The sequence below is a fragment of the Triturus cristatus genome, chromosome 8 (assembly GCF_964204655.1).
Source record: "Triturus cristatus chromosome 8, aTriCri1.1, whole genome shotgun sequence".
Lineage (NCBI taxonomy): Eukaryota > Metazoa > Chordata > Amphibia > Caudata > Salamandridae > Triturus > Triturus cristatus.
Genome location: NC_140591.1, coordinates 1346261627 through 1346333715, shown reverse-complemented (window position 1 = coordinate 1346333715; position 72089 = coordinate 1346261627).

The following is a 72089-nucleotide window of genomic DNA, read 5'->3' as shown; positions in this document are numbered from 1 at the left end:
CCACTCTAATAGTGGCATGCTTCATCATCTGGTTCAACCTGACTCCTAGAGGTCAGCGTGGGCTCAAGCATGTTTCAGGGAGCTCTTATGAAGAATGTTAAATAGGTGGAATAACTTTAAAGATAAAAAATAATCATCCACTCCCAAGGTATCCCTTTTTTTTAGTGGGGGGATGGGAAAGATTAAAAGTCTATAATATGATTGGCATTTTAGGATGCAATGGTTCTGTGACCTTAAGCACACCAATTACATCAACAGGTTTCAGCCCTACCACAATGGCCTGAAAAGGTCCTGGCCTTTTGTCAGGGTGTGTTCATATATTTAGCACTCCCCAGCAAGGTATTTTATGTGATCTTGTACGGCATGCAGTTCACTCAGAGCATACACAGGCAGTGTAATACCCGCCATTCTGGGTAGTACCTGTAAATACAAATTACATGGCAAGAGGAAAAACTGTCACAGTGTGCCTTCTCATACTCGAGACAAACATTTCCCCATCATGTGTGCCTAATCACATGCTGCATATTGTGAGTATTTCTTCTCACACATTGGTGTCAACTCTACTCATGATCATGCATCTCAAACTGCTGTCTCATGCCAGGTCATGCAAATCATGCCTCTCCAGTGAACCAGTGTTCCACCTCATGCTAGTGTCAGAAGTGAAAACCAATCACACATCAAAAGATTTCTGTGACTCGGACTGAGGTGCTCACAATCTGCATAGACCATCAATCATAGATTCCAGTTAGGATTTTTTGGGGGATTCATGCATACACCGAATCAAAACGACCATCTGAGAAAATAAAAAACATATAGTATATTCACTCACCCAATGTGTGGGAGAAAATTAAACCCACAGGGGGCAAGAGTGGATGGCCCTGTAGTCAAACCCTGAAAAAAGGGCAAGTGAACATACTGTCAAGTTTAAAGCCAACAAAAGTAACAAGGAAAATCCACAATTTGTATTTGTTATAAGGTTTGTTACTGCTGTTAAGAACATAATGTAATAATCAGAATGCAGAGGCATTTACTTTATCAATAGTCCCTACCCACTTTGACACCTACTTGGCTCTGCTCTATCCAGTATGTGGCAGCCTAATGCCACATGCATGATTTTTTATCTCCCCCAGGGCCTTATCGGTTTTGACTGGACTCACAAGTGAGTGGCCAATTAAGGGGTGGTGCTTGCCCCATTTAGCAATAAATGTGCTGCAGCCGTGTTTTTTCCAGGGTGGGATGCAAATGCCCATGGTGGTGCCTGTGCCGGAGAGGATGCTGTAAACTCCAAGTGTGGCACTTCTGCATGTAACCATAAAGGGCCGGCATGTAGATGCTGTGTGTCCAGCCCTGAAATCGTGGGAGATGTATTCTCCCTATACCTGTGTGTTGTCAGCTGGCCCCAGAGTAATGAGAGGGGAGTACACCCTGAAAGTAGTGGCCTCCAAAGGTACAAAGTACCTATTGTGCAGTTTCCCTTTACCTTTGCGCTCTCAGTGGCCCCTGGAGTGGTCTAGCCCTAATAGATAGAGGAAAGGCTAGTAGAACAACTCCAGTTTATGTCATGCAAAGGGTGATAATTTTGTTGTTTCTCTGATAGTATGGGACTTTGTGGGTCATCACTTTAGAGTAACAGAGTTTCTGATGTGGGACCAGACAATGTGGCAGTACACTTCTTTGGAAATACTGAATGTAATCCTAAAGTTTCAAAGGTTTACCAGAGAGTGACTAATGAAAGTTTCAGTTGGCTCCATGGTATTTCATCGTAAAGAGCCCATTTGTGTGGTTTTAATTTGTAGACCCATCTTTTCTCGGAGTCTGTTGTTGTTCCCAGTCTGAGGGGTGAGTTTTTCAATAATTAACCATCTTATAGACCCTCACTGCGACCCCAGCCTCCAACGCTGCAGACACCAGCACCGGCATCCCCCTCAACGTACGCTCCGTACACAAACACGCCATAGAAATCTGGAACCTACTCGGCTCTCTCTTGCCCGACCTCGCTTCTTCACAGAGACCCGGACCAACCCATCCTCCGCCCCCGACATCAGCACCACCATCCCAGACGGATACAAGATCCAGAGGAAAGACTGCCCCAACCACCCAGGAGGGGGCCTCGCCATCACCCACAAGAGCACCCTCCGCCTCACCACCTTCAGCGAAACCTTCCCCTCTGCCGAACACCTGCACTTCCAGATCCAGACCATCCCCAAAGCCACACTCTGAGGAACCCTCGTCTACAGACCCCGAACACCCTTCGCCCACCACCATCACTGACTTAATCGCACCCCACGCCATCGCCTCAACAAACTACATACTCATTGGAGACCTGAACTTCCACCTCGACAATCCCAGGGACCCCAACTCCACTTTTTGACAACCTCGCCGGCATCGGACTTAAACAACTCATCAACACACTGACCCACAGAGCAGGACACACCCTCTACCCCATCTTCACGGCAGGAAATAGCATCCAATTCAGCCACACAACGCAGCCACCATGGACTGACCACCACTGCGTACACTTCGCCATCAACAAACCCAAGGCACCCAAATCAGCCCCACGTCCACCACTAAGTAACTGGATCAAAGTTACCGACAAGCAACTTAACTCTACCCTCACCCGGGACAACCACACCTGGGCACCCAATGCAAACGACGCAGCTAGAGAACTTCACACCTGGATCTCCAACTGCACAGACGAGCTCGCCCCGCTAAGCAACCCTGACAGACAACGCCCTAGGAAAGCCGCCTGGTTCACCACCGCTCTCCAAGAAGCCAGACGCACCTGCAGAAGCCTGGAGAAGAACTGGAGAAACACCAAGACAACTGAAAACCACACCACCTACATGGACACCATAATGGACTGCCGCAACCAGATCAGAGGCACCAAGAGGAACTTCATACACAACAAAATCCTGGCCAACTCCACCAACTCCAAGGAACATTTCAGTGTCATTCAAGAATTCACCAACCCACGCAGCAAAGCCACAGACATCACTCCATCCCAAGACCTCTGCGACAAGCTTGGAACCTATTTCTACCTCAAGATCAAAAACCTCTATGGCAACTTCATTGACCTTCCACCAGGTTCCACAGACGAGCACCCGCCCCCCAGAAACACCAGCCAGCCTACCATCTCCAACTGGACACCGATCACAGCCAAAGACACCACCTCGACCATGAAAAGCATCCACTCGGGGGCCCCCACTGACCCCACCCCACTCACATTCACCACAGAGCCGTGGCCGCCATCCACCCGAACTACAATGCACCATCAACACCACCTTCAATCAGGCACCTTCCCAGATGACAGGAAGCACGTAGAAGTCAGACCCCTACTCAAGAAGCCCACAGCTGACCCCACCGACCTCAAGAACTATCAGCCCATCTCACCCTCCCCTTTGCAGCCAAAGTTGCAGAGAAAACAGTCAACAGGAAACTGACACAATTCATTAAAGAGAACCCCGTCCTCCACCCATCCCAATCCGGATTCTAAAGAAACCACAGCACAGAGACTGCCCTACTTGCCGCCACAGACAACATCTGCACCCTCCTGGACCATGGTCACTCCGCAGCCCTCATCCTACTCGATCTATCAGCGGCCTTCGACACCGTCTCCCACCACACACTAGTGGCCAGACTATACAAAGCAGGCATACAAGGAACTGTCCTGGACTGGATCCAATCATTCCTCACCGGCATGAGCCAAAGGATCAGACTCCCACCCTTCCTCTCTGACCCCAAGAAAATCACCTGCGGACTCCCACAGGGTTCATCCTTGAGCCCCACCCTCTTAAACATCTACATGGCCCCCCTCGCAGCCATCGTCCGACAACATATCCTCAACATCGTATCCTATGCCGATGACACCCAGCTCATCCTTTCCCTCACCAAAGACCCCACCACTGCCAAACTCAACTTCCAGAAAGGAATGCAAGATGTCACAGTCTGTATGACCAACAGCTGCCTGAAGCTCAACGCCGAAAAGGCAGAAGTCCTCCTCCTCGGTACCACCCCTTCTGCATGGGGCAGCACCTGGTGACCGACCGCCCTCGGAAGCCCACCTACCCCCTCACCCCATGCCAAATACTTTGGCATCGTACTTGACTCATCGATCACCATGAACCAACAGGTCAATGCCATCACCTCCAGCTGCTTCAACACCCTCTGCATCCTCCGCAAGACCTTCAAGTGGATCCCCCCTGAGTCAAGGAAGATAGCCACCCACACACTCATAACCAGTGGACTGGACTAGGAAAACACACTCTATGCTGGCATCAACAAGTCCCTACTCCACAAACTCCAGACAATACAGAACACCGCCGCCAGACTCATCCTCAGCATGCCCCGACATGAACACACCAGCCAACACCTACAAAGTCCCCACTGGCTCCCCGTGGAGAAAAGAGTCACTTTCAAAATCCTCACACATGCCTACAAATGCCTACACAACAACTGACACAAATACCTCAATGACAGAATCAACTTCCACGTGCCCAAAAGAAACCTCTGATCTTCCAACCTCGCACTGGCTGAAACCTCACGTATCCACAGAGCCAGAGCAGGCGGAAGATTCTTCTCTCACATTGCAGCCAAGACCTGGAACGAGCTACCAGCAGATATTAGACGTGCCCCCTCCCTGAACACTTTCAGGAAGACCCTCAAGATCTGGCTCATCGGCTAAACAGATCTGCGGACACCCCTCAGCACCTTGAGACCCTCACGGGTGAGTAGTGTGCTTACAATTCCCTGATTGATTGATTGATTGATATATCTTTATTGCTGTGGTTTTTCTCAAGAAAGTGTGTAGCCAGTCTAGTTAATGCCTTCCTGCATATGACTGTACTTCTATGCTCACGTATGCGTATTGTTGTAGATTGTGTAGTTACAGGGCATACTGCACAATTCCCGCTGGGAAAGTGTACTGTAACTGGAGGAAGATCCCACAGTGTTGTTTTGGTGCTCAGAAGTTTTCTGCCATATGTTACTGCACACCAATCTGTCTCTGATACTTCTATTTCTTTTAAATGAAAAAGGTGTTTTGTTGAAAGTCAACGGCTTGAAGTGAGGATGTGCCAATGTTTATTCACAATGCTTTTGATGATATTCGATGAAGAATTGTAGGAGTCACAAAAATGGGGGAATTACGGTCCTGCTTGGTATTGGTCTCAGGAGAGACTCTCTAGGGACATTTGTGTCCTCTTCTATGCCTTAGCAATGATCCTTTCTGAATATTCCTTCCCCGTTAGCTCCTTAGTTCGTTTCAAGGTTTTCCTCTTGAAGTCTTCGATACAATAACAGTTTAATCTGATCTGTAAAAATTGACACACCAGCAAATTCTCTCTGGGAGGACGGAGTGAGCACCATTGAAGTGCAACAAACTGTTCCAGTCTGTTGTCTTACTGTACAAAGAGCTGATCAGCTTTCCATCTTTTGCCATGAGGTTGACTTTGAGGAAGGAAACACAGGTTCTATTAGTTGCAATCGTGAAGCTCAGAAATGGATTTCTTTCATTCAGCCACAAATTAAAAGATTGAATAGTGGTATCATTTCCATGCCAGATGACTAGGATGTCATCCATGCATCACCGCCAAAGCCATATTCGGCCACCAAATTGTTGTTGATCCATATGTTATCTTCTTCAGACCAGTTGTAGAGGTAGGCAATGCTCGGTGCAAAGGTTCTCTGAATGGAAGTCCCATGGCATTGTAAAAATATTTGGTCTTCAAGGGAGAAGAAATTCTCGGCCAAGTCTTGGAAGCTTCATTATCCATTGGATTGGGACAGCCCATGTCCATTCTTGAGATAGCAGCAAGTCAGTAATCACTCACAGGTTCTCACCCTGCAGGATACTCATACAGAGTGCCTCAGCATCAAGGCACAGTAGAGTTTCTGGTGTAGGGTCATATTCTTCTTCTTTTAGTAGGTTTAGCAGGCTATTAGTGTCAGAAGGGGTTGCAAGAACCAATCTGTATATTGTGACAATGGCTCAAGCACATAACCCATGCCTGACACTATAGGTCTCCCTGGTGGGGGCATTCTACCTTTGTGAGTCTTTGGAATAGTAAAGAATTTAGGCACCCTGGGCTCAGTAGTTCTAAGAAAGTTTTGTTCATTTTTAGTGATCCACCCATTGTCTATAGCTTCAGCCACTAATTTCCTAATTTGGTCCTGTAGATGACTGGTTAGATCAGTCTGTAGGATCACATAGTTCCTTTCGTCATTCAAAAGGTTGAGGCATGACTCTGTGTATTCTTCTTTTCCGTGTTTGACAATGGCACCCCCTTTGTCTACATTTTCTATGATCAGGTGGTTCTTTTTTCTTCAGGGTGTCCAAAGCCATATTATTATTCTTGTCTAAGTTATGAAATGTGTCTCTTCTAGGGTTTAGTTCTTCAACCTTTTTTACAACTGTCTCTTCAACAGCCCACAGTTTGGGGGGTATAGTAGAGGATTACATTTAAATTAGTCTGTCAGATAAGAGTGTCCATCATCTGTTTCTATGAATGAACTGTTCTGAATGAAAACCTTTCTAAAGAACTCATCCAGTTCACATAGTATCTTGAACTTATCAAAGTGCGTCATAGGAACAAAGCTGAGTCCTTTGTTGAGTACAGATAGCTCATCTGTCAAGAGGTTCTCCTTAGGGAGATTGACTAGCATGTTTACAGGCTGCTTTGGCCCGGTTGCTGGTCCTGTGTCATAGTGCTTTTTTTCGTTTACTTTAAGTCACGTTGCACAGCAGCCTGCAGTGCCATGCAACATCTTTAAAAAACATTAACAAAGCCAATAGCTCTGCACAAGTTATTTGGGTTTGTCACACATGCTTGTTTTTACCCAATCACGGCAAAATGCAGTGCATCATCAATTTTGGTTAATGTTTTCTTTAAATAGAACACCAATATGGCACATTTCAGGTTGAGAAAGGCGGCTTGAGTGCCGAAACATGTCCCTGTTATGTCCATGGTCCTGATGAAACCTGCACAATAAACGAGAGAACCCCCACAATGATGAGTGCTGGCTCCTCAATCATATATGGTTGGGGATTTCTTAATATATATATGTTACCTACTGGCGGTCGCCAGTCGGTAGTTATAGTTAGGACTAAGTTTCCATAGGAAGAGCATTTTTTGTTTTCTTTATAACTTTGGTGTCGTTTGATGAATATTCATGAAATGTTCCAAACTAATTCTTTGTTCATATCAGCTCCTATGTGGAAAGTTTGAGGGTGATTCATCAAGGGGGGGCCGAGAAAACAAGGGGGTCCCAAAATGTGTTTTCTCCATGTTAATTTCCATAGGAAACTTTAGACAAGGCTACAGGTCGAACGGGTGAACGGAATTACCTCACATTTGGCAGGGAGAAGGGTCTTGGTCTAGAAAGCACAATTTTGTTTATTTGGTGTAAATTTGTTCAGTAGTTTTTGAGAAATATAAAAATTTATATTTATCGATATTTGGGAATTCTGCCATCTGATTGGCTGAGGTGGTTACGAGCACGAGCTTGCTGCTTATTGGCTGCAAGCAGTTGCAACTAGGAAGTGTTGGCCGCCATTTTGTAATTTTGTCGAGGTGAGTAAGGGGAAAAAGGGCGAAAAGAGTAGGAAACAGGAGGATAGGAGCACTGTAACCTCAGTGGGGGAGTGCGAAGCAAAGTAGTCACACCTACCGGTCTGAAAGTGCGGTGTTGCTCAGAGTGACATGGTGCTGAGATGAGATGGTGCTACAGTCGGGTATAAAACCTAGAGCCTAAACCGGGAGGTCATTGCTGTAAAGTGATGTGCTCTGTTGTTTGTAGGATACCTGTGGAAGTAGTGTTAGTAGGCGTTTATACCATACAGGGAGTGGGAAGCGAACTACTGAGCTCTACCCTGTGTTTACACTATACCAGAAGTGGGAAGCGAAGTACTACGCCTACCAGTGTGAAGACTCGGGGATCAAACCGAGCTGATTGTTGTAAAGTGATGGGCTGTGGGCGCTGTAGCATACAGGCTGCTGTAGTTTAACTGTAAGTATTGTTAGTATTCATTTATACTATACAGGGAGTGGGAAGTGAACTACTCACCCCTACTGGTCTGAAGACTCGGGGATTAAACTGTGAGCTCATTGCTGTAAAGTGATGTGCTCTGTGTACTATTTCAATGTAAATCATAGTACAATGTTAGTATGTAATGATACTATAATGTAAGTATGTAATGTTAGAATGTAGGGCTGTCATGAGGGGAATATTGGGGAGTTTGTACATGGTGCTGGAGAAGACGGATGCCTTGGAGTCTGGTCCTGTTGGTGGCTGTTCAAGCTGTCTTCTTTCCTGCAATAAATCTACTTATCGGATCCACTGCTGTCTTCCTGTTCACTACATAAATTTGGCGACGAGCGGGTGAAGGTGAAAAGAAGGCAGCACTCACTAAGATTTTGCGCTTGCTTGCGTTGTGCTGAAGGCCCGTTTTTTTGGTGAATCTGTTTCTACTCATCCCAGGGTCGTGTGCTGAAGAACCGTTTTCTTGGTGAATCTGTTTCTACTCATCCCAGGGTTGTCGACTGATCGAACTATGTGATCCTACCTGTGGTAGGATTTATATTTTTTTGATTTTGAGCTTCCCCTGCCTCATCACTATACTCTGGTTGCTATACCACACGTGTGCAAGTAGTGTTAGTATGCATTTATACTAATTCTATAGTTAGGCGTTAAACAAAACATCATGGTCCCATGTAGCGCCACCTCACAGGCGCAGGTCATACAATGTCCCGGGGTGTGCAAGCGCGGGACATATATGTTTGCCATTACAGGGCCTGAGCATTGCTTGCACCCTGTGATAGTAAATTCTTGTTTGAATCGTAGAAGCGAGAGGAAGAAAACCTTGTATCGTTTCAATAAAGTGGATCCGGATGGTAAACATGGAGAAAAAAAAATGAAGCAGGGTCTCACCCGTTCATTTAAATGAGCATACTGGTGGGTAATGTTCCGGGGCCAATCCTATTATTATATTGTGGGGTCTCTGCAGCACTGGGGATCTTTATCTCACATGTAAATTAGGCGCAGGAGGGCAGAGAGACGTTTTGCAGACTAGGCGATCAACACCTCCCCGGGTATTGTTTGCGAATTGTTCGGGGGGCTTCGAGGCCAACTCAAGACCGGGGATCAGCAACCTGCGGGGCTTTATTTAAATTTGGCTGGTGGGCCTCGCCAGTCCTTGAAGCCTCGGTGTTCCTAGGCAGTGCCTTATTGGTTCTGAAATCACACGGGCAGTACTCATGGTGTTATAAAGTGATACACTCATAGAACTCTTGCGGTTGTACAATTACCCAGGCTTCATTTATGTAATAGTGTGTTGGTTTATATTTGGTAGGTGCACCGGAAAATTAAACAAAATTTCCCTTATCACCTACTATCAACCGCCGATTTTCACAATAAACTACAGACAAGTGTTGTCAGAAAAAGAAGAGCCATAGACTCAGTTATTTATTGGTAAAAAAATAACTTTTATTAACACAACACAAATAAATTGAAATGTAACTTTATTAGAACAACAGTAAAACATGAGAGAAGTGGGTGGCACTCCTCCGGAAGCAGCGTACAAAACCTGCAAGACAAAAAATATACATAAGTATGTGCACACTTGCTTCATGGTGTAAGAGGGCCTGCATTGGCACTAAAATATCTGCCAATTTTCCAAGGTCCATGCATGATCTGCAGCTCCAGTCCAGGTTTTTAGCTTTGTATTATGAGACTTGTAGTCCTGATCATTCATGTTGTAGAATACACTACACGTCCCAGGATTCAGAGAACAGGCAGTACTGGGCCAACATCACACATGGACCAGAAAATCTTGGCAGGGCTGAATAGATGAAAATGTGACTGTTATGTGATAGATGAGTTAATATGTGAGATATTCCTGTCCTTTTAATTGCACACAATGTAGCACAGTGCAGCAAGGTGTGTTGCTGTGCTGTGCTGCTTGGCAGTTTTACCCATATGGTCCCTTGTTTTCACTCACCCTGTAGTTCTTCCTGGTCTGCAACTGCAGCACTGTCCTGTCTGGCAACTCCTGCCAACAACTCTGTTGGAATAACTCACGCCACCTGCTCCTCCAATGGGTCCAACTCATCCTGGCAATCAGTTCCTCCTCTGATCCCCGTGGATGCCCTAAGGTTCCTGGCCAGTTTCTCTTGGGTCCTGCGCTTGGAGTCGTGCCACCGCTTGCATACCAGCACTGTCCTTTTTGTTTGCCCTATACTGTCGATTTTATTTACTATGGATTGCCAAACTACTTCGTTCTTCCCTAATGGCATTTTGGAGGTGACAAAAAAAGGTGTACATTCTTTGTCACCTCAGCTAAATTGGGCTCCCTCTTCCTCTGGGCTGCTGTGTAGTCATCTTGTCTGTGGTTTGTGTCGTTGCCCTCGTCTCAGAAGTGCTGTAGATTCAAATGTGTTATTTTCTGAAGCTTCCCACCACACCATGCACTACTGCATGACGCAGAGCTGATTTGAGGCATTACAAGGTGCTTTACGACATGCAAATCAGCTTTGTATCACGTAGTGAATAGTTGCGTTACAACACTTTGTATGATTCTTCTCACCCATGCGTTAGGATTTCTAATGCAACTTTGTTACTTGCAACATGGTGCACTAAACCATAAATATGGTGCATCCATGTCACTAAGAAGTGGCGCAACATAGCACAAGTCTTTCTGACGCAACACTGCTGCAATGCAGCACTGCATCAGAACTCTTTAATATGCCCCCTCAATTAAAACAAGTACATTTTTATTTTCCTGATACAGCTATCGCCTTCCTCAATCACTCCCTCAGGCAGGGGAAGGTCCCTTACTCCTTCAAGTAGGTTGTGGTACTCTCGCTTCGAAAAAAGGTGGGGGAGGAGCCTACTAATTTGAAAAATGATAAGCCTATTTTATTACTCCCTTTTTGGACAAAAATACTGAAGGCACATGTTGCTCAGCATATTAGCTCTTTTTAGAGGAGTCCGTTTTTGTAGACCCCCACCAGGCTGGCTTTTGTCCAGCTACTTCTACAGAGGCAGTCATTTTGGCAGATATGGATTACTTGAGGGATGGAGCTGATACAGATGTCATACAGGCACTGGTTCTTTTAGATCTATCAGCAGCCTTTGATATGGTTGACAATCTATTCTGATTGACTTTATCCAAACTGCAGGCTTGCAAGTATGACCATTTATTGGACAGAATCTTTTCTTGAAAACCGATCCGCCTCTTCTGTTTTGGCTCGCCAAAAGATCAACTTAATCACTGAGTGCCTCAAGGTTCCTCCCTCTCTCATCACCTGTTTAATCTCTATATATGTTTGTTCATACACTCTCTCCAGCAGCAAAAGGTGAAGATATACAACTATGCTGATGACATGCAGCTGACTTTCACCATTGATAACACACTGGAATCTAACAAATTCTTTCAAAATATCATGCTATACATCTGGGGTTGGATGAATAGTCATCAACTGAAATTGAACTTTGACAAAACTGAGATTGTGGTGACTAAGTATAAACATCACCTATGGAACCCCTTCTTCTAGCCTCTGGAGATGGGTGCTCCCCCTTCCCCTTAAAAACAGGTAAAAAGTCTTGGAATCATTATTGATGAGGAATTATCTATGAAATCTCAGATAGGTGCAGTGTCTTCATTTTGTTTCCAGCCACTTTGGAAAATAGAGAAAATAATTAGATATTTCACCTTCGAAACGATCACTCAAATTAGAATCGCTTTAGTTATGTCCTATATAAACTACGCCAATGCGCTTTGCCTGGGACTCCCCACTGCCCTAACTAACAGACTTCAAATAGTACAAAATCAGGCAGCTAGGTGCACACAAATCTAAAAAACATAAACATACTAAGGTAAACAAGGCTAACCCAAAAAACACAGAATGGACAACTCGAGTCATTTAGAACTTAATGGTGATTCGCCCATACCGTACCAATGCATGTCTGTCATTGTCTACAATAAGAACATAACACTTTTCTTTGGAACTATGGGCAGAGGCAGGGAGGGGAGAGAGAGGTGATATTTCAAACCATATTGTAATGAGTCATTAATAAAAATTGTCCTGTTTTAACCCCTTCGACGCTTATGACGGAACGGTTCCGTCATGCACGTCGGTTGGGCTGTGCTTATGACGGAACCGTTCCGTCATGGCCCCGCCCGCGCTCAGAACCTTCAGCACTGCGCGGAAATCCGCGCAGCGCTGAAGGGGTTAAAACAATTATCTATGTCCATAAAAATAGAATTACTCAAAGTTGCACACTAAGGGGTCCATTATGATCCGCCTGCCACCATAAGGGAGCCAGGGACCGACCGCTGAAGTCGCGTTGGTCCCGCCATGTAAATTAGGATGCGCCCGCCACACTGGCGGGCGCATCCTGGCCCCTTTACATTGCGGGTGGATCTGCTGGCTGCAGACCCACTGGCAGTGTAAATAGACTGTGCACAGCATTGCCATGCACTACATGGCAGGCACCACATGGTGCCTGCCACGTAGTGCATGGCAATGTGGGGGTAGCAAAGGGACACCCCATGTGCACCCCCCAAAACCCTGGGGGCCCACTACGGGCCCCCAACAGCAAAGACTGCGAGCCTTTCCATGGCGGCAACGCCGCCATGGAAAGGCTCATTTCCCCACTTATCATAATATGGATGGCGGTGTCTCACAAACACTGCCTCCATGTTATGTCCGCCGGGGTCTCCCGCGCCATACTAATATGGCGGGGGGAAATGGGTGGCGGGCGGGGAAGTATGTCGGGCGGATTGCCACTGCCATGCGGGAGGTGGCGATCCACCCTACAATCGGCCCCTTAGTATACTCCAAGTCCCAGCTAAATCTAAAACACTCAGAAGCAAATATATGCACACCTTAGTGTAAGAATCAGTGTCTTAAATCCATGGAGGAGTATCACATTTTGGAGCCAGGACCTTGATAAGTCACTAACACTCTAGGTGACAACTAGAGAGTGAGAATCATATATTACGTTCTATGCACAAACAAGAATATCAATAAAAGCATAGCCAAAATGAGACAAGACATTCTGGTCCACAGATCACCAAAATTATAACAAGATCCATTGATCATACTGAAAGCATTCTAACAACCAACTGTGTGTGTTTGAATCATTACACACATAGGACCTTTGTATTTGGTAATTCACAGCACAGGCAAGATCCGCACAGCACAGGCAAGATCCGCTCAAATAAATGCAGAAACATTAATGCATATCTTTTTTTAGAAAAGTTCTAATGTGTATGATCATACACATGGGAGAATCTTAATAAGGACATGGAGGTTAGGACCCAAACCCTTATTACTGATTGGTGCCCTCATAGATAGTTGTCATGGTGAACTTTACAAATAAAACGACCAGTGTTTATGCCCAGACAGTTCAATACACATATTCTAAAATGCCCCATATTTGGTGTGGCAGACTTATACAGAGAATACACAACATGGCAGAAACCTTAAACCTACAATGTCTATTCTAAATGCCACCTAATGCAAATAGTAGTGTTCTCAGTGTCCAAAACGTCCCATGTATGATGCGCCAGAGGTTAAGCCAGATCCATCTCGTTATGGGGTAGACTTAAGATGGGAAACGTGCTACTAATGGTTAAGCCCAAAGTTATAGTTTCACATAAAATATTCCAATCATCAAAGCTTAAATTTTTAAACACTGCCACCTTCTATGTTGTTGGTGTTACTAATTTCCTAAAATGTTGCCCCTCAAAGCCGAGTACTCTTACCTTGAATTTCTGAGAAAAAAGACGTCCGTCCTGATGAGCGGTCATCTCTAACGGCGCTGGGTTAGTTAGTACTTCCTTAAATATTCTACGCATGCGTATTAGTGTACTCAGAGAAAAGACAGGCGCCATGTTGGTATGGTGAGATAGCTATCTGCTCACATCCATTCGATCCTAACGATCAGGACAAAGAAGTAAGCAGTGCTATATGTACCACTCCAAAGAAAGGTGGATTTCTTAAGGTTAAGTCCTTGGAATATTTCTACAGAGATTTGGTCCATATAAAAACGGATTGTAAAATATAGAGTCTTTTTGCAATTCTTAAACAGAATACAGGAAAAGTTCCTATTGTCAAAAACAAGGTGTATGCTGCTAAGTGTGCAGGGGGAGTAGAGTCATATATATAAAAAAGATGAAAAAGGCAAGTAAAAATAAAAAAGGGTGGGTTAGTGATGTCAAAAGTTTGAGTCCTAAATAGTCCCTTATAACCAAACATTGTGATTGTAGAGCAATATGTTTCAAGAAAACACTTGCTCACCAATTGGTCACTAGTACATTTGTTGTCATTTAAACAGTTTCTATGGTGCAAATGTATTGCCCCACACTCCATATCAAAGACATGTTACACAGTTAGAAACATGAACACAATTACAGAGAATCAGTTGATCTCTTGGATGATTTTTACCATGTTATACAAAGTGACAAATGGTATGATTTTTACAAAACACTGGACAACAGACAAACCTCAAAACAAAAAAGCATAATACATAGCACAAGTAAGTGTGTGCCCAGACTCAGGATGAGATCATTCTCATGGCATTGTTATAGTTGTAGTAAAAGCAGAATTTGAACTACAGGTAGAAGACATTGATCTATATAAACAGTTATTCTCTCATGTACTTAATCTCTCAAAAAGACATGCAGCTCCCCCTCTAAATTAAGACCCCAGTCCACTGCTCTGAGTTGAGTGATCCCTCTAGCCTCCAATTATCTTAGTTGTGCCGAGCCATGATTCTTACTGAAATGCACCACTAGAGGATAGTTCCTATCTACATTCTGTATGGCTCTAAAATCTTTCCTGCAGTCTCTCCTTTAAGGAGCTTGTAGTGCTGCCAATGTAGATTTTCTTGCAAATACAAATAATACAGTAAACTACAAATTTGGAATTGCAATTTATAAATGTATTGATCTAATATTCCTGTGGTGTATTGTAACTGAAGCTCTTAATTTTGTTCATCGAGAATTGATACATATTACAATGACAAAGCTTGAACAGAATGTGCGCACTCGCGCTTAATCATAAGGTATTTAGAGTTTGAGATTGGTTGTAGGTGCAGGCTGGTTTTATTGTTTCATTACTTTTTCTAGATTCCTGTTTTATTTGTTTCCCACGGCTTGCTATACATGTTGATTGTTCTATTCACATCGTTTTTCTTTTTAAGTCCTTTTTTCCGCAACACTCACGTTTCACAGACTGCAGCCCAAAGCACACCGCTTTTCTTTACTTTTCCAGATATTATTTTCCCCAGACACCATATGCCTTTACCACATGCACTGGTTTTTATTTTTTCCCCTATTGGCGAAGAGATCCAAAGCACTGAACTACGAGTCTTTCTTCCTTGTAGTTCAACATTCTCCAACTTTTTTGAACGTTTGTGCGTTTTTCGGGTACAAGTCGTCACACGCCAAATAGCGCTCACACTTCCGGTTACGTCGTGATTCGCTCGTACACTGAAGACATTGAACCCAGACTTCTTATCCGTAAGTTCACATTCAGATCCCTTACGTTGGTCGGGTTTTCATGTTGCTTGCAGCACCTCAGTCACTTAATTTGTTCATTCTGTTAACTCACGGTGTTCCTTTTCATCACGGATTTTCCATCCCACACTAATGTATAACCTTTGTTACGATCGCGTTTTCACCTCCTGTTTTTACGATACGCTGACATTGAATCACCGGCAATGCTCACGAACGTCCGTAGTACCTACGTACAACCCTCACTGCTAAAGCACCATCTTTTGCACGTATTCACTCCCTTTCCACTTTCTTTTTTAACCTTAGTACACCGAGTCTTAGTTCACTATGTTTCATCACATTTGATTCCCCCATCATACACAACAATACACATTAAATCCACGTTATTCTGTTATAAATCAGGCTGATTCCTTGTTTCCTCTCATTCACAGTGTCGCCCCTGATGAAGGGCTTTGATAGCCCGAAATGCATTGGGCATCCAGGTTATTTTTTATAACAAGTGCTACTTGAAACCAATTTTGGAATGTACATGAGTTCACAGACATTTTTGAACTTAAAGGCTCAATAAACTGAAGCGAATTTGGAGCAATACATATTGTTTACTTTATTGAAGTGGAGGATTAAATTCCTTTCTGAGTGCAGCGCGAGTGACACGCTCCTACACAGGAACGTGCAATTACCTACATATTACAATGCCTCCATTTGTGGAAACCATTTGGAAGAGGGGGTAGCCATTGTGTGGTTTGTGTGGTCTTTTTGGTATCCAGATAACTTTGACAGAGACTATTCCTCAAAGTTCTCCCCTCTTATAGGTAAAGCGTGGTTTAGAGGGGAGAGGTTTGGTCAGATCCGAGTCTGTTTTGAGGATGTGCCAATGCTTTTTTACAATATTGTAGAAAATGTGGCTAAGTGTATGGAAAGGTGTGATAATAGAGATCCTTCCACCCTTGATTCTTGTCTTGGTCTGGGTTTCTGCCAAAGTGTGTTTACGTTTCACCCCTTTAACTTTGTTTTCTGCAGTAGTGACTACAGTTGGTGAGTTACCCCTGTCCAGAAAACGCTGTCTTGTCAATCTCAGTGGAAAAATCCCTCTCCTCACTCCAATTGCGTCTAATTCTTAACATTGCCAAAAATAAGATAGACAGGAACTGGGATTTAGGATGTGATGAATCCGGTTGTAACACTGAGTTAAAGGCTGTTGGTTTTCTGTTGAGTGTAGATGCTATTGTATTGCCAATAGTGTACAATTTTAGGTCCAGAAAAGTAATCGCGTTTTGGCTGGACTCATAGGTGAACATTATGTTACTCGGATTCGCATTTGGAAACACAAAATTCTTTTAGCAGAGTTTGTCTACCTGTCCAAATCATTGGAATGTCGTCGATGTATTTACCCCAGTACACTACATAATTATGAAGGTGACAAGGGCAGTGTTTCCAGATGTAGTTATTTTCTAATTCGCCCACCAACAGGTGGGCAAATGATGGGGATAATTTGGAGCCCATAGCCACTCCCTGGCATTGGCGGTAGCATCCCCCATTAAGCAGTAACACATTTTTGACTAGGACTAGTTTAATAATTTCTAGTAACATCTGGGTATGTTCCCACATATTTGCAGTCCGAGATGCTAGAATTTGCTGGCATGCCAAGATTACATTTTTCTGGGGTATTGAGGTACACAGGGACGTAATGTCCAATGTGACAAACCAACATTCAGTTGACCAGACAAAATCACTTAGTTGGTTTAAGAGGTGCTTAGTGTTGCATATGAACGATGGGAGGTTTCTCACCAAAGGTTGTAAGAAGATGTCAATATATTCGGATATGTGTTCTGTTGGGGAACCAATCCCCGAAATGATCTGTCTCCCTGGTGGAAAAGTGGCTTGTTTATGTATTTTGGGGAGAGCATAGATACATGGTCCTCGGAGGTTGGATACAAGCAGGTATTTATATTCCAAATCGTTTATAATGCATAAGTCTAGCCAAGTCTTAAGTTTCTTTTCGATTGAGGATGTGATCTGTGGCAGCGGGTTGTTGGATAACTGGATATAGGAAGTATTTTCTGACAGTTGCCTGTCTAACTCCTTTATGTAGTCCTGTGTGTCCATAAGGACCACATTAGCCCCCTTGTCAGCTTCCTTTATTGTAACCTGGGGAGATTTGATTAGTGTATTTAGGGCAATCCTTTCTGATTTGGTTAGATTGTCTCTAAAACAGTCACGTTTTCCTCTATTCTTGTCTTCCCAATGGTAAAGATCTTTAGTGACTAGGCGATGACAGATCTCAATGGCTCTGTCAGTGTGTGAGGTTGGAAAAAAAGTGGATTTTGTACTGAGATCACTATCAAGTGTCAGGTCAGATATAATTCCAAGGTCAGAGCAGATGTTGGGGATGGAAGGTGTGGTGGACGGATCATCTTCCAATGACAATAATAGTTGTAAATCCTCCATGTCTTGGAGAATAAAAAAATATGGAACCATCTTTTGGCCTTGTGTACTCATTACGACATGCCATTGAATATAACTAAAAGGACCCACTAAAACACGGACCTTGATACCTCTTTTTGTGGTGGTGCTCTAAACACTATTTCAAAATTTGTATGTATGGTTTATTCCTACGTATGACACTACTTGGATGACATAGTGTCTTTTGTTTTATTGAGCACACCAACTTGACATATGATTGTTTAAAATGTCCTGAATTCTTGTATTTGCTAGCAATATGACCACCATTGTCAGCTTCTTTGTGTTTGTTAATCTATGGGAAATTAATTATTCAAGCAGTCAGTAATGGGATTAGAGTTGGGTTTTAATATCAGCATTGGTATTTAAATACAAATGTTGTGACTCTAGACTGAATGCAATACATCTGGGAACTCAGCGTATAATTGTTTAATCTAAAGGAAAACAATGATTAGTGTATAATTCAGTAGCATGCTGGCTTCCCCACCATTTCACATCCTGATGTCTGCATTAGAAGTATTTCCGATACAAATCCCATTGGACCTGAGTTAATCAAAAACTCAAATAAAACATAACAAGACTGTAGGATAATGAAAAGTGTAGCAGAAAACACTGTTATTCTCAAGCAGGAAGAGAAGGGAGCATGATAATAAAACATGGAGGCTTTGATCTTCATGTGCATTCTCACATGGAAAACCGCACGCAAGGTAAGAGGATTTAAACCCTTAAACATTGGTCCCTAAATAGATTCAAAATATTACAACTTTTCTCAAAACAGAGAGGAAATTATTAAGAAATTAAATGAAAATGATAACATGAAGACAATCAAAACATAAGACATGATTGGAAGCCATGCCCATAGTATTAGTTTTGATCATTGTAGAAGCTGACAGGAAACATTAAAAATGCTGAGGATCAATTTAAACATCAAATTGATATCACTCATTTACATTAGTCTACCTGAACAGTGGGTTTGTCTTGCAAATGTATTTCAAACTAAACCCTGAGACCTCACTTTCAGCCTAGTATAGGGGAATATCTCTTCATGGGAAATTGGCAGCAAGGTTGAATGTTACAAAGTCTGTCCAAACACAATCATTTAATGGACATCAGTTTAAGCAGCATAGATTTCAATTGAAACAGCATAAAGATTGGGAATGACATTCTGAAACAGCTAGCAAGTGGCTGTTAAGATTATATATGTATCAGCATTAGCACAAAAAACAAAACTGACTGATGCACACCACCAAAAGTTAATGGGAACACAAACGTGAGGAAGTAAACATCGGCAAAAATGTTGTGGGTTTGACATGCATCACATTCAACCAATTCCAAAGCATTAAAAAGGCTTTAAAGCTAATAATTGACACCCACCCTTTAGCTATACTTCTTTATTTTATTGATGACATGTGTTCTGCTGCACACAAGTACAAATGTGTGCTGACTGTCACACTAGGCCACTACCTGGGTCAAACATAAAGAACGAGGTTTGTGACATGCTGAATGATTATGTAATTCATTATTGGAATATAAGGCATGGGTGATGAAAAAAATATATGTAAATTATACATACTTTTCCCCAAAAAATTGACAGTAGATGATAAAGTGCTTTGCCCCATCGATAAGTATGCCATGATAGTGGAGGATTGAATATGAAAGTTTAGCATAATGTGTAGAAGTTCTTCAAATGATGTTATAAAGTTTATTTGAAGGTTTCAAATGCTAAATCAAGAAAACAGAAAACTGTGTCTCTTCAACCAGCTAGTTTCTTTCCAAGAAAAATGTGTTTATTACAATTCCCTTTTTTTAATGCTGTTGCCAATACACAGCATTACACAACTGACACAATTAATTTGCTTCTAATACTAGAATGTTTTTTTAAATAAATTAATCTTGTGGTGGTAAATCCACCCATGTTGATGAAGTTGTTTCTTTTAAAAAAAAAATTGTTCTCATAATGTTTAGGTCTCAGCTCTAGATGGCGGACATGTGCTGTCTCAAAAAGAGACCTGTTGTATGCACTTTGGGGGCTTCAGCCCCACCAGACGCTTGCCATTTTCTGTCTCCATTACCACTCTCCCATTTGTTCTCCCCATTTGTCTATGGAATGCATTTGTCATGCCTCTTTCTCTGTTTACTCCTACCCTAAGAGCAGGGACTAAGTACACAATCCCTCATTTTATCACCATTTCAAGAACTTCTTTTTTCTTCATTTACCAGTCCTCCTCAAGAGCACTGGTGTTTTCATTTGCTCCTATACTGTTTATTTAGTTTTTTACTTATCCCGTCCCACTTTTCATTCACCCCCATCCATTATTGCCTGCGCATTGGGAAGGGCGGGGGCAATAGGTCACGGTGGTGATGTGGTTTTGTCTTGGGAGTGTGTCACACAATTACAACAACTTTGTGCTGCCAGTGTAAGTTTGTTGTTTTATCATGCAGCTGCACTACCATGAAGTCGTGTAGGATGTTGCTTTCCGCTGCTTTCCAAAGTACCTTTTTTCTTTGTTCTTTGCCCTCTTGTTGTTGTTTGCTTCGTTGTCATTGCTTGCCCTTCCTCTTCCGCCTGTTTTGTTGCTGTTGTCCCAACTCTAATGCCCTTCACCTTCATTGTGATTCTTGCTACGTCTGCCTCCAGGACACTCCCAAATTATCTAGCTTGCTCCGTCTCCCTGTTCAAGGCATGCGCCAAGATCCCGGGATCTCAGAAAGTAGCTTTGCATTCAGCCCTATGCGGCCACTCACTCTCACAACCATTGTTTGCTCCTTCCCTCAGGGAGCTGTACTCAGGACTCCCTGCGTCACTCTAAAGTCCGAGTCGACAATAACAGTCTCTCTTCTACAGCCATCTCTCCTTTGTAGAGTGTAGTGCTCACCCTTTACAGGTAAGGGTGCTCCCTATTGTATGTGGAACGCACTCTCTGCCTGTCCCTCTTGTGTGTTTGAGGTGAGATATGTGCTAAATCATGTATGTGTTGTGCGTTACTCTTTACGTTACCATATATGCTCCCTGTAGCATGTATCGGTGGCAGCATTCTGAAGAACCAGAACCTTTTGGACCTGAAGGCGCAGGGTACGCCTTAATCTCCTGGGTTCTCCTGCTTCAGCTAACAGAGACACGGGGACACTCTGTCGGCGTAAAAGATCAGATTTTATTCGCTGCAGCTAGTACAGTTGTCCTAGAAGTACACACGGTATGTTCTCAGGAGACTGCCACTTCACTCCATGGAGTACAATCTTATATTGGTATAGAAGAGGCCTGGGCGAAGCACTACGCTACGCTCGCGTAGTTTGCGAAGTTCGCGCTACTTCGCACTACGCGAACTGCACGTAGCACAGTGCGAACACGCGTAGCGTAGTGTTGCGTAGTGCTGCGGTCATTTTTTGCTTGCTCGCGGTCCTCAACGTCAAGTTGGCGACCGCGAGCAAGCAAAATGACATCCTGGCGAGACTTTTTCCTTGTTCGCGATCGCGAGCATGGAAAATAAACCTCCCGGCGAGATTCACAACGCGAGAAGGTCAGGTTTCTCATTGCGAGGGGTCGCGTATGCTCGCGACCGCTCGCGATGAGAAACTACCAGTTCGCGTTGAGAAAGCTGCAGCTCGAGGAAAAATCTACTCGAGCAGCAGAAAACTACAGCTCGCACTGTGCAAGATGCCATTTTCAATGATTGCACAGTGCCGGTTGCTTGTCCGCACTGTGCAATCATTGAAAACAACATCTTGCACAGTGCGAACATGTTACTTCGCAGTTTGCGAAGTGCTACGCGTAGCTCGCGTAGTGCGAACTTCACTTTGCGTAGCTTCGCGAAGTGCTACTTCGCGAACTACGCCCACCCTTATAGAAGACATATACATTAACCAGAAAACACACCTCTTACACACATCGAGAGCCAATAAGGGAAAATTAAGATAGGACAGAGCCAATAGAAAAGGTTGGAAAACAAAGTGTCGAGTCACTCGAAGAAGCCTCTCCTTCAACTGTGTTTGCCACCCCTGCCCACAGGTTAAGGTATTAACGTGTCTGTAACTGACTTGCAGGTGGCGAGATACGTTTGTGTGTTTTGGAGGACAGTTGTGAAACGAGAGAATACGAGCAGAAGACAGCGAAGGCCAGAAGATAAGATAAAGTCAGAAGAGAATAGTGTGAACCAACAGATAGTTGAGACAGGGATTAGAAAAACCAGACAGGGATTAGTGTACTCGGCCAGTCTCTAACACCAGCTTTGTAAACAGAGGCAGAAGGCTATTTTGACACAATATTGCAGGAAAAGCAGAAAAGACTTCGTCCGTCGTGCTGCCTGAGTGAGGGCAACACAAAATGGCGGCGGTTTACAAAATGACGGGTCAATACGATCGAGATCAAAAATCGAATTTCCTCAGACCCTCCTTTTTCCAGAACTCAGGCAAGATACATAGACTCATGTTAATCTGAGTCGATGTCGATGGCCATGAGGTCATCAAGCTGTTGCTGTAACATCATTCTAATATTCTCTGTTCTTTGTGCTTTGGGTTTTGGGATGCACATAGTAGCACAAAGGTCGCAGATGGCGGGACCACAGTGCATACAAAGACAACAAGAGAATATGATGGCTAAAACCATACCAAGGAATGTTAGCATTTTCCAACCCCATTTGGACAGTAGTCCCCAAAACCATCCCAATAACGACAAATCTCCTTCGTCCTGATGAATCGACTCAGAGAATATATGTAATTTAGAAATGGCCTGGTATACTGTCGGAGCGTCATCAGGTATATAAATACAGCAACTCGATTTGATCAATTTGCAGACTCCACCACGATCTGCAAGAATAACATCTAGGGCAACTCGGTTCTGCAAAGTCATAAGACGATCCGCCTGTAGTTCCGCTGTAATATTACTTAAAGCTCCTACAGTGATGTCTATAGTAGTCTCTACGACACGAACCAGTTGCCTCATATTCCTGCTATTTGCCATAGGACCCCAAAAAGGAAGAAATCCTTTTAGGAAGTCTCCTCCCTCTTGACCTGCTGTGTCTTTGGAATCAATAATTCCTCTGCCATATCTGTTCTTATGAAAATTTGAAGAAGCAGTGTATGTAGGGGGAAGAAGAAAAGCTATATTGCCAGTTCCAGAAAAACCAGTCGGCAACCACGTATAGGCTCTATCATGACAGATGAAATACGTGCCCTGAGATGGTACTAACGGCGGTGAATTCTGAGAGGAGTGAATGTAAGTATGGGAACAAAAACTTTTACTTTGTTCGGGGTTAGCAGTCTGACCATTGATTTGTAAACAGAAATTGCCTTGATGAGGTACAGTCCAAATCGGTGGAGTTTTGCCTTGTTTGACCTTATCACTAAGACTTGTGATGTAATGATTGACATTCCAATTAGTGTATGCTTTTCTCTCATCAACAGCAATTTTACTATTTTCAATGATTTTAGCCATAGCTACCATTCCCTTTATCAATGACCTATGACTAAAATCTGGTCCACCAATATAGGAACTGACAGGTCGTCTAAATCGGCTTTGATAGGCATTAGAGAAAATTACAGAATAAGCCCAAGCAGAACCTTCATAAGAGAATGGAATGACTAAATATGGCATCCCTTTTTCTGTGGTATGAGGCATTAATCCACACACCCAACAGTCGGTTGCATTAATCACTAATTGGTGTTGATATGATAATTGGATAAAGGAGTTATTGTAATATTCGGTTCTTCGAATCAGTTCATGTTGAGGAAGTGTATGAAAAAGATGTGGAGAGATAGTGGAATAAGAAGGCACAGTGATAGAAGAAGGGACACCTTTCTGCTGCATAGCATGAACAATCCAACCGATACACGCCATTAAAATACACAATAATATGAAAATACATAAGGTTATACCACAACGACTATATACTATTTTACAATGATTGTCCTTCATTTTGTTCCTTTTCTCTCTTTCGCCTAATGTAGTTTCCATCTTCTAAATGGATGCTCACGGCAATCTTCCTTAATCACTTGGTCACGATTGTCTGCCGTCCTATGACACTGCAAGTCCTGCAGGCCTATTGCCACTACTCAGGTCACAACCAAGACTCCTACCGTGACCCTGCAACCGGGATAGAAACTACATAGAAGAGAGATTCTCAGGTTTTCTTCTTCAGTCTGGGTCTTAAATCGTAATGGGTCTTATCAGGTACAGTCTGATCCTGAAACAATGTTCGTGGATTTGTGGTGTTCAGATGAAGATGTGATGGTACAGCTTCCTGGAGAATGTCGTCGTTTTCTTTTTCCGACAATGTTCCATTCAAGCGTGCATCACTAAAGGGTATAAATCGGGGAACCTTTTCACTTTCAGAGTCTCCTATACCCTTACGGACCCACTGATCAAAGGGCAAAGCCAAAGGAACCTTTTTGCAGTGTACACCGTGAATCCAGTTCTTCTTTCCTTCAACCTTTACTGCTGAACGGGTTGCCAGGAGGACCCGACGGGGCTCCCTCCAGCGAGGCTCCAAATTCTTCGTCCTTTGAAAATTCTTCACGCAGACCCAGTCACCTGGTTGGATGGAATGACCTGAGTCTGTGGAGGCCTCTGGCAGAGCGCTCTGAACCTGTTGATGAAGAATACGCAATTTAGTTGTGAGGTCATGCAAGTAATCAATCAACATTGGGTATGGCAAGTCTGAATACTTTTTAGGGCGAGGGACTCCCCATATATTAGCTGGGCGTCCGAAAACAACCTAAGGGCTAAGTCCCAAACGAGAATGCACAGCCGTTCTGGTAGATAAGAGAGCCAAAGGTAGGGCATCGGGCCAACTAAGGCCGGTACTGGCCTGTACTTTAGCCAGCTTGAGCTTAAGGGTGCCATTATAGCACTCCACTAGACACGCTGATTGTGGATGGTTTGCCGCATGGAACTTCTGTCTTATACCAAGACGTGCACAAACCTTTTGCATGACTTGGCCCACAAATTCACTCCCGACAATGAGCGGCAAACCGGATCTAGGAAAAAATTCCTTTAAAAGTATTTTGGCTGTGGATAGAGCAGTTTTGTCTTTCAGGGGATATGCCTCTATCCATCTGGAAAAGGCACATACCACCACTAGAACATACTTGAGATTGTTGCATCGTTCCATGTGAATGTAATCGATTTGCAACACCTCAAATGGATAGGTCGGAGGAGCAAAGTGACCTGCTGGAGTTGGGGTTCCCTTTGCCGGATTGTACATTAAGCAAATGATACAATGTTTTACTACATTTTCTGCACACTTTGGTATTCCCTCATTCTGCCATACTGGAGCCAAAAGCTTGCATAGTCCTTTTGCACTTAGGTGGGCTGGACCATGCGCCATAGTAACTACAGGTAGTACATAGGCGTCTGGTAACAGCCAACGTTGGTGCTCGGACAATTCCACCCAACAACCCATCTCATCTAACATTCCTGTACTTTCTTTCCACTTACTCAATTCCTTCTCTGTAGCCTCTTCTTGAATTGATTTCACACTTTCTACTGTGTCTTCATACATTCCTCTTTCCCTGACCCAATTTGCAGGGCCCGCAACATACACGTGACTTGTAGCATCTCTGGCTGTCTTTTTCGCTACCTCGTCCGCAAATGCATTCCCGCAACCAACATCGTCAGTAATCTTCCTTTGTGCACTACACTTCACAATTGCTATTTGGGTAGGTAAAGCAAGTGACTCAAGAAGGTCAGTCACCAACTGACCATGTTGTATCTTAGTGCCATGGGAAGTAAGGAATCCCCTTTCTTTCCACTGACGTCCGAAATTGAACGCCACACCAAAAGCATATTGGCTATCGGTGTACACGTTCACTCTTTTTCCTTTGGATAACACACACACTCTAGTTAAGGCTATCAGTTCAGCTGCCTGAGCTGAGTTATGTCTGATGCGTGCTGTTTCCACGACTGTATGCAAGGTAGTAACAGCATAGGCTGAAGTTGCTTCTCCATTAGGAAGCTTAAAACAAGAACCATCTACCCATAGCGTTCCATCCGGATTCACTAATGGCGTATCTGTCAAGTCAATTCTACCTTTTGTTTCTTCCTCAGTACAGAGAAAACAATCATGTTGCTCTTGAACACCTTTCTCTTCTGGAAGAGGCAACAAAGTAGCTGGATTTAAAGTGTTACATCGTTTGATGTGTACATGACTAGCCAAAAGCGTCAGCTCATATCCAGTCAAACGGGCACTCGTAAGATGCTGCGTTTTTGTTCTGTTAAGCAAAGTATCCACTGCATGTGGCACCATAACAATGAGAGTATTATCTAGCACCACTCCAGCAGACTGTCGAATAGAAATTGCTGCTGCTGCTGTCGCTTTAAGACAACTAGGCAATGCTTTAGCTACTGGATCTAACGTAGCAGAAAAATAGGCACATGGCCGCTGTTTATCTCCAAATCGCTGCGTTAAGACTGACAATGCAAAACCTTCTTTTTCATGAACATATAGCGTAAAAGGTTTGCTGTAATCAGGAGTACCTAATACAGGAGCGGATCACAGAGCAGTACGTAAGTCAGTAAAACTCCTCTGAGACTCGCCAGTCCATGGAAGGGGCTGAGGCGTATTTTTCAAAGTGAGTGCCAACAGAGGCTTGGCCAACAGAGAGAAGTTAGGGATCCACTGCCTACAATAGGAAGTAATGCCCAGGAAGGCACGTACCTCTCTTTGTGTGGATGGCACAGACATTTGTACAATAGCTTGGATACGTTCTGGGGTTAATCGTCTTCCCTCCTTTGACAAGATATGACCCAAGTAGGTAACCTCTCGGCGAACATATTGTAGTTTGGAAGGTGAAACCTTATGATTAAGATCGGATAAGTGTTGCAACAATGCAACCGTCACATTATTGCATATGTCCTCTGAATCAGCAGCTATCAACAAGTCGTCCATGTACTGAATAAGAGCAGCACCAGACGGCAAAGAGAAAGCATCAAGATGACTTTTCAAAGCTTGACTATAAATAGAAGGACTTTCACAATAGCCCTGAGGTGCGCGCTTAAACCGGAAGCTTCGGCCTCCAAGAGAGAAGCCAAAAATATCTCTACTTTCTTCGGCAATGGGAATACTAAAGAAAGCATTTTTCAGATCGATAACAGAAAACCAAACTGCGGTGGAAGGTATCATTGTCAACAGTGCAGTGATATCTGGGACAATAGGAAACTGTGGTACAACAATTTTGTTTACCTCCCGAAGATCAATCACAAAACGATAAACAGGAGGCTGAGAAGCATCAGTGCGTTTAAGAACAGGAAGAATAGGGCTATTACATATGTTTCCTCTCTTTTCCTCAACCACTCCCTTCTGAATCAAATCATGAATGATTTCCAAAAGCGCTTTTTCACCTTCAATGGAAATTCTATATTGAGGAACGCGTGGCAATTCAGCATTGGGCTTGAGAGTAACAACATACGGTGGGATCTCAAGACAACCAACATCATTTGGACCCGTAGCCCAAAGCGTTGAAGGAAGAGAGAGCAATTCAGGAGGAAATTGATCTTTCGACAAGTACATTGGAGAAATGAGTTTCTGTCCTAAAGTAAGATATACACCAGAAGGAGAACAATATATCGTTGCATGCATTCTTTTTAGTAGATCCAAGCCCAATAGATTCTCACCACAACCATTCATTAAAAGAAGCGGAGCTTCTAAATCATAAGGGATAATTGAAATAGGCAAAGGGCAATAAACTGGATTACGAACTGGGGTGCCAGAAAAACCTACAGATACATTCGTTAAGCCAGACAAAGGTGCCCCAGGGAGTTTTGAATGAATGATAGAACTTCTCATCGCACCAGTATCTAAAAGAAATGGCTCTGAAACACCCATTGTAGTGACATTAACATAAGGTCCATTCTTATCGACGGGAATCGACACAACTCCCTTACTTTGTCCATGGCTGTCCTAGTTAACATGAAGACCCTCATTATCGCCTTCAACATAACAATCCTCATTGTAGTACTGTGTAGACCGAGCGTTTTGCTGATCAAAGTAATTCACAGAATTAGGAGGAGGAAGGGAACGCTGTTCTTGAGTCAACATACCTCGATCTCTACCTCTGTTTGCTGACTGGAGGCCAGCACGACCTCGTGAAGCAGATGGTGTGCCATTATGCTGCAATAAAACCGGACAATTATTCTTAAAATGACCTTCCTCCTTACAATAGGCACATTGATTAGGACCTAACAAAGGTCACAGAATATATGGCTCAGGCTTTTGATACACCCTCTGAAACTGCGGAGGCTGTTGAAACTGGGGCCGAGCATAACGAGGTGGATAAGCCTGTTGCAAGAGAACTTTAGTTTTCAATTCTTTAGTCTTTTTCTCTTGCTTATCTTTCTCTTCTTTATCTCTATTTTCATAATATTGAGCAGCAGCCAATATCTGGGCTGAAGAAGAAACAGCCCATGAATTTTCAGAGTCTTTCAACCTGTGTGACAGCTCGGGAAGCAGGTTGAACACAAACTTATCTACAAATAATCGCTGTCCACCGTCCGTAGTCATGTCCTGACCACTGTGATCAATGAATGTCTCTTCGAAACGAGTGAAGAAATTGGAGACACTCTCATCTTTCTTCTGTTTACACGCGGCTAGTTTATCCCAGTTAACTCTCAAGGCAGGCATCATCGTTTTCATTAATGTAATAATCCTACCAGGGAGTTCTGAAATCAAAGCGTCAGGCTTCGCACCACCCACTTGGTCTCTATCTGCGGCAGTGATAGCATCCCAATTTCCACCTAATTCTTGGGCATGATTCTCTTTACGAATTTTAGCCCATAATGCTTGTGGGACTACATTCCCCATCAACATATCAATATCTGCTAAATTCATGATGCAGGCTTCAACAGTTTGTGACAATTCTTTATAATAACCTGCAGGGTTTTTACGAGGATCCGGTAGAGACTGTTTGAGAGCCAAAACCTCAGATCTTTTCCAGGGAACATGTACCCATATTCGCTGGAAGTGAGCAGGAATAGGTTGATTACCACCTACTCCCGCAACCTCTTCTCTCCATACCGGAGGAACCTCTCGCATTGGATAATTTTTCAGTGTCAACCTAAATGAGGGATCGGAATCTAGAGGTAAATAAGGTTCTAAAGGAAACAAGTGTCTATACAGCGTCCTCAACCTTAGAACCCACAATGAGACCTTTATCAAAATCAGCCTGAATATCTAACAGACCCTGAGGAACCGAACCCAAATCCATATCCTCCCATCCTTTAACGAGAGTACCACACATTACATTGTAGACATATCTCTGCGTAGGCGCATTCCACTGTGAGAAGGTAGGCATAATGTCGAGCACACTTTACCAAGGACACTTTTCAATCCATTTACGAGCGAGAGAGTCCAACATTTCTCGTTCTTCAGAAGCTGGGAACTGACTACGAGACTTTCTTCGAGAAAAAGCCGGAGACACATTTAATGCCTCAAATAAAGGAGATAAAAGACCAGAAACCGTATCTGTGAGTCATTTACGCATAGATGGAGAATTGGACATAAGAATAGGGGACAAAGTGTTAGGCAAACTAATTGAAAAGGAATCGTTAATTACCGGGGGAGCAGAAGGCAAAGAAGATGAAGGCAAAGGAGTCAAAGGCAAAGCCGGCAGAGGCGGAAATACTTGAGGGGGCAAATGTGGAGGCGCAGCTGGTGGCTGAACAGGCTGTAACAACGGGGGTGCATTAGCACCATGTACATAGGGCGGAGGCAATCTCAATAAGTGAGACATCAAGGGATCTTCCTCTGAATCCTTTCTTTTATCGGAAGGGGAAGCTGGCAACATCGGATAGCATTTATCTATTGCCATACGATGCTGTCTTTCTGAAATTTCCTTCGCATTATCAACTTCCTCATCTTTAAACTGTTGAGCAGCCTGTATAATTGCTATACCCTGTGTTTTCCTATCTCGTTTTTCTTGCTTAATTTTTCTCTGTTTGGCTTCCTTACGCCAAAGGCGGAAAGAGTCAAACATTGCCGGCCGGGCTTTTCTTTTAAATAAAATAGCTTCCAAATTATCTAGTGTGTCAGGCTCAAAACTACCATTTTCTGGCCATTTTAAAACACCATCATTCTTCGTGTATTGGATCCATGCCTCGTTAAAGGCAATGGGGCCAACACCATGTTTAGATTAGAGCTCATAAGTGGGAGTTACAACCGAAGGAATCGGACAAGAGTCCTCCAGCCGGGAATCTCTATTACAACCAAAACAACAAAGTTTCTCAAACTTAGTCAGATCAGGCATCGTTATTTCACTGGACTGTTCACAAACATCAAGGGGGTTAAAATTCAGATTAACACAGCACAAATGTACTTACCACTCAGCTTCGGGTATTGCAATACCCGAATCTAAGAACCTAAGAACCAAAGAACCAAAGGACCAAAGAACTAAAGAACCAAAGAACCAAAGGACCAAAGAACCAAAGAACCAATGTGGGAGCGACCCACCAATACTTAACTAAGATGTCTTCTTACACCAACAGAGGCCCCGTCTATCGTCTCGCCTTACCATACATCATCGAAATAGGGCCAAGGCAGGGCGGTAGTCAGGGCAGCAGTCAGGAAGGAGTAACCGCGCTGCAAAAGACCTTCGGACCACTTTTGACATACAGGGGTCGCTTGACGTGGCTCGCGATTCCTCCAGAATTTTCTTGCGGGGTTCCTCACGACCTTCAGGCAGAACCACTACCTCTGAAATCGCCCCACGTTGGGCGCCAGTTGAAGAACCAGAACCTTTTGGACCTGGCGGTGCAGGGTACGCCTTAATCTCCTGGGTTCTCCTGCTTCAGCTAACAGAGACACGGGGACACTCTGTCGGCGTAAAAGATCAGATTTTATTAGCTGCAGCTAGTACAGTTGTCCTAGAAGTACACACGGTATGTTCTCAGGAGACTGCCACTTCACTCCGTGGCGTACAATCTTATATTGGTATAGAAGACATATACATTAACCAGAAAACACACCTCTTACACACATCAAGAGTCAATAAGGGAAGTTTAAGATAGGACAGAGCCAATAGAAAAGGTTGGAAAACAAAGTGTCGAGTAACTCGAAGAAGCCTCTCCTTCAACTGTGTTTGCCACCCCTCCCCACAGGTTAAGGTATTAACGTGTCTCTAACTGACTTGCAGGTGGCGAGATACGTTTGTGTCGTTTTGGAGGACAGTTGTGAAACGAGAGAATACGAGCAGAAGACAGCGAAGGCCAGAAGATAAGATTAAGTCAGAAGAGAATAGTGTGAACCAACAGATAGTTGAGACAGGGATTAGAAAAACCAGACAGGGATTAGTGTACTCGGCCAGTCTCTAACACCAGCTTTGTAAACAGAGGCAGAAGGCTATTTTGACACAATATTGCAGGAAAAGCAGAAAAGACTTCGTCCGTCGTGCTGCCTGAGTGAGGGCAACACAAAATGGCGGCGGTTTACAAAATGGCGGGTCAATACGATTGAGATCGAAAATCGAATTTCCTCAATTCTATTCCTCTTTTTTTCACACTCTTCCTCTTGCATATATGGGCCCTCCTGGTATACATGGGGGCACGCAAAGGCTTCTCCGTTCATATAGATAAGTGCATAGCTTTACTCATAGGTGCACTGCATTTAGTAGTGCTCTGTTGTGCTTAAATAATCTTTCTCCACTGTAGTTGTTCTTTGTTTCTCCTTAATGTGTTTTTTCACATAGACGTGCTGCTTGCATTTTTTATAACCATGGCGTATCTGCCTTGTGGTAATGTGCTTTCTTCCCTTTTAAATTTCACTCTTCCGTAATTTATAATTTCTCTGTGCTAACATGGATTCTCTTCCCTTTTAGTTAATCTTCCCTGTACTTACACTTCCCCAATTAAAAAAAAAACAGCACTCATCCATTGCAGCATGTGAAAATATTTAAATTATTATAACTTATTTGCTAGCCTTTGTCCACCGCACACATGGCAATTGGTTAATTACCCGCCGCAATGCCCCTTTTGCCGTTTCTGTAATTAGGCACTCCCATTGCCAAGACCCATTGTCTATGCCAATGCTTGTTTTGTTTTTGGTGGGACAATATGATTGTTATACTTTACAGGTTTAGCTCATAAAGACAAAACATTTTGGGCCATATGTAGGTGGCATACAAGTTACCACTTCTTAAATACCGAACTTTACCGATTCGGTATTTAAGAATTGGTAACTCGTATGTAGGTAATCATTCGGTAAATATTACCGAATCGGAGAAATTTGGTAATTACCGAATCGGTATTTACTGATTCGGTAATGAGGCATACCTTCCCATTGATTGAATCAATGGGAAGGTATGCCTCATTACCGAATCGGTAAATACCGATTCGGTAATGGGGGGAGCACATTCAAGGGTGGCAGGGTGTCACATTGACACCCTGTTGCACCCCTGATTCCTGAATGTGTGCACATGTGGCGCACATACATGCCCTAAGGGCATGTATGTCTGCCACATGGCACTGTTAGTCCAGCAAAATATTGCTTTTTGCAATGAATTCGGTATTTAGCACCAACATATATTTGGTGCTAAATACCGAATAATTTTCCCTACACATCACTCATTTGAGTGTCACCTACATCTCATTTCAGGATTCGGTATTTACCGAATCGGTAAAATTACCGATTCGGTAATTTTACCGATTCGGTAAATTACCGAATCCTGAAATGTTCCCCCTACATAGCAAAAGCCTAAATACCGGTCGGTAACGGTATATTTACCGAAAATTGGCCGTTACCGACCGGTATTAGGCTACCTACATATGGCCCTTTGATTTTAAGACTTCTTTTTTAAACCTTTACCTTTATATTATGTAAGTTGAATTTGTAAGATGTCAACTAGCCCATCATGGTCCAGTTTGGTTGTAAAACTTGCCCGTTGTTGATGACCGTCAGTCATATCAGAACTTTTTGCAGGGCTAGAGGCAAAAGCACCATGTCAGGCCAACATGTCAGTTTCTGGCACCATTTTGCGGTTTAAACTATGTTAGCTAACTAGACAGAGAAAGCCTGCATTAAATTCATTAAGTAGAGTGTCTTCTGCCTAATGCCCTGTTACTCACCTGTAATCTTCATTACCCCCAGGTCCCTCCAGTCTTCATACCATCTATTACTTGTGGAGCATACCAAAGCCAGAAACCCGGCCTTCCAAACCCCAAAGAACACCCAGGACACCGACCCCGAAAGCAGCATCACAAACAAAGTAAACAGGAGAACCAGAGGACAAGGCAGGTAGGAGCACACAGACCCCAACACACCCAATCAACACACCCAATCAAACAAAAGGGCCTCACCACCCAGAACAAGCAGGACACGACCTAGGAGAATGAAAAACAACAAGGTCACTCTAGGCAACAGCACCCAGAGGGCAGCCAACCCACACCAGGAACACCCCAGAACGGGGGAGGAGCACCTGCCAAGGAAGCACCAGAGACCGCCAACCATAGAAGGAAAACTAGGAGGCCACAGATGGAAGAAGACCTAATGCGGCCAGACACTCCAGCAGAGGCAGGGACAGACCAAAAGGGACACAACCAAGGCCCGCAAGAACCCAGACCTCGGAAAGGAAAAGCCACCACAGGCACAAATAAGGCAGCCAACCACAGAAAAAATGACAAGCAAGGCAGCCAGCCCCCATCAGCCCCAACCCCAAAAAACGCAGAGCAGAAGGGAGCTGAGAAAACCACCAAGAAGGCGACCAGGCAAGGACAAAAAAAAACAAGCCCAGAAAGGAGGCACACTACTTAGACCATAATCCCCAAAGGCCAAACCCTAGAAGCAAAACGGAGGCCAAAGCAACCACACCATCAGATTAACAGGCACCAGGAGGACCAGGGCATGAAAAGCCTGCAAGTTTGCCCCACAGGCCAGAAAGCTGCCACGCCCAGCACCCCCAAGCAGCCCCAGAGACATGTCAGAAGAACCTGCAGTGAGCATCCCAAAGTAGACAACAGAAGGAATGCCCAACAATTCTGAAAAGCCACACAACCAATTGCAGAAGAAAGCTGAGGGGAAGCAGGAGAAGACTCAAATGCCCCAGCCCCACCCCAACCAGGAACTAGGAGCAACAGGGGCAACAACCAGACCAACTACACCACCACCAGGGAGGCCCACAGCAGATAAGCCCACACAAAGGAGGAGAGGGGCTGCCAATAGGGCCGAGGCCTACACCCAGAGGAGCAGCCAAGGGCAGGGCCACAAAGGCCAAACCAGAATGGGAGGAGGCACCAAGCAAAAAGCAAGCCCCCATCAACCCAACCCACCCAGCCGTCAGAGAGCTCAGAGTACACAATAGCTACTGAAAGCCCTACAGAAGCACCAGTACCAAAGGCAAGAAGGCCCAGCACCAACCATAGGTGCTGGCACAGGACTACTGCTGAAGCTCCTGTACCAGGAGAAGGGGCCAGGGAACTGGAACAGGCCAAAAGGGCAAGACAGAGGAACGCACAAAAGAGCAAAGAGAACACTGGGGCAGCCAAACAACGGCATCACTGTGACCGGAGGTAGGCAGGCCAGACGAGCACCAGAACACCAGCCCCCCTGAAGACCAACCAGCCAGACCCCAGGTAAGCACAACACCCCACTATCCAAGGAAAGAGACCCCGAGGGGTGGACACCACCAGACCCAGAACCAGACCAAACCGGACCAGGGCCCAGAAAACTGATGTGACCAGGAGAGGGGTGAGGCAAAACCAGAAGGCCACAAGACCAGGGAAACTGAAAACCAAACAGGCATGCCAGGGAAAACTGCACCCCAAAAAACACACGCCAAGGACGCCGCCCCCAACCACAAACCCGGGGGTCGACCCAAGGTGGAAAACAGCACCCGTGATGGACAAACCCACTGGCCACCATAGTCAAGCCGAATAACACGTGCAATGACCAGCCGCACCTCAGACCACACAACCAGGATGAGGGCCACCGGACACTGTGCCAACCAGCCTAAACCAGGAAGGGGGAGCCTCCAACCGAACAGCCAGTGAATTAACTGGACAACCCCCAGGAAGCATCCCAAGTGGGCCCCAAAACCAGCCGCAGAAGGGCCAAGACAGAGACCCACGCCAGCCCCAGAGCAACAGGGGACAAAAAATACCAAGGGCCCCAGAACCCCAGGCCAAAAACATTGCAGGAAAACAAGCACCACGCCAGAACCCCAAGGAGTGGGGAGACAAACAGGGTGGCTCCCAGGCCCTCACCTACAGAACCACAGACCTCCAGCAGAGACAGGAGCGGGAACCACCGCTGGTAACTAGAAAGCCAGACCACAAGTCAGGAAGGCCAAACAACAGCCCAGGAGAACATGCAACAGCCCCCAACCCCCGGGCCAGTGACCCGAGGAAGCACAGGGGGTCAGCCCCCAACCCGGCCACAGTGCCACCATCAAATGCCCCAGGAAGAGGGGAACGGAGGCAGAACGCCCCTGTCTAGCCCAAACAGCCTGAAGAAGAAAACCCAAAACCAATAAAGGTCAGCACAGCCACCCACAGCACGGAGGCAATGAGGTCCCCAACACGGTGCCCCTATGGACCCGGGAAGAAAGGTTCAGGACCAGAGTGCCACACATCAGAGAAAACACCAACTCTGAAGGCAGAAAGTAAAGTCACTGGAACCACCCACAACCAAAGCCCCAGAGACGACCAGCAAAACGAGGGGGAAAAGCCAGGACAGAAGAAAAGCAGCCCAGAGGGAGATGGCCACATCACCGCCCAGCTCGCACCGGCGAAGGCAGGCACAGAACAAACCAAAGGGAAGGGGAAGAACAATGGCCTGGGCCCCCAGCCATGCCAGGGACAGACCTGCCAGACCTCAGGGGATCTGGAGCACCCACGCCCAAAGAAGATGCCAAGAAGAGGAAGGGAAGCAAGAAAACCCCCAGGCAGACAGCTAAAAGGCGCCCTCCTTCCCCAGGCACCAAGGCCTAACAGCCAGCAGTGGACACACACCCTCGAGGCAACCCCGCTGAACCATGAAGCACCCCAGCAGGAGATAGTGGCAGAGAACACAAAAAGGCCACACCACCACCCCAGGAAGGCAGTCAAGAGGACACACTGCCACACACTCCCCCGAGGGAGCAGAGGCCGGAAGGCAATAGGCCAGAAAGGACCATTGCAGAAGCAGGGCAGCTAAAAACCCCGGAAGTGCCACAAGCCCCCACATCAACGCCGAGGCGGGACACAACCCAAGGATGAGAAGTAACTGGGGACACCAGAGGCTGAACCCCCAGCCACAGCACCAAGCATAGGGAAACCCAGCAGAAAATCGGGCAGGACAACCAACGGACCAAGCCCAAAATGCCCAGACCAAGCAGTAGGCCTAAAGAAAATGTACCGAGACACCACCCCCACAGAAGAGACATGAACCCAGGCACAGTGTAAGGCAGAGACACAGCCACCAAAACAGAGGACAGAGCAAAGAAAGCCCAGGCAGAAGCCACCGTCCCACTGGTCAACCAATCAGGCCAGGAGCACCACGAGCGCAACCCCTAAGCCGCCAAGCAGAATACTCAGCACATCTCCCAACTGGCCCAGCCAACAAGAAGACACACCAGATCACCAGGGCAGAAGACACACCTCCCCGGGAAACCATGGAGGCAGGGATACCAATGAACCCCAGAACCCCCAGAACCTGGCTCCACAACAGCAAATAGAAACAAAAAAGGACTCACCCCCAGGGCCTGCGGAAAACTGGACTGCACCACAGTCCCACCAGCCAGCCCAGGTGTGCACCAAAAGCAAGAGTGCCTGAGCAGAAGACACCGGCTCCGAGGAAACTAGGCAGGTCAGGGGGCATCACCAGTACAGCCCCTGAACTGCCAAGCAGGCTCCACAGTGGGTCTTCCAACTGACCCAGCCATCAGTAAGATGCGCCAGAGCTGACTGGCATTTTCACACCACCAGCAACCAGGCAGGCCAGGGGCCACCATCAGCACATCCCCAGAGCTACCACGCAGCCTCCACCGCACTTCTCAGCCAGCAGGAAGATGCGGCCTGCAACCTGGAAATGACCGGGAGGGCCAGTGCACTAGCCGCGATGGGCCAGCCAGCAACAAACATGACTCCTGGCAAGCCCAGCAGGCCGAGAGACACACCAGCAAAAACTAATGACCCTGCCTGTCAAAAGACAATGATGATCTCCACTCCCTCCAGCAGGAACAGCACCCAGAACATCATCCGAGATCTGTCAGCAGGCAAAAAAAAGAACAGGCGCAATGCTGGGTAAGTACTAGTTATGTACTACCAGTGGGAGGGTGTGGGGTTAGGGTCCCAGCATTCTTCTGTTCTTTTTCTGTCAGGGAGATGGTTATCTCCTCAAGTAATGGATGGGATGAGAACTGGAGGGACCTGGGATTTCTAAACTAAGAAATGTACACTGCAAAGGTGTATGTGGGTGAGTCAGAGTCAGAGTCAGAGTCTGTGGGTGAATGACTGTTCAATGTCAGGTCTAAAGAGAATTCTTTTAAAACACATTGGGCTAGATGTACTATCTCCTTCCACAAACCAGAAATGTGGAAGTTGCACATTGACGGTTTTCTAATCGAGTTGGAATTTCTGATGCAACCTATATCAGGGGCGTAACACAGGGCCCCCCTCTGCAGTGCGGGGGGGCGAGCTGCAGGGGGGCCCCCACAGCACAATACTCTTGCCCCAAGCTCGGATTAGATCCGGAGGCAGGGGGGGGGCCTCAACTTTCGTTACGCCACTGACCTATATACTAATAAAATTACAAGTAATACATTCTAAGGGAGTTGCAAAATAACCTAACCTACCTAATGAATATTATTTAATGAATATTATTTAGGCGGGCTACAATTGGTGGCCCTCCAGAATTTTCTGTGAATTCATAGATAGGGAGAGGAAGGGACAATAGACCCCCGTCTTTACATTACATTCCAAAATGGAAAACATTTGATTTCCCAAAAAAACAGAGTGCGTCCTATAATGGATGTTCTATCTAAATAAAAAATATTTCCGGCTCGTGAATACATTGGGTGCAACTTCTTTAGTTCCATCAAGCGAAATACAATCAACTTCTCTTCTGTCATCAGGTCCTTGCTAAAGGGAAGCCAGAGTGCTCATTTTCTCAGGCCCTCCTACTTTTTCGAATCCGTGCCAGAAACCCACATTTTTTATGTAAGCCTGCCCGGTATATTTATTGCAGCTAAAATGAATGAAACCATTAGAAGGTGCCAGATACTTAGGGGCAGATTTATAAGCCCCGTGCGCCACTTTTGTGCCGCCGTTGCGTCACTTTTGTGAGACAGCGGCGGCGCAAAGCCAGCGCCATGCTGCGGGCTATTTACAACGTGGCGCATCTAGGGAGATGCGTCACGTTGTAAAGCTTGCGCCACATGTGGGCGTACCTGTGCAGGGGGGGCGTTCCGGCGCAGGAACGCCTCCGAAAAGTGGCTGAGTGAAATCTACAAGATTTCACTCAGTCACTTTTGAGCCCATGCTGCGTCAAAACCCTGCGCCTGCTTGAAACAGGCGTAAGGATTGACGCAGCATTCTGACGATAGGGCACCCCCGAGCCTTGCTGGAGCTGCGTCGCTCTTGCGACGCAACTCCAGCAATGCGCCGCCTTACGCCTTCAGATGCGTCACGCTTCTATTTATCCTTGTGCCACGATGCGCTGCACTGTAAATGCGGAGCACCTGTGGTGGCGCAAGGGTAAACTTGCGTGACGCATATTTCCTGGCGCATCCTTGCTGATTTGCAGGGATGCGCCAGGAAACATAGATCTGCCCCTTAGATGTCAGTAAGACCTTTCTGCCCCAAGCTCTGTCTGGAAAAGCATCTGTCATGCCTGACGTCTTACAAGTTCAAGTTAGATAATATAAAGTTAAAGGGGCAGATTTACAAGCCCATTGCGTCACTTTTGCGTCACTTTTCCCATGTTAAAAGTGACGCAAAAGTGGCGCAATGGGCTTGTAAATCTGCCCCAAAGTATTTAAAAATGTTTTCAAGACCTTTGGCTACGAAATAAAAACGTTCATGGACAAGAATTAAAAAAACACCTTGCTTTGTCAGCACTTGTAGATTTAACATCACAATATTAATTTATTTTCAAAATGGATTCGTAGTAGCAGCACGTTAATATTACCAATGGCGCAACGTAGAATATTTCCAATAGCATGACCCACTTGTTATTTCTGTGTGCACTCAAGAAGAGTTCAGAATAAAGCAAGCAAGGTAGGTAAGGTTTATTACAGCAAATAGTGATATTGCAATGACCCATGTGGTCTAATAAATATTCGATTTTTCCTGAAGGGAGGCAGGAGGGCTTAGCAAAACAAGCAGTAGGCCTTTTCGTCGAGTCAAGTCTTCACTCAAAGTGCAGCTAGAAAATAAGAACAACAAAAAAGAGTACATTTTTGTGATTTCACTGTCTGCTTTGGTATCAAAATTCTTCGTGCTTTTTTATTAGAAAAGTATATCAAATGGCCGAATTGCCTCTGCCTAAGATGAATTCTCTATTACTTTTTAACCAAGATGTGGGATGAATCTCAAATAAGTCAGTCTGAGACAAGCAGCTGATACCCTGCTGTTCTTCAGAACTGGTCTTGTGGCGAGAGACAAATAATAGAAACACGACTGTGTGCCTAGCCCAGCGGACCATGATAATGAAGGGTGAGTATTAATAGCATCAGTGTAAATGTCAGGAAAGATGATGGCCGTGCTGTCTCCTCTGTCCACATCCAAAAGTCAGAAAAAGTCAAAATATTTTATTTTGATTTGGAACTCGAAGAGGTCCACATAAAGTACAAAAAAGATTTTGTAAAAGGAAATTCATACAGTGTAAAATATACAGAATTATAAAATACAAGAGGAAGTCATTCGGCATACAATCATACCCTACTTTAGAAAAAAAGGCACCAAAGACAGAAAATGAGCAACTGTGAAATTAAATCAATTAAAAAATCAATTAAACATTATTCTGCAGTACTAGGAGAATGCAGGAAGCTACACAAGCTTAATAAATGTTGCAAAGTGGTGCAAAATGTTTTACAGTGAAACAATAATACAGGGGCAAGATGGCAGCCTGTCACTCGGCTGTGTGAGCAGGCGTTTCGAGCTCTCCTGGACAATTCCACCATGTAAGGTTCCTGTTGTAATGAAGAGAGCGGAAGGCGGGGAAAGAATAAGCGGCATTACCAAATGCTATGTTCTGGCGTCTGATTCAGCTACGGGGAGAAGTACCCAGTAAAATACCTTTGCTGGGATTCCTTCCAATCTGGTTTTGCCACCCTGGATCACCTCGGCGCGCAAATGGTGCAATGGCCCCGAAAGTTCAGGCAAAGAATTTGAAGACCCGTGCTGTGACAGTGCAAACAGTGAGCCCCGGGAAAGCCCTCAGCGGGGGCAAAGAGCCGCAAGCCACCCGTGGAGCAGAAGAGATGGGGCAGGAGCCGCCGGACATACTCAGACGGCCGTTGTTGGAGCCGGCAAAGTTAAGCAGACGCTCCCCTCGCTCTTTAAGGTACATGCAGGGAGGACAAAGAAAGTCGAAACTCCTGTGATCGGGGGCGCCGGTAAGCGGGAGCAGGCGGCTACGGGAAAAGCGGCAAGCAGCACTGAATTGAATGTGGCAGAGTCGAGGGCAGGTACACCCTCTAGTGTGGGGGTGTCTAAGGGAAATTTGTGTGTCCCTGCCCCCGAATGTAATGGATCCTCGCACTCAGAACAGGCAGGGGGTGGCTTACCGGCTCGAATGGGGATCTGCCCAAACAGCAATCTGATTTCTGCTGGGGGCAGTGGAAGTATCTCTGCAACTGACCTCGAAGGGAAAAGCGAACTCCACACCATGGTACCTCTCCCGAGCAATGGAACTATGGGAACTGTAGTTTTGCATTCTCCAGCAGTGCCCACAGGTGGCCAACAAAACCAACAAAATCTGGTAATATTCAGTAAAGGTGCTGATTCGGCAAGAACAGAAGCTCAAGGGGCTAGTTCAAGGGCATTTGTCGATGGCAGTGGCTCTGGTAAGGAGCTTGAAGGGGCAGATAAATTCTATTCTATGTCGGATCATACAGGATTATCAGAGGATGAAGGTCCAGGTAAGGAATGGATGGACGATGACAGTGATTTAACTGATTGGCATTTCGGTGAAGTACAAAAAGTTGAAGTTTCACCCGAGGGGAGGGCACTGTTCATAAATCAAAAAGACCAAAACCAAAGGATCAAGTGGGGCTTATGTCAAAAAAGACCTCTGGGCTAATGGGATCAATGGGATCAATGGTATGGGATTACTTTTTCTCTACTCAGCCCGGATCTATTGGGAGCGCTGCCGCTGATGTCTCCAATGCCATTGATATTGCTCAGGGACCTCCTGCAGAAATAACACTGTCAACCATCTATCAGACCATTATGGCTCACCAAGAAGAGACGCGTCAGGAGAGCTCCTGAACACAGGGGGCATGTCGTAAGATGCAGAACTCGATCCAGAGAGTGGCTAAAACATGCTCAGATATAGCTGCTAGAATCGTTGAGGCCGAAGAAAGGGTCTCCACGTTGGAGAATGACTTGGCAATACAGAAGGGTATTGCGGATACGATTAAAGCACAAAGGGATGACATGATCTGGAAGCTGACGGACTTGGAAAACAGAGCTTGGAGGAACAACTTAAGAATCATAGGAATTCCGGAAGGCAGAGTGGGATCCAACGTGAGACAGTTTGTCATGGAACTTTTCTCTGAAGCATTCCTGAACTTAAAGCAGTGGGACTGGCAGTCGGAGATCCAACGAGCGCATCGTTTTCCTTTCAAGTTAAGGCAGAAGTCTGGTTCAGCTATGGACAAGCCTTGGGCGATATTGATTTGCTTAAATAACTTTCTAGCTAGGGAGGGAGTTTACGATCTAGCGAGGCCAGACAGGAAGAGAGTAGGGAAAGACTGTGAGTTCTTTGTTAGACCAGATTTCTGCCAGGCAACAGTTGAGCGGAGGTGGCAGCTCCGCCAGCTAATAGCGGCATTTCAAGCAAAGGGGGTGCAAGCCTTTTTGCTTTTTCCTTCGAAGCTGAAAATAATCTATCAGGGCCAGACAAGATTTTTCTCACTTGAAATACAGGCAAAGGAATTTTTTTATTCTATCTAGCTAAATTCTAGCTTTTTCGCGGTTCTTCATCATAGGGGTCACTATTTTTTGTAGGTATAGATGTGGGGGATACATTCCTGTTCTGATATCTCATTGGTTTGTACTATCTTAGATCCCCTTTCTTTTACTGGCTAAAAATGGGAGGAAGGATCCAGGGGAGAGCAGGGGGTAGCCAGCCTATTCCATCACAAGGACTTAGGTCCTGTTGCCTTGTAAGGGGGGTGTAGTGCAGGGGTGGGGGGGGGGTTGGGGCAGGATCTGGGGGGTAGGTTTGCGTTCAAGTGGGGAGGGATGTGGGGGGTTTGTGGGGTTTTGGTTTTTAAATGTAATCATGACAATCACAATATCAGTGGTGGGGGTATGACAGAACTCATGAATAAAAATGGTGTCGCTTTCTAAGAAGCATTTTGTGCTGAGCTGAGATTAGGATCTATGTTTTGCTCAAATGGGGCGGGGTAGGCTTCGTATAAGTACATGGAACATTTGTGGCCTAAATGATGGCAAAAAGCGGGCACATCTATTCAAAGTCTTACAAACTATGCAAGTGGATATCTTATGTTTACAAGAAACACATGTACCATGGGGGAAGCGGGAGTGTCTGAAAGTCTTGGGGTATGAGTTAGTAGCCTGTACAAGACAGTCATCTATGATTAGAGGGGTGGCCATATTGCTAAGGCGCGGAGTCGGGGTCTGTAAAAGGGCGAAAGAGGACTGAGCGTGTAGATGGACAGTAGCCGAAATCATGATTAATAAAAGATCTATCTCTATCTGCACGATCTACGGCTCCAACCTAGATGATCCAGGAATTCTGAAATGCTTAAATGTCGAATTAGCAATGTGGCCGCATCCAATGATTGTTTGTGGGGACTTAAATATTCATTTGGCAGGCAACTTTAATCTTTTAAGTGATCAAAAGAATTTGGGGAGGAAGCCAAGGGTCTTTAAGACCCTTCAGACTTTAGTCTCTGAGCACAGACTGGCTGATGTCTGGTATAGGCATAAAAAAGACGGTGATGGTATTACGTATTACTCCGCCCCCATAATAAAATGGTGCGTTTGGATTATCTTTTTATATCCGATCAGTTGGTAGGGGAAGCTTCGGTTGAAGTTTCCCAGAGAATTCTATCCGACCATAATGCGCTGATTGTGGAATGTCCTTGGCGGTACTTGGATAGAGCTCCCAGACCATGGACATTTGAAAGAAAACTTTATTGGATCAATCTTATCAGGACCACATGACTAAATGGATATCAGAATTTTTCAGTATTAATAGAAAGACCGCGTTGGATTCTATAGTGTTGGACACATTTAAAGCTGCAGTGCGGGGGGAGATTAAGAGCTTCGCTGCCTATCGCTGGAAGACTGCTCAGGAGCAGATTAAGGGGCATGTTGAGCAGCTACAGGTTTCAGAGATGGAGCTGACACAGAATATCAAGGATGGCCATAACATTGATCAAAGCCAAAAAACAATGGCTATTATCAAATCTAAATTGTTAGAATTTTTAGGGAAGGACCTGGCTACAAAATATATTCAATACCGTTCAATGATGTACGAATTTGGGGAAAATTCTGGCCAAACGGCTACAGCAGAGAAGTATGGCAAATAGAATCGCTAGAGTTCAAGATCAGCAAGGCCGGATTCAGGACACTCAGAAGGGGGTTATGGATGTCTTTGGAAAGTTTTATACTCTGCTGTATAAGGAAGAGAGGACTATGGCATTTATTGAGTCTGTGGCAGAGGTTTTTTTTCAGGATATAGATACTTCTAAAGTTACAACAGACCAGAATGAGGCTCTTTCAGCCCCAATTGCATGGGAAGAGGTCGAATTGGCCGTAAAATCTTTGGCCAATGGGAAGGCCGCTGGTCTGGATGCTATTCCGCTAGAAGTTTATAGGGCATTCACTCAAGAAATCCGACAGGATGTCTTATCAGTTTTTAAGGGCACACAGAGGGGTGTCATAACCGAATGGTGGAGGCAAACAACTATTGTTCTTTTTAAGAAGAAAGATAAGCCTGAGCTAAACTCGTCATCTTATCGGCCTATTTCACTAATTAATACAGATAGTAAAATATATTCTAAAATGTTAGCCTCTAGACTTGCCGAAGTCATTACCCCATTATTGTCTATACGGCAACATGGGTTTATCCCCGGAAGGGATACAGCCGACCATGTCAGGCGGGTCATTGCCCTGTAAATGTAAATGTAAAATGTAAATGTAAATTTCAAGGTACTTATAGAGCGCACTGTCACCAGACGGCCACCTTGCGGTGTCACCTTTGCGGTTTCCTGGCGCTGATACTCATACCGCTGTGGAACCCCTCCTGGCTTTCCCTGTGAAGTGTCCACTCCTGGGCACCCCCAGGGTGAAGCCAGGCATCCTTAGTGTTGTTGGGGCCGGTGTGGAGGCTAAGCAAGTTATTGCCCAGAGTTGCAGCATGGGGCCCGTGATTAGAATAGGCACGAGGCGAGAATAGACAGGTCTGAGGAAATTGAGCCCGAGCCCCACCAAGGCGGGAATCGAACCCTGGTCCCTGGCCAGAACTCTGCTTCAGGGTCTGCCGCTCTAACCATTGAGCCACACTCCTCCACACCCTGCGCCCTGCAGGATTGGGCGCAGGCCACAGAGTCTTCCCTTGGGCTGATCCTGTTGGACGCCGAGAAGGCGTTCAACAGGGACTCCAGGGGTGTTTTGTGGGCAGTGCTTTACTGGAAGGGATTTAGTATTGAATTTATGCGGGCACTACAAGCATTTTACATCTCCCCAGCGGCAACAATCCGTATCTCAGGGCAGGAAACTGGGCTATTTAACATCGGCAGGGGTACTAGGCAAGACTGTCCGTGTTCGCCTTTGCTTTTTGCTCTGTACATCGACCCTTTCCTTAGTAAAATAGAAGGGGATCCAAACATTCTGCTGGTCAGGGTCAATGGCACAGATTATAAGATGTTGGCTTATGTGGACGACATTGTGGTTTTAACCAGGGATTTTGCTGTGGCTTTTGAGACCTTAAAGACTCTTGCAGAGCAATTTGACTTACCATCAGGCTACAAATTGAACGTCGATAAGATGCAGATTTTACTTTCTGCTTTCATGTGTCCTTCTGATGTCCCTCTTGTCACTGAAGCAACATATTTGGGGGTTAAAATCACTGCCTCAGTAGCTAGCATTCCTGACCTGAATATGCTGCCAGTGGTCAAATCTATTAATACTAAACGTGAAAGATTAAACCATCTGCATCTCTCGCTGTACGGCCGTTGTAACATACTTAAAATGCTGATCCTCCCGAAATTTATGTATTTGTTCAGAACCAGTCCGCTAGAATTTTCTCAAGGGTCTCTGAGCAGGGCCGAGAGGATTTGCTCTAGATTTCTCTGGGGCTCTCGTCGGTCACGTAGGGCAGCTAAATAGATGTGTCTCCCTAGAGATCGTGGGGGCTGGGCGGTTCCTAATATTTTATTGTATTATTGGTCAGCTATGTTGCAACATTTTAGAATACTTTTAGTAGGAGACAGGGCTTAGGTTCCATTAGCCAATAGACGTACTATCTATGAAATAGGTTTGGGAGACGCGGCTAAGGGCATCTTAGTGAGGATACTCGAACCAAGCTATTTTAAAAAGACAAGGTTCAAAGTAATCGGGGGGGTATTCTCGATTTGGCAGAAGATTCGCCGCAAGTGTGAAATTTCTAACATTAATACCTACATCCATTTTACGGCTGCTGGAATTTTACCACTGATTTTTCAGGACCAGGTTATCTTTAGATGGCAGCGATTGGGCTTGAAGGTTATTGGTGATCTGTGCACGGAGGGGCAAGTGGCTTCCTTTTCCTTTCTTAGAGAGAAGTTCAGTCTACATACCCATGATTTTTTTAAATATCTTCAGATTTGAAGTTTTCTTTATAAATATCAAAACGAGACGGCCACAAGGTTTGAAAAGATTATTATAATAGAATTAGCCCGAAAGAAAGCAAGAATAGGCACAGTATATCAGCATTTTCTTTCCTGCTTTCCGGATAATGTTGATGTGCAGAATACCAAGTGGGAGGCAAAATTTGGCAAGACGGGGGCTGATATTAGGTTTGCTTTAATACTGGCAAGTCAGATTTTAGTTTCCGGCAGTCTACAGTCACACTGCTATATGGCGATGTTTGATTTGTACTACACACCTGCAAAGATTGCAAAGTGGGGGGGGGGGGCTGAAGGACGATAGGTGTGGCAGATGTGGGCTCCAAGCGGCCGATGCAGTACACATTTTCTATCTGTGCCCAAGTCTGGGGGAATTCCTTCATGAAGTTGAGTATTTCATTAACGCAAATTCCGGTTAAAATTTCCCCAGAGTTGGTGATAATGGGTTGTGAGTGCACCGGGGCGGCTGGTGGATCTAGACACACTGTTGCTTTCTTGTTTGTAGCAATGGCAATGATTTGGCTGTGCATTATGTCTCAATGGATCAGCCTGGAAGCCCCCACATTTTTTAATTGGAGAGCTAGAATGCTCGCATTGTTCAATTTGGAGTCCTCTGTTTATCTTTAAAGGGGGAAAAAGAGGCGGGAGTTTGGCACTCGGATATCAAGGAGTGGTCTAAGGGTTGATGGGTATAGTTGAGCTGGGCCAATTGCAGGTTGCAGGGCTTTATAGATATGTGCCATACTTTGTTTGTTTCTGTTGTCTTCGTCTTGTTTATTAGATCATACAACTGATTTATAAGTGTATATTTTGTCAATTCCGGACAGGTTTTTTTTTTTACCATCGCTTTCTTGGTTCTTCTGTTTTATTTTATGGTTTTTTTCTTGCTGTATTTCTGTATATTATGCTTGTCATGACATGTGTTGACATTCAAATAAAGAAAAAAAGTAAAAAAAAAAAAAGAAACAATAATACATATTTTCTATTTGTGCAATACATTCAGCCTTACAGAGCAATACTAATACGGAAATTCTATTTATACGGTGCAAAATATTTAAGGTCTATAATGCCCAATTCCACAAATGCAAAGCCAATTACGGTTAAATATAAAAATGCAACCTACAAACATATCTCAAAAATATTTGAGAATTGTTTGAAAAATGTCAACATTTTTGACAAACTATCTTTTTATGGTGGTGCAAATAGACATTTTGAGCCTCTGCTAGTGAATTTATGGTGAAATTTAAGAACAATGGTCTTAGCAATTTACTTCGCAATGGAGAGAGGAGTTAGCTAAACGGCTAGCTGGGTCGACCTCGAATCTGGGGAACTGGGTTCAAGTCTTGGCAATGACGCTGAACATCCTGTGATTCTGGGCAAATCACTTAATCGCACCGTGCCTAACAAAAATGAATGTGTCATCATGTTATGCAACTGGTGCTATGTAAAGTGCTCTGATACACAATTCAGTTCAAGTTCGCGCTATATAAAATGTTGTAAAGAAAAAAAAAATGTAGGATAGGACAAACAAATGTCACATGATTTAAATCTTGAACATAAGTCCCACAAAGATCACAGATCCTCTTCTTCCTAGATAATGCTTCCCAGGATCCAGTGCTAATTCATAATGGAAGCAAATTCAACCTTAATGACATAATAGTTCTGCACACACCATAAATGTAAATGTAAATTGATACTTGTATAGCGCACTACTCACCCGCAAGGGTCTCAAGGCGCTTGTACAAATACCGCTGTGGAACCCATCCTGGCTTTCCCTGTGAGGCGTCCACTCCTGGGCACCCCCAAGGTGGAGGCCAGGCATCCTTAGCGTTGTGGGGGCCGTTGTGGAGATTAAGCAAGCTATTGCCCAGAGTTGCAGAGTGGGACTCCATGATTGGAATGGCACCGAGGCGAGAATGATCAGGTCCGTGGAATTTTTTGAGCCCAAGACCCGCCGAGGCAGGGAATTGAACCCTGGTCCCGGGCTAGACCTCTGCATCTGGGTCTGCCGCTCTAATCATTGAGCCACACTCACACTCACTTCATAGATTGATCTTTTAATCATATTTTACAAGATAAGCTTTGGGACGGGTGCCACTTTACGCTAACCAATATCAAACATATCCAATGCTTTTATATCATTTGAAAAGACTGTGCTTCTTTCTTTCAAGCAATAAAAAACTTCATATTTGAATGCAGCCTGGATGGAACCCTAGTTACTATTCAGTATGTTATTCCCCTACCTTAGAACAGCAGCCATGGCAAACACATTTGTAGAGAGGAGCCCACATTCAAGTCGGAGAGCCGAAAAAATTGAATTACAGATTTGGCACCAAATACTCTTTTTAACCTTCTTGAAAAAATCGACACCAAAATATAGAGGGACAGAATATCGACTCCCTTTCTACAAACAGGAAAGTACTAAAATATCGATTCCAAAATATAGACTGTCAAAATATAGTTAGCCAAAATATCAAATTTTTTAAATGTATTAAAAATAATATAAAATTAATTAAATATTAAAAACAATTAAATAAAACATACATAATATAATATAAAAAAGCTTAAAATGTAAACATAATATAAGTAATTTAAAAAAGTCGAGATTTTGTTGGATAGTGAGAGCGTAAAAATTACTATTCCCACTCCAGTGAGTGCAACAGTAGGGAAAGCGTTGGATAGCGTAGAGGTAAACATTACTATTCCCACTCCAGTGAGTGCAACAGTAGGGAAAACGTTGGATAGCGTATGGGTAAAAATTACTATTCCAACTCCAAACAGTGCAAAAGTAGGGAAAGCGTTGGATAGCGTAGGGGTAAAAATTACTATTCCCACTCCAGAGAGTGCAACAGTAGGGAACGCGTTGGATAGCGGGAGGGTAACAATTACTATTCCCACTCCAGAGAGTGCAACACTAGGGAAAGCGTTGGATAGCACAGGGGTAAAAATTACTATTCCCACTCCAGTGAGTGCAACAGTAGGGAAAGCGTTGGATAGCGGGAGGGTAACAATTACTATTCCCACTCCAGAGAGTGCAACAGTAGGGAAAGTGTTGGATAGCGGGAGGGTAACAATTACTATTCCCACTGCAGAGAGTGCAACAGCAGGGAAAGGGTTGGATAGCGTAGGGGTAAAAATTACTATTCCCACTCCAGAGAGTGCAACAGTAGGGAAAGTGATGGATAGCGGGAGGGTAACAATTACTATTCCCACTCCAGAGAGTGCAACAGTAGGGAAAGCATTGGAGAGCGTAGAGGTAAAAAATACTATTCCCACTCCAGTGAGTGCAACAGTAGGGAAAGCGTTGGATAGCGTAGGGGTAAAAATGACTATTCCCACTCAAGTGAGTGCAACAGTAGGGAAAACGTTGGATAGCGTAGGGGTAAAAATTGCTATTCCCACTCCAAAGAGTGCAAAAGTAGGGAAAGTAATGATTTAAATTTAAAATAAGATTACATTAATTATCAATACCGATAAAAAGTTAATTAAAAATAATTACCAATTAATAACAATTAATTACCATCTAAAAATATTAATTATCAATTGTTAAAAATTTATGACCAATTAATAATAATTAATTACCGATTAAAAATTAATTATCAATTATCAATACACCTAAATAAAAAAAAAAATATTTACTTTATTACAATTAATTTACTTCCCACCCAATTCCCCTATAAACCCACAACCCACTCCCAATAATAAAAAATACAATTAACATTATTATCAATTAATCAATTAATAAAAATAATTTTCCAAATAATAAAAATTATTTAGCAATTCATACAAATTATTTACCCATTAATACAAATTAATTACCAATTATTAATTAATTATCAATAAATTATCAATACACATAAATAAAAAAATAATTATTTACTTTATTACAATTAATTTACTTCCCACCCAATTCCCCTACAAACCCACAACCCGCTCCTAATAATAACAAATACAATTAACATAATTATCAATTAATCAATTAATATAAATTAATTACCAATTAATACAAATTAATTACCAATTAATAATTAATTATCAATTAATTAATTATCAAACATATAAATATAATTAACATTTAATTAACCATAATTAAATTACTTCCCACCCTATTCCCCTATAAACCCACAACCCGCTACGGAATTAAATTACGCAATAATTAAATTACATAACAGTAGTTTGTTGAAATAAATTAAACATACATTACAAAAATAATACATCATTTTAACACATATAGTACCATACATAACACACAAAAAAAATTCGATATTATGGTAATCTATATTTTAAAATTCGATATTATGGTATTCTATATTTTTAAAGTCTATATTTTGGTAATCGATATTTTGTACCCCAATTTCGATATTCTGACCTATCTATATTTTGATAAGTCGATATTCTGTCTACTCTATATTTTAACTTTGATATTCTGGGCAGTCAATATTTTGGAATCGATATTTTGGGTGTTTACCCTTGAAATAACACCAATACCACTCTTCCATTACTTCACAGGCATAGCTCAATGAACGAGTAATTTTATTCTTGTGAACCACCAAAACATGAGCAATATACCTTTGCCTGAAACACTTATAAAGTCTGGGAATGGCTGAAGCTTGAGATAATGCCTTACTTTTACACTGACTAATTGTTCCTTATTTAGCAATTACTAGAAATAATTTTACCTAGATATGAATACAACTTCACCACTTCCAACTTATGATTACGCAGGAAACAGTGCAAATCCTTCCTATCTCTGCACCCCTGGGAACTAAAGACCATAACTTTGCACTTAGAGATGTTTACTTTCAAAAAGGTGTTCATCAGCATAGGTTCCCAGCTCACAAAGTCATCTCTGAAGTCCTATCCGGGTTAAACCCAACAGAACAACATCATCAGCATAATATGTTTATTTATTTAAAAAATATGTTCTTCTTTTATTTATAATAATATTATAATAATATTCACTGAAAAAAACATAGGTTTCAGGGGCGTTATAGTTAGCTGGACTTTTCACTCGTACAAAACCATTGAAATTCCCCGTTATAGTTAGTTCAGCTAACTATAACTCGCGCGCCCGCAATGCATCGCTCATGACATGGTCAGTGACATCACTGATGACATCATCCAGTGAATGTATGTTTTTCTGAAAACTACATATGTTTTATATATGTACATCTTAAGGTCGATGGAAGAATAAATGGGTATATAAGTGTCTAAATGGATGACTTGTTTTTGAAAAATGTATTGTATTACTGACTAATTAGTGAATACATGGCTCAGTGAGTAATGTTTAAATATGTAAATATCTGTATCAGTCTCTCACTTTGTGTATAAGTGGCTGCATGGGTTGGTGAGTAGCTACATGAGTGTCTATATAGGTTATTAGTTGTTTTTTTGAGTATCAGTATGAGTGTCTGAGTGTCTGTATGGTTCGGTGGGGGTATTACGTAGTGCATAGGTGCATGAATGAGTGACTCACTGTTTGTATGTGTTGAAGACAGCATGTGTGCAGGACTCTATGGGTGGATGAGTTGAGTGTGTGCATGGGTGTGTTAGTGAGTGAGTGAGTGACTGTCTCAATCGTGTCTTTATGAGTAACTACATATGTTTTAAACTAGTATATGTGACTATTGGTGTATATAGGTGAGTATATGTGAGAGTTCCTGTATGAATAAGTATGTGTTTCTATAAGTGATTGTTTAAAAGACTAAGGTGCCGATTCCGATCCTGGAAAAAATTTCCCCGTACGAATCGTATCCGGATTTTTTTCCGTACGAATCGTACAAGTACCGTACAAACTGGCAAGTATGATTCGTATGGGAAAAAGTCCATACGATTCGCACTGGGAAAATTACCCCACACGTCCTCGGGTCGGAAAACGTGTCCGACACATCCCCGGACGATTTTACGTAAAAATGTGAAAAGTGAAGTCTGAGCGCGCAAGTATGATCCGTCCCGTGCGTCCGATGTTACAACCGTATGGAAAAAACACCGTTCGGACCGAACTCCCATGGCAACCATGAAGACATGTGCCCGCATACGCGCCGAACACCCCCCCAGCCACCGCATGTACGCGGCGAACCCCCAGCCCCCCGTGTAAGTACAGACCGTACCCCCACCCGTGTATGTACACCCGTGTATGTATGGACCGTACCCCCAGCCCCCCGTGTAAGTACGGACCGTACCCCCACCCGTGTATGTACACCAGTGTATGTACGCACCATACCCCCACCCATGTATGTACGGACCGTACCCCCAGCTCCCCCATGTAAGTACGGACCGTACCCCCACCTGTGTATGTACACCAGTGTACGTACGCACCGTACCACCACCCGTGTATGTACGGACTGTACCCCCAGCCCCCCGTGTAAGTACGGACCGTACCCCCACCCGTGTATGTACACCAGTATACGTACGTACCGTACCCCCACCCGTGTATGTACGGACCGTACCCCCAGCTCCCCCGTGTAAGTACGGACCATACCCCCACCTGTGTATGTACACCAGTGTACGTACGCACCGTACCCCCACCCGTGTATGTACGAACCGTACCCCCAGCCCCCCGTGTAAGTATGGACCGTACCCCCACCCGTGTATGTACACCAGTATACGTACGCACCGTACCCCCACCCGTGTATGTACAGACCGTACCCCCAGCCCCCCGTGTAAGTACGGACCGTACCCCCACCCGTGTATGTACACCAGTTTACGTACGCACCGTACCCCCACCCGTGTATGCACGGACCATACCCCCAGCCCCCCGTGTAAGTACGGACCGTACCCCCACCCGTGAATGTACACCAGTGTACGTACGCACCGTACCCCCACCCGTGTATTTACGGACCGTACCCCCAGCCCCCCGTGTAAGTATGGACCATACCCCCACCCGTGTATGTACACGAGTGTACGTACGCACCGTACCCCCACCCGTGTATGTACGGACCGTACCCCCAGCCCCCCGTGTAAGTACGGACCATACCCCCACCCGTGTATGTACACCAGTGTATGTACGCACCGTACCCCCACCCGTGTATGTACGGACCGTACCCCCAGCCCCCCCGTGTAAGTACGGACTGTACCCCCACCCGTGTATGTACACCAGTGTACGTACGCACTGTACCCCCACCCGTGTATGTACGGACCATACCCCCAGCCCCCCCGTGTAAGTATGGACCGTACCCCCACCCGTGTGTGTACGGACCGTACCCCCAGCCCCCCCACTACGCGCTGGGGGTTCGGGCCGTACATACACAGGTGGGGGTACGGTGCGTACGTACACTGGTGTACATACATGGGTGGGGGTACGGTCTGTACTTACACGGGGGGTCCGTACATACACCACCCGTGTATGTACGGACTGTACCCCCAGCCCCCCCGTGTAAGTACGGACCGTACCCCCACCCGTGTATGTACACCAGTATACGTACGCACCGTACCCCCACCCGTGCATGTACGGACCATACCCCCAGCTCCCTGTGTAAGTACGGACCGTACCCCCACCCGTGTATGTACACCAGTGTACGTACGCACCGTACCCCCACCCGTGTATGTACGGACCGTACCCCCAGCCCCCCGTGTAAGTATGGACTGTACCCCCACCCGTGTATGTACACCAGTATACGTACGCACCATACCCCCACCTGTGTATGTACGGACCGTACCCCCAGCCCCCCGTGTAAGTACGGACCGTACCCCCACCCGTGTATGTACACCAGTTTACGTACGCACCGTACCCCCACCTGTGTATGTATGGACCATACCCCCAGCCCCCCGTGTAAGTACGGACCGTACCCCCACCCGTGTATGTACACCAGTGTACGTACGCACCGTACCCCCACCCGTGTATTTACGGACCGTACCCCCAGCCCCCCGTGTAAGTATGAACCATACCCCCACCCGTGTATGAACACGAGCGTACGTACGCACCGTACCCCCACCCGTGTATGTACGGACCGTACCCCCAGCCCCCCATGTAAGTACGGACCGTACCCCCACCCGTGTATGTACATCAGTGTATGTACGCACCGTACCCCCACCCGTGTATGTACGGACCGTACCCCCAGCCCCCCGTGTAAGTACGGACTGTACCCCCACCCATGTATGTACACCAGTGTACGTACGCACCGTACCCCCACCCGTGTATGTACGGACCATACCCCCAGCCCCCCCCCGTGTAAGTACGGACCGTACCCCCACCCGTGTGTGTACGGACCGTACCCCCAGCCCCCACGCTACGCGCTGGGGGTTCGTGCCGTACATACACGGGTGGGGGTACGGTGCGTACGTACACTGGTGTAAATACATGGGTGGGGGTACGGTCTGTACTTACACGGGGGGCTGGGGGTACGGTCCGTACATACACGGGTGGGGGTACGGTCCGTACATACACGGGTGGGGGTACGGTCCGTACTTACACGGGGGGCTGGGGGTTCGGCGCATACATGCGGGGGCTGGGGGGGTGTTCGGCACGTACATGCGGGGGATGGGGGGGTACGGCACGTACCGGGCCCCCTATTCCGCTGGCATCGCGGCGTACTTAGCTTTTCTGGCACTTTTTGGGTGCCGTAAAAATATTGCCGTCCGGACTGCTGTCGGTTCGAATCGTACTTCCTGGTTCGTGAAACGCAGCCTCAATGCGTCCCGACGTCACGTCGGCGATTTTCCGGATCACATTTGAATGGATATTTTCGTCGGTCAGTGTTTTTTACGATTCGTACGGAAATGGTGTTTCCGTGCGAATGGTACTTGCATGTTTGTAATGTTTTTTCCCCGGGTACGAGTCGGACGGAGAAAACACTGAGACGATGGTTCGTACCCGGTTTCTCCAGGATCCGAATCGGCACCTTTGTATGTGTAAGTTTCTGTAGAAGTAAGTGTGGTGGTGTGTGTATAACTGCATATGCAAGTAAATGGATGTTTGATTCTTTATTAGCATGAGTGACTATGTGTGTGAGTAACTCTATGGATGAGTGGCGTTGTGTAACAGGATGTATAGGTGTATGAGTACATATGATGAGTGAGTACATGTATGAGTGATTGTATAGGACTGTTGGTGAATGAGTGGATGTTTATGTGGATCTTAGAATTACTGAATAGGTTGTTGTAACTGGTATTGGTATGTCCATTGTTTTGAAAATTGTAGTTTCTATTTTTGAATGTGTGTATCAAAGGTTATATTAGGGGGAGAGGAGGTCTGCCACTCTATCACAAGGATTTGTTATGAAGTTTCCTAATTTTCTCATTTACTACAGTCTCCTCAGTAGGAAATACTTTCAGGTTTTTACTTTGATTCCATCAAGAAGGCATTCAGATGTGTCACACATTTGCTATAAATTCTGAATGTTAGCACTCTAGTTGCTCATTAGATCACTGTAGTAAAGCTACTGTTTACCAGGGAAGTCTGCTGCTCGTATTGAAAGTGCATGTTTCAGTCTGCATGTCAGAATTTTTTTATGAAATAGAAGAGGATTTGAGAAGTCACTCAAAATGTGCCCTAATTTTTCTTTCTGCAGCACTAATCATACTTTCTATGGCAAAATGAACCCCTTCATTTGTTCCTTTTTAAATTAAATGTTTTAAGAGTTACCACTTTATTCCAATCAAGATAGCTTCAGGTGTGCCATACGTTTGTCATAAGTAGGACTGTTAGCATTCTAGTTGTTCTTTAGAACACTCTGGGAAGCTGCAGTAGAACACAAAGGAATCAACTGACAGTCTCTGCCCTTGTTGGATGTGCATGTTTTACTGAGACTATCAGACTTCATTCTCACATGACTGAGAAAGATAATGTGAATTTACAGAAAATATGCTCCCAGTTTAGCTTATAGATCACCTTCCAAACCTCTGTGGGAAAAGCATGTGAAAATAGTTTTCTCTCAAACATGATTCATGATATCACAGCAGAAGGCTTTTTCACATGGTAAAATCACCTTAGAACATACAACAATTCCTAAAATGAGTATGGTGCCATCAACAAATGATTTATAATGTAACTAAAGTCTTAAAACCTTCTATTAACTGAAATGCTTTTTAATAAGGTGCTATCATGTATATTGGTCCCAAGATGGCTGCCAACACTTCTTGGATGAAGTGCTGACAGCCAATCAGATCTCAAGATGAGATGTGTGGTTAGGCTCCCCCCAGATATATATGTGATTTTACTTTTGATTTTCTCAGGAACTACTGAACGGATTTACACCATTTAAGCAAAAGGCACGACTCTGAACCAAGGTCTACCTTTCTGCCAAATTTGGTGTAATTCCGTTCAGCAGTTCGGGCTGTAGCTGCGTCAACAGGTCCTATGGGAAATTGCATGGGGAAAACGCGTTTTGGGACCCCCCTTTTTTCTCAGCCCCCGCTTGACAAATCACCACAAAAATTTCAGGATAGGAGCGGACCGGAGATGGCCAAAAGTTTCGAAACATTTGCGAATATTCGTCAACCGGCGCCAGACTTATTGGGAATAGAATGTTGCTGATTTCCTATGGAAAATAGGTCCTAACTATAACTACCTACTGGCGACCGCCAATAGGTAATCTGAAAAAACCAAAGGATTCAGGTAAGTTATAGTTAGTTGGACATTTCACTTATACAAAACCATAGAAATTCCGGTGTTATAGTTAGTTCAGCTAACTATAACTTGCGCCCCCACAATGCACTACTGATGACGTCACATATTACATCATTCATGACATGGTCAGTGATATCACTGATGACATCACTGATGACATCTCAAATGACATCACTGATGACATCATCCAGTGACTGTGTGTTTCTGTAAAGTTTAATTTGGTTTTATATATATGGCAAGCTGTATTGAGGAATGAGTGGGTGTATAAGTGTCTGTATGGAGGATTTAGTAGGTACGTGACTGACTGTATAAGTGAGTGATTAAATGTGTCTTACTGAATGCATGGGTTAGTGACTAAACTGTGTGAAAGTCTGTATCAGTCTGTCTGTTGTTGTGTAAGCTGCTGCATGGATTGGTGAGTAACTGCATGAGTGTCTATATGGGTTATTGATTGCTTGCCTGAGTATTTGTATGGCTGCCTGAGTGTGTGTGTGGGTGGGTGGGAGGTGTGTGACTGTGCATAGATGTGTGAGTGTTTGATTCACTTGGTGTATATGTTCAAGAGTGCATGTGGAAACAGCTGTATGGGTGGGTGAGTGTGTGTATGGGTGTGTTGGTGAGTGAATGGCTGTCTCAGTGGTACATGTGCAAGTAACTACATATGTAAAAGGCAGTATATGTGAGTGATGGTGTATATAAATAACTACATGTGAGAGTCAGTAATTGTGAGAGTGGCTGCATGGATGAGTGTGTATTTGTATCAGTGATTCTATAAGAGAGTAATTATGTGTTAGTATCTGTATGAATAAGTGAGGTTGTGTCTGCATAACTGTATAGGTGAGTAAATGGAAGTATGATTGATTCTTTACATGACTGACTAAGTGTGTGAGTAACTCTGGATATATGGCAGTGTGTGAGTGTCTGTATAGGTGTATGAGTGCATATGATAGTGTTATATTGATGAGTGACTGCATGTATGGTTTTGTACAAGTGAAATGTCCAACTAACTATAACGTTCCTGAAACCTATGTTTTTTTCAGTTAATTTCTATGTTTTTTTAAATGCTAATTTCTAACTATAAAGTGCCTGAAACCTATAGCTTTTTCAGTGAATTTTTATGGTTTTTTAAATGCTAATTTCTAACTATAATGTACCTGAAACCTATGGTTTTCCAGTGAATTTCAAAGGTTTTTTAAATGAAAATTTGTAAGTCTAATGTACCTCAATCCTATGTTTTTTTATATTGTATATATATATACCTTGATTTCAGGCGAAAATGTAGTTTATTGAATTATTTTTTACTTTACTAGCTTATGCCAGCAGGGACAGTATACACGTTTAATTCGACTTACTATAAGTTCTATGTGTAGCATAATTTATTTCTGCTTGTCCACTAGATATATATGCGATTACATCACAGAAGACACACTAGATAATGAATGGTGTTCCCTTATTATATTTTGTTTAAATCATTGTGTAAAAGTACACTGGTTTTCACACTTAAGAAATAACCATTGCGCAGCAGCCTAATCATGTGTAAAATTATCATTGTATTATATTTTTATTTCTACGATGTACTAATTGGGAAGTCTGTTGTCTATGTTTCTGTATGACTTTAAATACAGTGAACTCTGGACATATGGTCATGTGACCAAGAGCACGTCTGCTCGAAACGCGTCATTTTTGTTTGCCCGCAATATTAAAAAGAAGATTAAAATCAGCTGGACTCGTGTGGCTCGTACTTACAGTACAGGGGAGATCTGTGAGCTGACGGATAATTTTCACGAGCAGTGGCGCTTGCTCGAAACGAGCCCCGACCCGTCTGGATGGGAAGAGATTTGGCGCCAAGACGACGAGAAAGTGAAGCGATTCAACTGCTTCTCTGCCCGCCGGTAAACAGACCCGCCTCGATTCCGTGATACTCACAACGGACTACGAACAACGGTGAACGCTACAGTAGCGGAGTCAATCGCGGATCAGATTGAATCAGCAAGGTACCTTTTCACCGGGGCAGAGGGGGAGTCATAGTTACCAGGGTTTGTCAGGGCAGTAGCCCGGAGGACAGAATCCAGCTGAACGGAGGTCGTTAGACCACTTTGCATTCTGGGCAATGGAGTTCCTGGAAGGCAGGGAGGCTTCTGCTGCATTAATCTTCAGGAAATCGACAACATTGGAAGGCAACGGTGATGTTGCAAGTGCGAATATATCGACATCTAATTTAAAACAAAAAGGTAATCTTTTGGAAAGATTACGTAAAAAAGAACTAAGTAGATGGTGGGAAGCCACCTCACTACAAAATTATCTAGATGTCGACCGTATCCCGAGGGGGCTGAGAATTTTCATTGTACCAACGCTGAATAAACCAAAACCTGAAGTATTGAAAGCATGGTTAGAGAACACTACCGCTTGCTCCAAGACTATGCTACAGATCTTAATCAAAAACGCTTGGGAGGAACATAAAGATTTGGTTGATGAAATCCAAAAAATCTTGGATGAATTAGCGAAAGAGACAGACCAAACTGAAGTGAGCAAGATCCTCTCAACAATGAACGACAGAATTAAGATATTTGAAAAAGAGATTATTGAAAGGAAGCAAAGAAAATTCGAAAGGGACGAGAGAGACTACAGATCAGGAAGGATCTTAACATTTGCTAGAAAATTTGACAAACTTCGTACCACTCTATTTAAAGACCAAGCACTGGGAGCAGTGGACAGAGAAAGATGGGAATCAGGCACCAGTTTGAGTTCAGATGTGGGATCGACGGACAGTACAAACTCATTCCCCGCAGAAATAACGTCTTTTTCCGAGGAACTGCGCCTCATGCAGGAGGCAAGCGAACATTCCATGAGGGGAAGAACGAGGTTCCAAGGAAGAGGAAGAGGAAAAAATCAAGTAAAAAGAGGAGAGAGCGGCGCAGGAAAAAACAGCAATACTGGTGTGGGAACCAAGGGCCAGAACCAAAAAGGGAAATAATGGATGAACAAGAACTGACGGTAATGAATTTATCTACTAGAGTTTTAACCCCCTTAGAAGAACAAGTGTTAAAACTAGGATTAAGTTTTTGTCCTGACTTTCCTCTTGACTATTCCCAAACACGAATTGATTTGTACTGTTTTGCTCGCAAATTAAAACTGTTTAAAATTCACCAACTGAAAAGTAGCAATACCAATCTACCAGCTATAACTGATGCCACTCCCCCACAAACCAGCGTAGATGAGGATAGTGAGATTTTGAGAACACTGTTCAGTCTGAATGAGGAACAGTTATTAGCTAACTCCCAAGCCTCTGATCTGCCAGATCCAGTCATTGAGGCCAATGAGTCCACAGAAGGTTCAGGGATAGACACAGGGATCATCACACCATTTAGGAGAAAATCTAAATATAGACCCCAGACTCCAAAAGATAACATAGATATCTTCCTTGAATTAGTCAACCATGACATTTTGCAACTTGTCAACAAACCTACAACTAATTCTAATTTGAATAAAACACAGAGGGAAGCACTACGTAATCTACAAAACGATAACAATGTAGTCATAAAGCCATCCGATAAAGGAGGTAACATCGTTTTGTGGAATAAAATCAATTACGTACAGGAGGCCATGAGGCAATTGAATAATCCCACCTGCTATACCAAAGTTGACAAAACCTACATTGACAAACTTAAAGTTAGGCTCTTTAGCCTCATTGATGAATGGACGAATGAGAAACTTTTAAACTGGGATGAGTCAAAATTTCTAAAAAATGAGACACCTACTGTTCCTACTTTTTATCTCCTCCCTAAGGTCCACAAGAATCCCACACAACCTCCGGGCAGGCCTATAGTGTCTTCCAAAAACAGTTTATTGGAAAATGTTTCTATATATGTTGATTTCTTTTTATCTGAATATGTGAAAGATTTAACATCATACATCAGAGACACTAAAGATTTTTTACAAAAAATAGAAAACATACACTGGAATACAAACTATTGGCTTGTCTGTTTGGACGTAGAGAGCCTTTATACAAGTATCAGGCATACCGATGGGCTTAAAGCGTGCAAACACTTTCTTGACTCCAGAAGCATACATCTGACAAAACACACAGTAATGTTACTCCAAATGATCGAGTTCTGCCTTGTGGAAAATGTGTTTACTTTCAATGGCTCACTCTACAAACAAATTCAAGGTACGTCCATGGGCACCTGCTTCGCTCCCAGCTATGCCAATCTTTTGGTTGGCTGGTGGGAGAAGCAGGTGCTATGGGGTGAAGGAATGGAACATTGGACCAACAGAGTCAGTATCTGGCTCAGATTCATAGATGATATATTTTTTGTTTGGGAGGGTGGAGAAGATGAACTAATGTTATTTCTATCAGAATTAAATGAGAATTCCCTTAATCTAAAATTTACAATGCAGTGCAGCCAAAAAACTGTTGACTTTTTAGACATCAGAGTAACAGTGCGAGACAATAGATTAGAGACTGATTTATTCAGAAAGAGCACAGCAGGGAATTCTGTTCTTCATTCGACAAGCTGCCATCCTCACAACTTTAGGTGGAGCATACCCTTTGGTGAATTCCTCCGTGCAAAAAGAAATTGCAGCACAGAGGAATCATATACCAGAAACAAAAAAGAGATGTCAGATAGATTCCTTGCCAGAGGATATCCGTACACGATGCTGAAGAAAGGTGAGAAAAGAGCAGATGCCATCACTAGAAGCGAGGCACTATACAAAGCACCAAAGAGCAAACAAAATGAAACAGAGGCTCCTATAAGATTAATTACGACCTTTAATTCACAATCTAACCATTTCCAGCAGATTGTCAAAAAAAGATGGGACATCCTAACGCACGATAAGGTACTTAAACAGAAGTTAGGCAAACATCCAGCAATAACGTACAGAAAGGGTACCTCGATCAAAGATATGATTGTGAGAAGCCATTTTAGTAGCACCAAATCCACATGGTTAGACAAAATAGGAGGGTTCCATCGCTGTGGTAAATGCAAAGCGTGTAGCCACAGCACCAATGTAAAAGAAGTAATCCTGGAGAGAACCAAGAGAAAGTGGTATATTCGCAAGAATATACAATGCAGCACAGATTTCGTAATCTATGTAATCACTTGCCCTTGTGGCAAGTGGTACATAGGTTCCACCATGTTTCCGGTAAAAAAGAGAATACTGGAACATTGGCGTGCCATAACCAACAAAGATTTTAGTTATAGCACAGCTAGACACTTTGACAAAGAACACAATGGAGATTGGACTAAGGCGAAGTTTTTTGCCTTAGATACCATAACTAAAGACCCTCGAGGAGGGAATAGAATTCAGGCCCTACGTAGAGCAGAATCCAAGTTCATCCTGCAAGCAGGGAGTGTAACCCCTTTCGGGATGAATAATGATGAAGAGATGCATGTGCATTTGTAAATTGTTGATATATGCAGTTTTAGCCTCAAGCTTTTCGGTAACTCCTGTTCCAAGCTATATGAGTTCACTGTAAATAATCGTTTTTGGCTGCAATATATGGTATTTTTTGTGAAACTTTTTGTACAAAGAAAATTCATATACATCAAGTAACAGGCCTCCATTTTTGACTGCAGAATGTTATTTGGCTGAGTGTATGACCCATGCTATAGATATGCTTGTTTATTGTAAATCCTGTTTCTTTTAGTAGGAAAAACCAGATAGACTACATTGTAAATAATGTGTTTCCATTGAAACTGTAATAAGTGCTCTAACAACAAATTTTATTCTTGTTTTTGCATTTAGATGGGACCCGGAAATTGACAGACAACACCGTTACTGTTATTTGATACGAGCACGGAGCTATTGGTGACTAAAGTGTTTAGCACCATCTCCTTAGGGGTCACTGTCTTCTACTTTAGTATATAATGTAAAGCCTGTTAGGGTACTATACCTTGATTTCAGGCGAAAATGTAGTTTATTGAATTATTTTTTACTTTACTAGCTTATGCCAGCAGGGACAGTATACACGTTTAATTCGACTTACTATAAGTTCTATGTGTAGCATAATTTATTTCTGCTTGTCCACTAGATATATATGCGATTACATCACAGAAGACACACTAGATAATGAATGGTGTTCCCTTATTATATTTTGTTTAAATCATTGTGTAAAAGTACACTGGTTTTCACACTTAAGAAATAACCATTGCGCAGCAGCCTAATCATGTGTAAAATTATCATTGTATTATATTTTTATTTCTACGATGTACTAATTGGGAAGTCTGTTGTCTATGTTTCTGTATGACTTTAAATACAGTGAACTCTGGACATATGGTCATGTGACCAAGAGCACGTCTGCTCGAAACGCGTCATTTTTGTTTGCCCGCAATATTAAAAAGAAGATTAAAATCAGCTGGACTCGTGTGGCTCGTACTTACAGTACAGGGGAGATCTGTGAGCTGACGGATAATATATATATATATATATATATATATATATATATATATATATATATATATATATGTATATATATATATATATACATATTACCTACTGGTGGTCGCCAGTAGGTAGTTATAGTTAGGACCTATTTTCCATAGGAAATTCGCAACATTCTATTCCAAATAACTTTGGCGCCGGTTGACGAATCTTCGCGAAATTTTCAAAAACTTGTGGGGCGCTCCGGTCCGCTCCTATCTTGAAAGTGTTGGGGAAATTCAGCAAGGGGGGCTGAGAAAAAAGGGGGGTCCCAAAATATGTTTTTTCCCCATGCAATTTCCATAGGAAATTTTAGACACGGCTACAGCCCGAACTGCTGAACGGAATTACACCAAATTTGGCAAGTACGTAGCCGTTGGTTCAGAAAGATTCCTTTTTGTAAAATGGTGTAAATCTGTTCAGTAATTGCTGAGAAAATTGAAATTAAAAAAGTTTCGATATCTATGGCCACGCTGGATCCGCGCTCCCTCCCGAACATGAGGTTTATGCTAATTGGCTGTCAACACTCCAAACCAGGAAGTGTTTGCAGCCATCTTGTGCCTTGGTAGAACCGAGGCACAAGAAATCAGTGAAACAAATGGGCAAAAAACGAAAAGGGGGCATGGTAGAAACACCCTGACCCCTAGGCCTGCTTAGGGGTTCCACAAGGACCCCCAGGGACCCAGAATATTTTTTTTAAAAGAATTGGCAAAATCCACGGAGGATCCGTGGATCCGGCCGCGAAAAAAACCCCCAAAGAGATGGCTCCCGTGCTTCGTTGATAATTAGCCCCCGGGTGGGCCAAATCCCGGGGGCAATCTTCGTATTGTGATGGGCTCCCCAGCCCCAGGGACCACCACCCCCTGGGCCTTTTTAAACATATTTGCAGGGGGAACACAGCCCCGCCAGCCCCAGGGACTGCCACCCCCCGGGGCTTATGAGCTAAATGAAATATGTGGGGGGCTCAAAGGACCCCAAGCCCCAGGGTCCACCACCCCCGGGGCTTATCTAAAATATTTGTGGGAGGGCTCACAGCCCCCCTGCAGCCCCAGGGACCGCCACCCCTGGACTTGTTTTTCTTTTAAAAAAAAATATAAAAAACCTGTGTGGGGGGCTTGAACCCCCCCACATGCCCTGGGGACCGCCACCTCCCCGGGGCACTAAATATTAAAATGAGGGGGTCTGTGGCAGACCCAGAAGCCCTGGGGACCACCACCCCCTGGGGCTTTGAAAAAGGTGGGAGGGGGCCGCGCGGCCCCCCTCCTGGAGCCCTGTCATGGCCCTGGGGACCGCCACCCCCCCAGGGCCGGCTCCTGCAGAGTCCCGGGGTGCCCACCCCTGGGACACTTTAGTTTGCTAAGGCAGGGCAGGAGACTCGCGGCTCCCACCCTGTCATAGCAAACTCTGCTTTGGTAATGGGAAGAGAGAGCAGGAAACCATCTCTCTCTTCAAAATACCAAAGCAGATTGCTTTTCCACACGGGCAGCTGCATCTTAGCAGCTCCCCGTGTGGAAAAGCAATGCCGGCTCCCACAGGAGGCGGGGAAACGGCAGGGAAACGGTGGGACAGTGGGTGGATTGGGGACCCCCATGGTCCCCAACTGAGAGGGCCAGCCCTGGGGAATGGGGTCCCCGGGGATATTAGTGGCCCAGGGAGGAGGGCCATGCAGCCCCCCTCCCCAATTATAAATAAATAATTAAAGAAAAAAAAGATAAAGGCCATGCCCTGAGGGATGGGGTCCCCGGGGCCGATTATGGCCTCTGGAGGGGGGCCCCTTCCAAATCTATTTTTTAAAAAAAATAGGGAACAGGCCCTAAGGGATGGGGTCCCCAGGGCCAATAAATTAGGAAAAGAAGGGGGGCCACACAGGCCCCCTTCTTAAAGTATAAAAGAAAAAAAAGACCAGCATCACACCGGAGGCCCCGCCCCCTCCCTGCAGCACTCTGCAAACGCACCCCATGGCGCGTTTGGAGATGGGGAACTAATTCCCCTTAAATACTGGGGGTCCCTGGGGGCCAACTAGCCCACCAGGAACCTCCAGTATGCGCCAGGGAGCTGCGTTGCAGAGAGGTGTTCTGAGGCCACGCCCCTTTTTACACCTCTCTGCAATGCTGCTCTGTGGCGCTTAATGGAGGTACCTGGTGGGCTAGTTGCACCCCAAGGACCCTCAGGATTCAAGGGGAGTTAATCCCCCAACTTAAAACGTGCCATGGGCGTGTTTGCACAGTGGTGAAGGGAGGGGGCGGGGCTTGAGGTGACATGTGTGCAAACACGCCCTGTGGTGTGTTTTAAGTTTGGGAATTAATTCCTCTTCGATCCTGAGGGTCCGTGGGGGCCAAGTAGTCCACCAGGTACCTCCAGTATGTGCCACGGAGCTGCGTTGCAGAGTGTTGTAAAAAGGGGCATGGCCTCTGAACACCATCAGTGATGTCATTTGAGATGTCATCAGTGATGTCATGAGTGATGTCACTAACCATGCCATGAGTGATGTAATATGTGACATCATCAGCAGTGCATTGCAGGCGCGCGAGTTATAGTTAGCTGAACTAACTATAATGGGAGAATTTCAATGGTTTTGTACGAGTGAAATATCCAGCTAACTATAACACCCCTGAAACCTATGGTTTTTTCAGTGAATATATATATTTTAGAAAAATTGTGAGTAATTTTTAGTTAGGAAAACTATATTCATTCGTTTAAAAAAAAAAAATATTATGCAGAAGTCGCACACCCTTCGCGCATCCTACACGATGGCTGCGTGCATTCCGGTAGCCATTTTGAAAAGTCGCGCTGGGGTCGCAACTTCCGCGTAATTTGTAAAGTATGAAATATCTTTAAATTAATTATAAATACAAGTTTTTCTTTAAGTGTTTGTCTAAATTTATTAATAAAAGTATTTTTAAAGTACTATTTTCAATATAATTTCGTCTAAAAATTATTTGATTATTATAGGATTCGGAGGTTAGGAGGGATGGCCATTTTGCTCGATCTGTTTTGCAAGACTTTTTGGTCTAGTCAGGTGGACACCCTCCTCCGGGTGAGGTACGGGTTCAGGATATTTTCAAAAGGTGAGGAATCAACAGGCAGAAGTATCAATCAGAAGAGCAAGTTACTTACCTTCGATTACGCTTTTTCTGGTGTATACAGTATCTGCCTGTGGATTCCTCACTGTCCCACCCGCCTCCCCGTTGTCCACCTGTTTCTACCAAAAATATGCTTTTACTGTTTGGCATGAATGTTTTTAATATGTCTTAATCATGCTTATGTTTTAATAGTGAGAAATGCTTGATCTGTTGCTATTTCTTTATGCCTTTATTGGTTATGCATTTGTATATATATATATTATCTACTGGCGGTCGCCAGTAGATAGTTATAGTTAGGACCGTGTTTCCATAGGAAATCTGAAAATTCTATTTTGAATAACTTTGGCGCCCGTTGACGAATCCACGCGAAATTTTCAAAACTAATGGGGCGCTCCGCTCAGCTCCTATCCTGAAAGTCTCGGGGTGATTCGTAAAGCGGGGGCTGAGAAAAAAAGGGGGGTCCCAAAACACGTTTTCCCCATGTATTTTCCAATAGGACCTTTAGTCGAAGGTACAGCCCGAACGGCTGAACAGAATTACTTGAAATTTGGCAAAGAGGTAGTCCTCAGGTCAGGGATGTGCCTTTTGCATATATGGTGTCAATCTGTTCAGTAGTTCCTGAGAAAATTGGAGTTAAAAACACATAAATATCTATAAGCGCACACCGTGCGCGCACCGTGCGCGCACCGTGCGCGCACCATGCCGTGCGTGAGCGTAATTCTGATTGGTGGATTCATGTCAGTCAACATTCGAATCGGTCGAAATCAGGAAGTGTCGGCCGCCATTTTGTGTGTTTTGTGTGTGACACTGAAAAAGAAAGGTGGAGAACGTGAAAAGGGGGCAGGGTAGAGAGTTCCTGACCCACTAGCCTTTGTCAGGGGGTCCCTGAAGGACCCCGAAGGGTGAAAAAAACATTTTATTTGTTTTTCAAAAATTCGCGGGGTGCGCGAACCGTGCGTGCACAGTGAAAAACCTTAAAAAATATATATATATTTTAAATGAGCCATTCCATATTACAGGATACAGTCAATCTATAACTATATACATTGGTAGTTTATTGTAAAATAAATATATAAAAAATATAATAATACATACATAACTTAGCATTTAAAAAACCTTACAAATTCACTTAAAAAACCATAGGTTTCACACACGTTATGGTTAGGAATTAGCATTTAAAAAACCTTGCAAATTCACTTAAAAAACCATCGGTTTCACACATGTTATAGTTAGCTGGACATTTCACTCGTAAAAAACCAATGAAATTTCCCCGTTATAGTTAGTTCAGATAACTATAACTCGCGCGATTGCCACTCTTTCACAAGGATGATGTCATCAGTGATGTCATGAGTGATGCCACTGACCATGTCATGAGTGATGTAATATGTGACGTCATGAGCAGTGGATTGCGGGTGCGCGAGTTATAGTTATCTGAAATGCTAATTCCTAACTATAACGTGTGTGAAACCTATGGTTTTTTAAGTGAATATATATATATATATATATTCACTGAAAAAAACATAGGTTTCAGAGACGTTATAGTTAGAAATTAGCATTTAAAAAATCTTAGAAATTCACAGAAAAAACCATAGGTTTCAGGGATGTTACACTTAGCTGGCCATTTCACTCGTACAAAACCATAGAAATTCCTCAGTTATAGTTAGTTCTGCTAACTATAACTCACGCGGCCGCAGTGCATGGCTGATGATGTCACATATTGCATCATTCATGTCATGGTCTGTGACATCACTGATGACATCACTGGTGACATCTCAAATGACATCACAAATTACATCACTGATTACATCATCCAGTGAATGTGTTTTAGTTTTAAATTTAAATATGTATTATATAAATACCAATCTGTATTGAAGATTGAGTGGATATATAACTGTCTGGATGGAGGATTTAGTAGCTGTCTGACTGTCTGTTTAAGTGAGTAATTAAAATTGTCTCACTTAATACATGGATTAGTAACTAAACTATGTGAATGTGTGCAGCACTGTCTCTGTTGTTGTATAACATGCTGCATCAGTTGGTTACTAACTACATGAGTGTGTATATTAGTTATTGATGAGTTGGGTGAGTATTTGTATGGGACACTGAGTTTGTGTGCGGTTGGATGGGGTGTGTGTAACTCTATGCATAGATGTGTGAATGGTTGATTGACTAGGTGTATAGGTTTAAGAGTGCATGTGGAAACTGTTGTTTGGGTGACTGAGTGTATTTATTTGTGTGTTGGTGAGTGAATATATGTTTTAGTTGTACATCTTCAACAAAGTAAAAAATAAAAGGCTTGTATGTGAGAGTTGGTGTATATTAATAAGTATGTGTAAGAGTCAGTGATTGTGAGAGTAACTATATGAATGAGTGTATAATTGTAATGGTCAGTTTTTTAACATATTAACTATCAGTTACTATGTGTTTGAATAAATGAGGTTTTGTTGGATAATTGTGTAAGTGAGTAAATGTAAGTGTGATAAATTTTTTTCATGAGTGAGTAGGATGACTGCATAACCGACTAAGATGACTGCTGATGTGTCAATGTCTATATATGTGTATAAGTGCATTTGATAGTGTTCTATTACTTAGTGACTGCATGTATAAATGATTCTGTTGTTGAATGGGGAGTTGTGTGTGCAGAGTTAGGAATCAGTGAGTGGGTATGTAGTAACTGGTATTGGTGTGTCAATGGTTTCAAATATGGTTCTCTGTATTTTACAGTGAGTGATGAAAGGTTATACTAGTGTAAGATGAGGTGTATCAGATTGTCACATGGATGATGCCATCAGTGATGTCATCAGTGATGTCACTGACCATGTCATGAATGATGTAATATGTGACATCATCAGCAGTGCATTGTGGGCGCGCGAGTTATAGTTAGCAGAACTAACTATAACGGAGGAATTTCTATGGTTTTGTACGAGTGAAATGGCCAGATAACTATAACACCCCTGAAACCTATGGTTTTTTCTGTGAATTTCTAAGGTTTTTTAAATGCTAATTTCTAACTATAACGTCTCTGAAACCTATGTTTTTTTAGTGAATTTCAAAGCTTTTTTAAATGCTAATTTCTAACTATAACTTCTCTGAAACCTATGTTTTTTTTCAGTGAATTTCAAAGGTTTTTTAAATGCTAATTTTTAAGTGTGATAGTAGTTATACCTATTTTTTGTACTGATTTTCTACAGTTTTTAACTGTTTATTTATGAATATTCTATTCATTAAATAAGATTATATATTTTTCTGAAAATTGCAAAAAAAAAAAAACATTCAAACTGAAATACTGATTAATTTTTTTGTTTTCATTGTTTATTTTAATATATTTATATTATTTTCTTTAAAAAAAAATTCCAATTTTTTTTCGGAGTCGTGCACTCAAAGCGTACACAGCGGGGTTTCGGGCGCAAAAAAGAACTGAGTAGGTGATGATTTCAGTCCTGGACGATCTACGACTTGCAGCAGATAAAAAGATCCATTCGGCTTTAATTCTGCTCGATCTCTCAGCCGCCTTTGACACGGTGAATCATGGGCGGTTACTCACTCGTATGCAGCGATTGGGAGTTACAGGGACAACCATGCAGTGGCTCACTTCCTTTCTGGAAGATCGCCAACAGAAAGTCCAGTTGGGTGACCTGGTGTCTAAACAGGGCACTCTGCATTGGGGGGTTCCGCAGGGCTCGGCACTGTCCCCCCTGCTTTTTAACATCTATCTCCAACCCCTGATTGAGGCCCTGGCTAAGTTAGACTGCCAGGTGTTCAATTACGCGGACGATACCCAGCTAATAATTTGCATTGATCACACCTGTGACTCACAACAGAATGTTCAGAACATTCTTAGGTACACCATGAACTGGATGACCTTGAATTCTTTAAAAGTGAACCCAGATAAGACCGAAGTCTTGGTACTCTTTCCAGACTCCTCCCCTTGGTCCAGCTTGTTTTGGCCTCAAGAGCTTGGCACTACCCCTACACCAGTGCGGACTGTGAAAAGCCTAGGTATCAAACTAGATGCTGGACTGACCATGAAGAGCCAGGTTTCCTCTGTGGTGGTGGTAACTGCTTTAGTATTGTCTGATTTAGACTATGGTAATGCAGTTTATATTGGCCTTCCTGCATCACTCTTGAGGAAACTACAGGTGGTCATTAATGATGCGGCAAGGCTGATATTTAAGCTGCCCCGAAAAGCGCATGCTACTCCCTTGCTGCGTCATTTGCACTGGCTACCTATTAAACAAAGGGTAAGCTTCAAGGGCCTGTGCATTGCACACAAGTCCCTGTTTGGTGAAGCCCCCAAATACATCAAAGATCGTTTGAAGCCCTATGTACCGGGCCGTCATCTTCGTTCCTCGCAGGCCAGTTTTCTTACCTGCCCCCGTTTCAGCATGGCGACGCTTGGTGGTCGAGCCTTCTCGGTCTTTGTACCCAAGATGTGAAATAAGCTCCCAGAGGATTTGCGCAGAGACGCAAAACTACTCTCATTTCGGAGGAGGCTGAAGACCATGCTATTTCTGTAGGATTTTGCTTAGGCTTATTAGGATTAGGCTAACCTAGCATTGCTGCTATGTTAGGTCTGTCGTCTACGAGGCAGCGCTTAGAGACCTTTGGTGATTAGCGCTATATAAATGAGAACAAACATAAACATAAACATCACGGTGGGTGCAAGGATTCTAGCCGCCTTTTTAGAAAAGTTGTGAAGGATCCGCGTACGGTATGCGACAGCTGCGTGTTTTTCAGTTACATCATATACATTTAATATTACGTGATGTGCGAGATTAGTATGTGACCAGTCCGTGACTCCTGCTCCCGCGCATTCGTGACACATGCGTATTACGGTACGAGATGCTTGCACGGTGGTGGGTTCTGCATGACGTCATATACATGCTGGGGCGCGATGGGTGCTCGACTCCCGCAAAAAATATTTATGTTCCAAAATGATATGTATGTGTCTTTAATATACATATTAGGGCAAGAGATTATCTAAGATATTCAAAAAAATAATATATTTGTACTTATAATAAACGTATATTATTTTTAAATATATTTTCGCGAAGTCAGGTGCGTGCATCGTGAGTGCAGAGAACCAGGTCAGCAGAGCTGCTGTAGAGCCAGAGAAACCAGGTCAGCAGAGCCGTTGTAGAGCCAGAGAACCAGGACAGCAGAGCTGCTCTAGAGCCTAAGAAGCAGGTCAGCAGAGCTGCTCTAGAACCAGAGACCCAGGTCAGCAGAGCTGCTCTAGAGCCAGAGACCCAGGTCAGCAGAGCTGCTGTAGAGGCCGAGAACCAGGTCAGCAGAGCTGCTGTAGAGCCAGAGAAACAAGGTCAGAAGAGCTGCTTTAGAGGGAGAGAACCAGGTCAGCAGAACTGCTTTAGTGCCAGAGAACCAGGTCAGCAGAGCTGCTGTAGAGGCCGAGAACCAGGTCAGCAGAGTTGCTGAAGAGGCCGTGAACCAGGTCAGCAGAGCTGCTGTAGAGCCAGAGAAACCACGTCAGCAGAGCTGCTCTAGAGGCAGAGAACCAGGTCAGCAGAACTGCTTAAGAGCCAGAGAACCAGGTTAGTAGAGCTCTTTAGAGGGAGAGAACCAGGTCAGCAGAGCTGCTGTAGAGCCAGAGAAACCAGGTCAGCAGAGCCGTTGTAGAGCCAGAGAACCAGGACAGCAGAGCTGCTCTAGAGCCAGAGAAACCAGGTCAGCAGAGCTGCTCTAGAGGCAGAGAACCAGGTCAGCAGAACTGCCTAAGAGCCAGAGAACCAGGTTAGCAGAGCTCTTTAGAGCCAGAGAACCAGGTCAGCAGAGCTGCACAAGAGCCAGAGAACCAGGTCAGCAGAGCTGCTTTAGAGCCATAGAACAAGGTCACCAGAGCTGCTTTAGATCCAGAGAACCAGGTCAGCACAGCTGCTCTAGAGGCAGAGAACCAGATCAGCAGAGCTGCATCAGAGGGAGAGAACCAGGTCAGCAGAGCTGCTTTAGAGCCAGAGACCAGGTGAGCAGAGCTGCTCTAGAGCCAGAGAAACCAGGCCAGTGGAGCTGCTTTAGAGGGAGAGAACCAGGTCAGCAGAGCTGC